This window comes from Gossypium arboreum, chromosome 12 (genome assembly GCF_025698485.1).
Source record: "Gossypium arboreum isolate Shixiya-1 chromosome 12, ASM2569848v2, whole genome shotgun sequence".
Classification (NCBI taxonomy): Eukaryota; Viridiplantae; Streptophyta; class Magnoliopsida; order Malvales; family Malvaceae; genus Gossypium; species Gossypium arboreum.
This window is the reverse complement of record NC_069081.1, coordinates 36,810,659-36,882,747: the sequence shown is the minus strand read 5'-3', so window position 1 is coordinate 36,882,747 and position 72,089 is coordinate 36,810,659. Positions and strand designations below refer to the sequence as shown.

The 72,089-nt window shown below is 35.7% G+C and overlaps 2 protein-coding genes and 1 long non-coding RNA gene across 6 annotated transcripts; 2 read left to right on the top strand and 1 right to left on the bottom strand.

The window, feature by feature from the left end:
- The first annotated feature begins 41,106 nt into the window (after positions 1-41,106).
- On the top strand, positions 41,107-44,425 carry LOC108478304 (ras-related protein RABH1e-like). The gene is made up of 6 exons (XM_017780750.2): positions 41,107-41,513; positions 41,921-41,991; positions 42,508-42,596; positions 43,159-43,270; positions 43,445-43,535; positions 43,900-44,425. The coding sequence occupies exons 1-6, from the start codon at positions 41,397-41,399 to the stop codon at positions 44,041-44,043; spliced, it is 624 nt and encodes a 207-aa protein (XP_017636239.1). The 5' UTR covers positions 41,107-41,396; the 3' UTR covers positions 44,044-44,425.
- An 11,695-nt stretch (positions 44,426-56,120) lies between these two features.
- On the bottom strand, positions 56,121-61,426 carry LOC108477348 (uncharacterized). 4 transcript variants are annotated; one of them, XR_008275606.1, is made up of 7 exons: positions 61,203-61,426; positions 60,216-60,329; positions 59,051-59,121; positions 57,757-58,268; positions 56,908-57,013; positions 56,456-56,577; positions 56,121-56,373 (listed from the first exon to the last, which is right to left on the bottom strand). XR_008275606.1 is itself a non-coding variant. In XM_053022563.1 (7 exons), the coding sequence occupies exons 3-6, from the start codon at positions 60,240-60,242 to the stop codon at positions 56,986-56,988; spliced, it is 372 nt and encodes a 123-aa protein (XP_052878523.1). In that variant the 5' UTR covers positions 60,243-60,329; positions 61,203-61,231; positions 61,301-61,391; the 3' UTR covers positions 56,121-56,373; positions 56,908-56,985. The 4 variants fall into 4 exon arrangements, 2 of the variants coding, with proteins under 2 accessions (XP_052878523.1, XP_052878522.1); XM_053022563.1 differs by lacking the exons at positions 56,456-56,577; positions 59,051-59,121 and having other exon boundaries at positions 57,757-57,799; positions 57,995-58,268; positions 61,203-61,231; positions 61,301-61,391; XR_008275605.1 differs by lacking the exon at positions 56,456-56,577.
- Positions 56,309-57,919, top strand: LOC128285173 (uncharacterized). Its single transcript, XR_008275607.1, has 2 exons — positions 56,309-56,585; positions 57,562-57,919. It is a non-coding gene; the product is annotated as an uncharacterized LOC128285173 (long non-coding RNA).
- Positions 61,427-72,089: the final 10,663 nt, after the last annotated feature.

The following is a 72,089-nucleotide window of genomic DNA, read 5'->3' as shown; positions in this document are numbered from 1 at the left end:
CCATACCAAGAATAACATCGAATTCATCAAATGGTAGAAGTATCGGATCGGTAGGAAAATAGGATTCTCGAATTATTAGGGGCATCTCTTGCACACTTTATCAACAATGCGTATTGACCCAAAGGGTTTGACACTCGAATTACGAACTCGATGAGACTCAGCGGTAGAGTCTTCTTGGATGCTAAGGTTTCACATACATATGAATGAGTAGAGCCGGGTCAATCAATGCAATCACACTAGTATCAAAGAGAGTGAAAGTACCGGTGATAACGTCGGGGAGGATGCCTCCTCTTGTGCGGGATAGCATATGCTCTAGCAGAGCACGAGTCTCGGATCGAACAACCGTATCGAGACCCTCTCTCGATTACCACCCCTACCTCCTGAAATCCTCGGGGTCTACCTCTAGCCGTCGTCCCACTAGATCTTGCACCTTACATCTTATTCTTCTCATCTAGCTCGTGCAATCTCTAATGAAGTGGTCCTTGAATCGCATCCATAACAGGCCCTATTAATGACTTACCCCAACATTCACCTATGTGTCGTCTTCCACATTGGGGCATTCGGGCTTTTCTTGGCGATTATTGCCCACACTAGCTACCAAGTAGCTCGTGAATCCATCGATGGTCGTGCTCTAATGGAAATCCCGCATGCCCTCGACTTATTTGTGTCCTCTCGAACTTCTTTACAGTAGAAAATGGAGCCTTGCCGTCGATCTTTTACGATAATCTCTAGCTTCAAATTCACCTTCCGCTTTTCCTTCCGAGCTCTTCCGCCTTGCGGGCTCGTTCAACTAGTGTTACAAATTCTTTTATCTCCAAAATACCCACCAAGTAGCTTTAACTCTTCATTCAATCCCTCTTCAAATCTTTTGCACATAGCAACCTCATCAGCCACACACTCCAGAGCATACCGACTAAGTCTTACGAACTCATGTTCAGTATTCGAGATCTGCCATACGACCTTGCTTGAGCTCCAAGAATTCCTTACGCTTTTGATCGATGAACCGTTGACTAATGTATTTCTTTGAAATTCGTTTGGAAGAAATCCCAAGTAACTTGTTCCTTTGGGACTATGGAAATTAAGGTCCTCCACCAATAGTAGGTGAGTCTCGCAACAAGGATATAGCACACTTAAGACATTCATCGAGTGTGCATGACAGTTCATCAAACACTCTAATGGTGTTATCAAGCGAACTTCGGCCCTTTCGGCATCATCAAGAACTATGGCCTTAAACTCCTCGGCCCCACGCTTCCTAATCAAGTCCACGGTGGTTTACTCACCTCACGGGATCAACAATGATGGCATTACGGGCTCTTGGGGTGGATTATTTAAATTTGGGAATGGTTGGACAGTAGGATTGGTTCGGGCATATTATGCGACCCACTCATTCATCATGGTGAAGAAGGCTTGTTTCGCCCTTCATCTTGATTATTCGCGGATGATCGAGGCTCAACAGGCGGTGTCCCTTGCGCAGAGCAGCCGCTACACTTTCAACGTCATTCGCCAAGGGTCTCTCAACCCGGGTTCCATTTGCTAATCAAAACAAAAATTTCAACCGTCGAAGTCATCACATTTTTAGCACTAACACATTGGCATGTATAGCTAGACTCACACGCGCTACGGTAGTCTTAGAACCGACTAAACCATAGCTCGATACCAATAAAATTGTAACACCCGTTCCGATACCGTCGCCAAGTCGGACACGAGGGTTCTCGGACCAACTCTCATGTGTCACATGACTATTTTTCACATTTCCATCCGGTGGCAAACTGCGTCCTTTCACCTTAAAATCATATCTCGAGTTCCAGAACTCAAAAACCAGTTCCGTAAATTTTCCCCAAATTTAGACTCATATATCCATCCGTGGATTTATTTCTAAATTTTTTGGTTGGGCCAATTGGTACATTTTATTAGTTAAAGTCACCCCTATTTCGGGGTTCAACTACACTGACCTTTGCGCATTACGACCTGGATATCATCTCGTACAGAGCTCCAATGCTCATGCCGTTTGTTTCTAATGAAACTAGACTCAAAGGGGAATCTATGCATATAAGGCATGACTTCTAATTGTATCTGGATAATTTATGGTAAATTTTCAAAGTCGAAACATAGAATCCAGAAACTGTTCTGGCCCTGTCTCACGAAATCTTGAATATCTCTTAAAATACAGCTCATATGGTCGTTTCGTTTCATCCATATGAACATAGACCCATCAAGCTTCGAGTACGTAATTTTTTAGCAATTAATTCCACTTCTACTATTTTTAGTGATTTTTCGATCTCATATCACTGCTGCTGTCTGCAACATTCTCTGCGATGAACTATGCCAATTTCATGAATCCTTCCTTAGCCTTACTAATCATCCATCATACATGACACAAATTATGGCCACCTTATCAAAATTAAGGTTTCTAAGACTCGTGGCTATAGGTTCTAGCATCCCACTCAAGCGACCACATAGGCCATTTTCACATGGCTTAAAGTTTACAACCCAAAATTTAACAAAACAAAATAGCCCATACATGCCAAATGTTCTCCTAAGTTGACTAAGAAGACAATACCAAAAATTGCTCATGGGTGTGATGACTTCGTTGACGGTTCCGAGCACCCAAAAGGAGACGAGTCCAAGAAACCTAAAATGGGTGACAAGAAAACACCCGTGAGTTTATAACTCGATGAAGTCATAAGCATTCCACAACCATCCATTAATAAAATTATCATAAAATGAAATAATGAAACAAGGCCAAGTGTTCGACCATACCGAACTATACCATAGTTCCTTAGACCTTCGGATCAATCTCATACCAAGTCATACATTTACATTTCATATACTATTCAATAGGATATTTGAAGCAATTTCCATACATCATTTCATTTCGCAACAATCATGCAATCAAATGAACTTTCATCTATTCCACGATACCTTATTTACGGAATGCAATTGAAATCATCACATAGATTTAAATCTTACCAACTCCACCCGAGCATGAACATAGCATCTATTAGCCATGAACTCAAGGTACTTACTCTTTCCACTGTCCATACTCATCTCGATAAAGTCACACCTCCATATAAATATTCAATCGGAGATATGTGTAGAGTTCGCACACATAGTGCTTAATACTCAATCACGCACACTTAGTGCCATGTGATTCAAGCCCGCACACATAGTGCCATATAGTCCAAACTCGCACACTTAGTGCCATACATTACAAGCTCGCACACTCGATTGCCAATCTCGCCACCGTACACATCTATTTCTCGACACTTAGTGCCAAGCAAACTTCCTACACATTTCACTATCTCTTTTACGTTCAACAATATCATCTTTTCATACACATACATTTGTACATATTTCATCTCATTAAACACAATTGCATAGATATTACAATCATTTAAGCAATATCAAATATATGCTTAATGACTTACCTTGTATTGGGTAAAATGGTCCCAACTCGGCTACTCGATGTTCTTTCCTTTGCCTTTGCTTGATTCTCCACCTCTAGCTTCTTGAGCTTAATCAATAAATCAACTAGTTTAACCGTCTTGCCACATATTTATACATGACATCAACTATACTATCATCATTAATTCATCAAATCACAAAATTTTATCTCATGAACATTTAACACTTAACATTTACCCCATCTAGGCCGACTTTGCTAGCACACAAGCCTTTGGTCGAATGTCCTTGACCTATAGTCACCCAAAATTTCTTTGTTCTTTAAAATTCATCCAAGACCACATTCGCACCTCCAACTAATAATTTAGATACTTTCAAGCTCATTCACAAGTACTATTATATATCACATTAAGCATTAATTATTTTGCAACATGGATTCTATAGCATGGCGAATACTCATGCACATACACATATAACAACAAGAACTCAATGGCACAAAAATCTCCTTTTATTAAACATTCATCTCACTTCTCTTCATGCTTCGTCACAACAACATTAAAATACCAACCAAGAAAGACAACCTCCATGGCGAACTTCATCTCCATCAAATAGCAAAGAAATCTAAGCCATGGGCTAGGTAGGTTTCAAACTAACAACTAAAACATGCATGAATCTTAAGGAATGACATCAAACATACCTCAATCTAGTTGCAAGTATGGCCAAGCTTCTCCAAACCCCCTCTCCCTCACTCACGGCAATACAAAAATTTGAGAAAGGATGAGCACTTTTTTTTTTGTTTTCTTGTTCAATTCACGGCAAATGGGGGCATCCATGCTCATCATTTTTTTCAATTCTTTAATGCTAGCTTTTATTTTATGGCTTCCTACATACACCACTAACCTAACATGTTGGAAACATGTTCCTTTGCCCATAATCTTGTCATGGCCGCCACTATCCTTAGGAAATGGACTATTTGACATGCAACTCCATCTATTTTACTTCATTCTTTTACTAACCTCTTAAAATTAGCCACATATATTTAAATCCTTTCACATGAGTCCTTTTTCTTTCAATTCACGTTCAATTTAACTAAATCAAAGAATTAAAAATTCACACATGCATTTTCACATATATTTGGCATGGAATAAGGTATTTAAATGTTTTTGTGACCCAGTTTTGTGGTCCCGAAACCACTTCCCGACTAGGGTTAAATTAGGGATGTCACATTCCAAACATTCTCGTATTGGTTTTAATCGTCTTTGGAGCATTTGACCCACCTTGTGAATAAATTTTTGATATGTTGTGTCAGACAGATTATTACCATCATCAACAATACTTTTGGTATTTCAAAACATGGTGTTTACTCACGCAAACCTCACACTTTCTCTCAAAAAGAAAAATTCTTTCAATTTTGGCTTTTACACACTCGAATAATCTAACCACACTCTTGCCTTTTTCCGCTCTATTCACTTCTCTCTATTCACAATAGACTACTTAGACTTAGCGATCGTCGGTGTGGAGTCGGCTTACAAAAGTGATGTCGGATTAGGTAGGAAATGATGTTGGGACAAAGGGTAGGCTACAAAAACAGTAGATGGGAATTCAATTGTGGCCGTTTGGTATTGGTAAGGAAGATTTTCAGGCAAAAATTTTGTTTGTATACAAACTTTACTTTTTTTATATATTTTTGTAACTCCTCTTTTTTTAAAAAAAAATTTGAATTTTGCACTATTGATACATATTCTTTTCCTCTTTCTTTTCACAAATTTTTTTCAAATTTTTTTCGAATTTTTTGCTAAAATACAATCCCGGGAATATCAAATATGTCGATTCTTACCTCAATTTAACTAGCTCTGATACCAAATGATACGAACTCACCTCGGGTTTATTTGAGTCGTATTAGTTGCCCGATCGTAAATTGGGTAAGTCTTTGGCTCGATTGGAAAGAAGATGAAATCAAAGTATGGATTAGGCTCAAAAGGGGTCTCAAAAGAAGTGTATGATGTTTGGACAATGGATGGGAATAAACGGCTAAGGCTGGAGAATGAACCAACAATAGGGATTGTTGACCCAAGTCTCAAAATGGCTTTTAGATAAAGTTCGATTTTAGGAAAATAACATAGAACCTTGACCCGCTATCAAGCGTGATAGGAACCAAAGGTATAATCTTGAACGCCACACCAAAAAGGTGATAAGTTCAGTTTAATAAGGAAAAATTGACGCCACAAGGGTTGCTTGATAAGTTAGGTCATCCTTTGGAGAACGATGAGAGTTGAACACACTCACAATATAACTCACAGTTAATAAAATGTTCATTAACCTTTTACAAGAGAAAAACATCTCATATTTATAGCCTAAACAATGGGAAGCCAAATGGCTATATGGGATGCTGAATGGACGGCTAAATTAAGCTAGAAAGGGGCTAAAAGTTTCCTTGTAGCTTCTTGGACATCCCTAGAATCTTCCTAGCTTGGAAAACATGAATGGGCTCCTTCTAGATGATGATTGTTCAGCTGAACATTGATGGAGTTGTTGGGGAAGCTAAATAGTGTTGTCCATGTTCGGCCAAGGTGATTAAAATCAGCTTAAATGCTCCTTAAATGTGCTGCTTGTTGAGCTAAAAGGACTTGGCTTTAATGAGTATTTTTGGTCACTCCAGCAGCCCTTTTAAGTGTGAAAACTGAATATATATATTCCTTAGGTGTGAAAACATGGAACCGATCAGGCACAAGTGTGAATAGAACCTTTCAGCAAATATGAACACAATAGATGCTACTTGGGAGAGTTGGTCAACCATCCTTAAGGAGAGAAAACAAAAACATCTTTGGCCCTTGGTGTCCATGAAGGGGTGCATTTGTTGGCTGCCAAATCCATGTTGTCCCATACATGTTCCCGAGCTAGGCTTGAGCTCATTGAGCTAAGTTTGGGTCAAATTAATCTCATGGAAAGAACAATCGAGCTCATTGAGCTGGAAATGAGTTGATTTGAGCTCGTTGAACTGAAATCTAGCTTCATTTTGCACTTAGGCTCCTCAAGCTTAGGCCACTCTCGATAGTGTCGAGTTGGGTCAAAACATGATGCGACCGGATTCGCATCAGAAAGGAAGGGGGTAAGCTATATTATATAGCTTAGTAAGTCTATATGAAAAAAATGAATAACTCATGCTAGTCATATACCATGCTTGACAATATAAGCACAAGTTAATATAAAATGACTATAAAGCACAAGTTACTCTCTTTTGATTTATCAACATAATTTAACATTTCTTGACTTTAATTTAGCAGCCATAATCTCTCCATTGTAACATGTTTCATAATTGGAAAATCATTTCAAACATCTTTGTAAAAGTACAGATTACTTATGTATATTCATGTTTTCATGCATATAGCTCAACATATTTCAAATTGTCTAAACTCTTTCTTTCCATACTTTCTTAACCATTTTAATAGGAAATTAGGCCAATATTTCCTTTCACTCATAACCAATAAATCACAATTCAAATGAACCACATTTACTATCTCACCAATCAATTGGGCTTCCAAAGCCTAGCATATAGTCATCATCTGTGTTTCCATATGACCATAAATCAATAATCATAGGGCTATCACAAAGTCACTTTCATAATGATCATAAACTCATAATATCATGAAGTCATTACTTAAAATCTTTACGTACATACCTGTACCATCTCTTAACATAACTACTTACTTTCTCATCTTTGGCATACCTGTTGAACACTTGGAATACTAAATGGATACACGGAAAGTCTTTGCACATAAGTGCCACATATGTAGCTAAAGCTACCTCATATCTCATATCACATAAATGCTCGCTCTCGAGCTAATCACGGGCCTGCTCACACAAGCTGACAGTCAAGACGTAACTACACAGTGCTATTCACACAAGCTGTCAGGTATCTGCAGCACATGCCAGACTACCCAGCCACTGGTAGATGTACGAGACCAGCACCCGGATCACATAATCACATATATAACACATGGGTCCCTAGTGACATGTCACTTGTATCCTATTCTATTCCTAAGGTTCAAATAAGATTTCTTTTCACACTTCTCGAAACTTGTCGATTGTATCCATATAATTAATCATTCATTCCACACATTAACGAAGCATTTAAAATATTCAAAATACAAGTATAATAATGCATTACTCACATATGAACTTATCTCGATACCAAAAATGATGAAAAGGACCTAACCGTCAATTTCTCGTTTTTCCCCCGTTCTAGGTCCGAACCTTATTTTCTTTAATCTATAATATCACATTTAATTTATTTATTAGTAACATTATTCAATGTGACCCAATAATTATATTATAAAAAATTACATTTTTGCCCCTAAAATTTGACATATTTACAATTTTGCCCCTAGCTCGTAAAATGAAATGTGTTCAATTTCTTTACTACCCATGCATAGCTAAACCACTTTCATGATTATAGCAACCCACATTTTCCATTAAAATAGATTTTTAGCCCATATTTTATAACTTTTACAAATTAGTCCTTTTAGGCATTTTCACCGAAAATCACTTAGTAAAAGTCGTTTCTTTAACCATAAACATGCATTTTCTACCATTAAACATTAAAATACACACATATTCATCAAGGTTCCAAAACCTAGACTTTAACCATATCTCAAATTAGTGGTAGAAATAGATAGATCTTATTACGAGGATTTCAAATTCAAAAACATAAAAATCATTAAAAACGGGGCTAGAACGGACTTACAATCGAGCTTGCAAGCTTGAAAAACCCTAGCCATGGTTTCTCCATGCAATTTTCAGCCATGATTTGAAGATGGACAAAAATTTGGCTTTTATTTTGTTTATTATGTCATTTAACCACTAAATGACCAAAATACCCCTAACTTTAAAATATTCTATTTCACCTATTTCATATCCATTTTTGTCAAAAAAATTATCCAATGGTCTAATTACCATATAAGGACCTCCAATTTAAAATTTCATAACAATTGGACACCTCTAACATGTAAAACTCAAGTTTTGCACTTTTTACAATTTAGTCCTTTTGACTAAATTGAGTGCCCAAACGTCAAAATTTTCGAACAAAATTTTCATGAAATCATTTTGTGAAATTTTAGACCATAAAAATATAATAAATTTTTTTTTTCTTAGGTCGGATTTGTGGTCCCGAAACCACTGTTCCTACTAGGCCCAAAATCGAGTTGTTACAAGACGTGCTCACAAAACCTTTGTCAGTTAGGTGCTTTAACAAGTTCATGACACAACTTAAGGTTGTCAGGAAAATAGAGTGTTTACAAAGATGTTCACCAATTGGGTGAATATTAAGGAATGAGTCAACCTGTTGTAATAGTTGGATAGTTAATAGTTAAATGGTTAGCTGTTAGTTATTAAGCAGTTAACAAAGTTTATATAAATACCTTAAGCTCAAACTCTTGAGGTATGCTTTTGGTTTCTTGCTGTTAATAAAGAAGCTATGCATGGTTCTCTATGGTCATGTTATTTCTCTTCAAAAATAAAACCTACATGTATTGTGTTGATGGACCAGTCATAGGATTTTATGCCATCTGGTTTTGCCTATTATCGGAGTGTGAATGAAGTTAGAAATCACATATTTGACCTTTTTGCTTTTGGTGTTTTCTTCAAATGATATGCTCATAAGTGAAATTAATTTGTAGAGATGTGTGCCTAACATGAGCAAGTTGCATTCATAAAGGGCCGAAAAGCCATGAGAGAGTATGAGAAGGTAAGAAAAATGAAAGCAGGGTTTTTTACTTATATAATATAAAATTAAAAAAAATACTGAAATGGCATGTTTCAAAAATTATGTACCAAAATGGTATATTCAAAAAGGTGGAGAGTGGTGCATAGGTGGCACCACCGTAGGATTCTGACACATTTCAGTCAAAAAAATAATATTTTAGTAGTGGTGCCAAAGTGATAGGTGGCACCAGTAACCCCTATTTGATAGGCAACCCTGCTGACCCCTATCTGGTAGGCGACACCAGTAGCTTTGTAACATCTCAAAATAGGGCCTAAACTGAATAGTGGTTGTGAAACCACAAATCTGAGGTAAAAAAAATTTATTCCAATTAAGTTTTAAGTTTTATTCATTGATTGAATACTTGTGTGAAAAGTTCGTAAAGAAATTTTATGTATAAATGCCTAATTTGATAATTAGGACTAAATTGTAAAATTAGCAAAATGTGTGTTCTAGATAATAAAAGGGATTTAATTGAAATGGGTTCTTAAATTGAAGGTCCTTATTTAGTAATTAGACCATTATATTTAAGTTTGGACAAAAATGGGCAAGAATAGGACAAATTTGAAAGAAAAGCCTTTAAGGGCATTTTGGTCATTTAGTAATTAAAAGAATTAAAAAGGGAAAATAAAGCCAAAATTGGTCCATCTTCTTAATGGAGGCCGAATATAGCATAGGGGAAGCCATGGTTAGGGTTTACAAGCTTTTCAAGCTCAATAGTAAGTCCGTTCTAGCCTCTTTTTTAATGTTCTTTACGTTTTTAGAGTCCCGGTAATTTGATTTAGCTTATTCTAGCAATAATTCATGCTAGGGTTCATGTTTGGAAAAATACCCATAGGTTAAATGTGTTTATTTTGATTTTTTATGGTAGAATATGAAGCTTGAAATTATGTTAAACATCTTTTGCTAAGCGATTTTAAGTGAAAACGAGAAAAACGACATAATCGGTAAAACTACCTAATGTTCATAAGTACATGATACAGTGGGAATTTGATGTTTCCATAGAAGGGAAAAATGTTCAGTGTGTCATAAAACATAATAAAAATGGATAAATTTTAATTTCTAAGCCTAGAGGCAAAATCGTAATTCTGCAAAGGTTTAGGGGCAAAATTGTAATTTTCCAAAGTTTGAGTTAGGGAATGTTTTGAATAGTACATTAATTAAATAAGTGAAATATGATGTTTTAGATCCCAAAAAGTGAAATTTGGACCTAGAACGGGAGAAAAACCAAAAATCAGGAAAGTTGGTAAAATGGTCGTTTTGGTATCGAGGTAAGTTCATATGTTTAATAAGCATTTAATTATGAATATTTGAATGATAAATTGATATTTTGGTCATAAATACTTTAGTATTGAGTTTCAGATATAATTATTAATGTTCGATAGTAATTCGATATTGGAAGAGAACTTGTATAATTTATATGTAAGACCATATTTTGTATTATGGCTTTGTATGATAACAAGAAAGTATTGACTAGCATAGTTTGATGAGAATAAGTTAAGTTGATGATATGATGAGATTGAAAATGTAAGTATGTAAGTTGAGTAGCATTTTATTATTATGCAATTATTGTTATTATTGAGTTATGCGACTAACCTTAAGAATTTGAGCAAGTATGTTAAAGGCATTGATAACTCAAAGTCCATGGTTGTACCATGGCAATTAATGAAGAATTGATGGAAAAGTCCATGTTCATAACATGGCATTTAAGGAGGAATTGACGGTTAAGGATACCATGTAAGACCATGTCAAGACATGGCATCGGCATTGATTAAGGACTCCATGTAAGACCACATTAAGATATGGCATTGGCACTAAGACAAGGATACCATGTAAGACCATGTTTGGAACATGGCATTTGGTAAAACAAGGATAGTAAGACCATGCCAAGGCATGGCATTGATAAGTTCTATAAGGCAAGGAAATCATGTAAGACCATTTCAAGACATGGCATTGATGAGTTACTATAAGGAAAAGGTCCCATGTAAGACCATGCCAAGGCATGACATTGGTGAGTTCATAAGGCAAGGATACCACGTAAGACCATGTTAAGACATGGCAATGGTAAGTTCAAAAAGGAAAACGTTCCCGAGTAATCCAAAGAGTAAGTCAAAGAAACGATAAGGTGAGAACATGAAGAAAGAGTACAAGTATGCATTTAAGGCTTATTTAATATTGAGATTGTAAGTAATTGATATTATCAAGTATTAAGTAAGTGATGAGTTTTCAGTTATGCTTGTGACACTTTATGACATGATTGGCAATATGCCTATATTACGAAAGAGTACTCATGTGTTAAGTGAGATGTTGCAGGTATGTAAGCAAGCTATGAAGTAAGGTGCCTTTTGTATTCTGAGCCTTTGGTAAGGTTACCGATGAGTAACATGGGAAAGTAAGAACTAAACATTATTTAAGCAAATTATGATAGCATAGTAGTAAGCTAAATTGATTGCCAATGCTTATTATTTTACATGTGAACTTACTAAGCTTTATAAGCTTACTTCTTTCACTTTCCCATGTTTCAAAGTACTTAAAACCAAGCTCGGGTTGGAGGTCGTCAGAGATCACTTCACACTATCGACTATCAAGTTACCAAATGGGTATCTTCGTTTACAAACGTTCTAGTTTATGGCATGTATAGGGACTTAGACATTTTGTGTGTATGTCCTTATGATATGGCTAAAGAATGGCATGTAAATATTTGATAATGATTAGCTATTGAAATGGCTAATGAAGAATATGTTTCGGGGTTATATATGCCTAAATGGTAGTTAATACAAAGAAATCATGAAAAAGTGAAATTACCAGTAAAACAGTATTGAATAGCAATAGTGAGGTGATCTTGAAAAATCACCAAGAATAGTATAAATTGAATTAAGTGATGAATGAGATATAGAATTAAAGCTTATTGAGTCTAGTTTCATATGAAAGAAACAAAGTAAGAAAATGAAATGTATATTAAGAGATATTTAAATTTTAGTGAGACAGGGTTAGAGTAATTTTTGAATCCCCTATTCTGACTTTATAAATTCACTAAAAATTTTACAAAAAGAATTAGGAGTTATAGTTTATATTTCTAGATTCCTTAGTGAATATACTTTCAATTGAAACAAACGACATGGTTATTTGAATTCTGTATAGGGAGAAAATTGATTCATAGTGAGGAGAGGTTAGAGTGGTCGAACAATGCAATAGGGGAAACTTTAACTAATAAAATGTACTAATTGGCTAGACCAAAAATTCTAGAAAACAATTAGTAAGAAGATATATGAGTCTAGTTTCAGGGAAAATTAACGAATTTAAATTTTTAGTTTTGTGACTCGAGTTATGATTTATTTAGTGACTATGACGCAGGTGGACGGTTTTATAAGGTATAATGAAATAAATTGTTTTGATTTGTCTAAGTATTCGAAAAATTTTTAATGTTCCCGGTTTCGTCCCGAACCATTTCAATTGCATGTTTTAGGGTCTCGAGGGCCCTTTTTAGTGACAAATTGAATGAATGTAAATAAATTAATTTTAAAAGCAATTTTTATGCCCCGAATTAGTAAGTTAAGTCAGGTAACGCCTCGTGCTCGACTTCGGCGACGGTCTCGGGTAAGGGGTGTTACAAGCTTCCCCCCTGGCGCTCCCCCATCCAGCTCAATTTTAAGTATCAATTAAAAAAATAGCAGAATAAGAGAGGGAGAAGAGAAGAAAGAAAGAAAAGGTATTTGTATTTTTATGGTTATTTTCAAATAGAATAAATTATGATAATAAAAATTATTTTGTTAGTATTATATAGTTTATTTAGTGTTATTTTTATGTTTTTTAATTTATTTTGTTTATTTTGATTTGTTAGTAAGTTTTGTGTTTAGATTAATTATGTGTTTATTGTGAATGTTATGTTTTAAAATTTTTAATATATTTGAAAGTTTTATGTTAGTAACTATTATAAAGTAATTGTTAGTTAGTGATAACAATAGAAAAAATAGATAAATCTTGAAAATATTTCATCATAGATATTGTTAGAAATGACAATAAATTTTATATTGTTAGAAATAATCTTTTTCATTTATTAATTTTTTATGTAAGTATTTTTATGTTGTTTGAAATTGTTTTGAGAATTTTTGTTTATTTTTAACAAATTAAGTATTGAAGATGGATAATCGGTTTTTGTATAAGTTTTTTTTGATAGAATCATCTTAACAATAACCGTTGGATGTATATTTGAATGTCAGTAACAAATAGCAATGAGATTTAATAGAAATGTCTCGTTTGATGATATGAAGAAAATGATTAGCGCAAAAATTGTTAGACGTTGTGGGAGAAGGATCTCGAAACTTTTCTACAAGTTTCCAGTTTTGATAGATCCCATCAAATTCACTGAAATGGAACTTGTAGACGATGAAGACATGGAGACAATGATAGCTCTTTATTGTGGGAATTGGAGTGATCAAAATGCACTGATTCAGTTTTTTCCTCAGTTAGCTGATGTGGAGCCAACTGAAGATCTCACTGCATCTAGTGAAGAACATAAAGCTCAAGAACCGTGTATGGTGGCTTCAATACCGTATGTTGATAGTGAATCAACTATACGTGGGATCGATATCGATATTAATGTTGCACCTGATATTAATGTGGTTGGTGATGATGGATACGATAGTAGTGATCCTTGTGATCAAGATGTCGATAGTGATAGTGATCCTGATGTGGATGGGGTCCCTAATGATATTGACAACAAAGATATGAATGACGATGGAAACATTAACTTGTCTTTATTCGAGAACCAAATTCGACGTATTATGATACACAATAATCCTGGGCCACATATGTTTGCTCATAGACCTCGACGCGGTGCATGTAGTCGAGTTCCCAAAGTACTCTGAAATACTACCTGCTCACTGGCTGGCCATAAATTCTGATCCTGAGGTGTTGTTCATAGGCTAGAGATTCGAAAGTATGGAAGAGTCGTATTTTCTATTAAGCTGTATGGCATGAATATATTAGTGGACTTGTCGCAGTGTCTAAATTTACATTATATATTAGGGAGTGTTGAAAGTCAATGGAAGGCTGCAATTGGCCGGTACGAGCTGCAGTTATTCATAACTCGTAGATGTGGGAGATATGAAAATTTGTTGGGCCTCACACATGCATATAAACATGTATAATAGAAGATCATCAAAAACTTGATTCCAAAACTATCTGTACGTTGACCATTAAAGTTTCGGTACTGATTGCTGAAATGCAGGCATGATTCCAGTATCAAGTATCATACCGAAAGGTATGGATAGTTAAAAAGATGGTAATGGAGCAATTGTACAGAGTTTTAATGTTTTAGGGCAATATTGTAACTTATATTTTCTTAATACATATACAATGCACGAGCTAGAGCCACACATTTTCCACCAAAGAATGACTCGACTTGAGAGTGACATGGAGGGTTAAATGAACACATCTTTCAGATAGTGGTTGGGTACCATAGAGTCGTGGCAATGGGCTCAAAGTTTTGATGAGGGTTTTCGTTATGGTCAAAACACAAAATCTTCCAATTTCATCTGTCTTCTCAGTTACATTCTATAGGTTGACTAACTTGATGCCAAGAATGGTGGGTCAGAAACAAGTTAACCAGATAGAGGCAGAACACGTGTTTTTCGGAGATATCAAGGATGCAATGGTTGCAAATCATCGAATGGTGAGGTTGATGAATGTAGAAGTATATTCACGATGTCCTGAAACGTTTTGAATTACAGAGACCATCGGTCGTTAACCCAGTATACCACCTAGGTCCTATGAAGTTGATCTCCAAAATAGACAATGCAATTACAGGATGTTCCAAACACTTCATTATCCATGTGCGCATGTCATGGCAGCGTATGCTAAAGTCTCGCTCAATGTTGAACAATTTTTTGATGATGTGTACACCTTCAAGCGCACGTTGCATGTCTGGGAGAATGAGTTCCCCGTCTTGCCTAACCTGTCAACATGAGAGGTGCCTCTGATGACTTTCGAACTTGTCCCAGAGAATGGGTTGCATAGGAATCCGAAAAGTCGTCCGCAATCATCCAAAATCCATAATGAAATGGACATTAGGGAGAAATCCGACAGTAAGCGTTGTGGATTATGCAGATTAGCTGGTCATAATCGGAGTAAATGCCCACAGCGAAACTACCATATTAGACAATTGTCATGATCGGGTAGGAATTAAGCTTATGTAATCCAGTGTACCTAATTTATATTACAAAGTTTGTTCCAAGTTTTAATGTTGTAATGTTGTAATGTTGCTATTAATCTAATTTATGACCACAAAGTTTGTTCCAATTTTTAATGTTGCAATTAATCTAATTAAATAAATACAAAGATTGTCTTTTTCTTGATTTATATTTTTTTAGAATAAAAAAGTAGAAACTTTGAAATATTTAAATTGCAAGAAACCCCTAAAATTGAAGGTTTGATGGTGTGGTCCTAGGGGTATATTATTGCAGGGGTCGATGTTCACATTGTGAGTGATCGCAGAGATCAACATCCTCTTCAGTCACAGGTGGGAGTGTGTGAAACATGGAAGAAAAATCATATGCCCCGAATGCCATCGATGAACTTGAGCCGGGAGGAGTGCTGTATTGCGGTGGATACAACCCAGGAGTGGAGAAATACAGTGGATACGAGCCGGGAGGAGTGTTGTACTACGGTGATACTAAACTAAAGATATTAAACCCTGAATGATATCCGTCTCCTGACGAGCCCGGGAAATAGTCATTGACCCGTAACTCTGGATGATAAGAACTATCAGTGGAATGTGTATGGAACCGCTTGGGCTTGGGCTCGAGCTCTAGTTCTGGCTCTGGCTCGGCCTCTATATCAGGCACTAGCTCGTATACCACAAGTCGATGCATGTGCCCGGGGGACTATAGTCGATTGCCCACCAAGTAAATATTGTTTTTCAGTATAGAGTACCATTGTATGTACTCTAAGGATGGTTGCAAATCAGAAGAAATATCTATCTGAGGTCGTCGCGTCATCCGATTATCCCACACTGCAATATATTTTTGGTGCACAACCTCCCAATTATTTCCATGTTTTCCTCTCTTGTTAATCCCGTGAATCTTCCTCAACTGCATTGGTAAAGCCGGATATACTGGATGCAAAAACTGCCTGTAACATCCCTCACCCGTACCCAACGCCGGGACAAGGTTTGACGTGTTACCGGGCTTAAACATTCACAAACACACTAAATCGGGTCACCTAATTTCACCCAAAATTAAAACTTTTCAAACACATGCATATCGTCCTTTATACAGGCCTTCGAGACCTAAAATATACATGGGGGCAGTTCGGGACAAAACTGAGAACATTTGATAAACTTTGCGCAACTTGTTAAATTTCCTTGCTTTAGTGAGTCACACGCCCGTGTAGGTGGGGCCGTGTGGACACACACGCTCGTGTGGCTTGGGACACGCCCGTGCCCTCAGCTCATGTAACTCTCTATTTATGACATCAACATACATTTAGGGACACACAGCCAAGACACACGCCCGTGTATCTAACCTGTGCTCGACATTGACAACTACACGCCCCTGGGGGCAATCCGTGTGTCACACACGCCCTAGACACACACTCGTGTGTCTACCCGTGTGGACCTTGTTCGGCTGTTTTCTAAGCCTTTGGTCACCCTATATCAACCAATCACACTTATAGGTTACCTTAATACATAATAAGGCCAGATAATATACTTACATACATCCTTGATAAACCTCATTGCATGTAAACCTCATATCATCAGTTTTATACATGCTAGGTTATTTCCTTTGTATTAAGGATTTTCCATGCCTCATTAACGCCTTTAAGATTGGCTCATTATTGTAACTCATTGCCAAATATGGGCAAGCCACTCCATGTAAACATAAACATGTAGAGATTTGTAGGTCATAGCTTACTTCAAAATAAGTCAATTTCGATGGCCAAATACAAGAAGATATGTAAACTTTTACAAGCTTTCATATAGGCAATTCAAATGACACATATCACAAAATGAACCAAAGCTCTATACATGCCATTGAACAAAATAAGAGTATCTATATACCAAAGCTGGACTAATTGATAGTGTGTTGATTCTCCAACCGTCTTCCAATCGTTACGAGTTCTCGAGCTCTATAAGATAGGGAAAAGAAAGGGGTAAACATTTACATGCTTAGTAAGCCCGAATAATTGGAAAGTAAACTTACCAAGTAATTAGCATAAAACCATATTTAGCAAATATACCAACAAAAATGAAATGGTTTCCCTATCACATGCACTAAATGAACAAGTTAGTCCCAATAATAATACACCATATAATTTGTCTTAGATGAGCTCATCATCCAATATTTTCATTTTTATATCTCATGTTAATCCCGTTGAGTTTCATGGAAATCTCGATGGATTATCCATTTACCATCAAGTCATAAGAGCGATCATCTGATGTACACACTCTTACAGACCTCACATCTTACGGTGGGATTACCAATCCAGGCTAAATCCCCCGTATTTAAACTCACAAGGTGATGTCGGGATTACCAGCCTAGGCTAAATCCCTTATAGCGACAAACACCCTTAATGAGCTCGAATCTGAAATACCAGTCCAAGCTAAATTCAGACCCTAATCGGATTACCCGTCTAGGCTAAATCCAAAATGCACACATATTCTTCGGGAGGCTCGATCACTCAAGGAACACCCGTCCGAGCTAGATCCTTTTTATATTTGATATCAACGAATTACCCGTCCGGGCTAAATCTTTTCTGCAACAATGCAGGATCTCAAGTCATGTAAGCCATGGTTTATCCATCAGATTCCCTTTTCAACCTCAACCGGGACATTTATCAACATGTCATTATTAAGGATGTATTTCATAGATTTTCATGCCATCATCATCAAATGCAATTACCATACATTCATAGATCATACAATTAAGCATGTTATGAGTTTACTTTAAGTTATCCGAACTTACCTAGTATTCATATCGAAGTCGTGTTTCGGTTGTTCTAAAACTTTTCGTTTTCCTCGACCAACCTCCGAAATTTGTTCCTCGGGGTTTATAACAATAAAATAAATTATTAACACCTCACATTATACCTTTTCAAGTCTAAATTTCACCCCCGTCCAAATGATTGTTTTGCCCCTAACCTTTCATATTTTTATGTTTTAGTTCCTAGGCTCGTATAATGAAATGCATGCTATTTCTACCTTACCCAAGCCTAGCCGAACACTTTTCCCTCTTATGGCAGCCCACATTTTTCTGTTATTTCACCTTTCTACCACATACTTTACACCTTTTGCAAAAAGGTCCTTTTAGGGGTTTTTCATGAAAATCACCTAGGAAAAGATGTTTAACACACATTCAACTTTCATATTCCTCCATAAAACATCAAAATACAAGTAACTCATGCATGGGTAAATTTCTAAACATGAACCCTAGCATGAAATATGGGTAGAAATAGAGAGAGTAAGCTACTGGGATTTCAAAAATACGAAGAATATTAAAAACGGGGCTTGAGAGCATTTACTATTGATCTTGAAAAGCTTAAAAACCCTAGCTATGGAGATACCCAAATTTTCAGCAGCAACATGAAAGAAATGAGCTGATTTTTGGCTTATTTTCCCCATTTTATTTCATTAAAAAGCCAAATGACCGAAATGCCCTTAGGCCCTTTCTTTAAAATTTCATCCATACAAGCCTATTTTTGTCCAAAAATTTAGAAATTGGGTAAATTACTCTCTAAGGACCTCTAATTAATCATCGAAAGCAATTTCATACAAATTGCTTCTAGAATACAATTTTTTGCAATTTATTCAATTTAGTCCCTAATTTCCAATTAGACACTTTATTCAATGAATTTCTTTATGAAAATTTAACACATGCATATCCTCATATTCTAGATCTCATAATAATCATAAAATAAATATTTTAATGTCAGATTTGTGGTCCCAAAACCACTATTCTGACTAGGCTCTATTTCGGGATGTTACATTTCTCCCTCCTTAGGGACTTTTCTCCTCGAAAGTCTTATCAGTAAACAGGTTCGGCTATTGGCTTCTTATGGTTTCTTTCGACTCTCATGTAGCCTCTTCCACACCATGTCGATGCCATAAAACCTTTACCAAAGCCACGTCTTTATTTCTCAACTGTTTAATCTCACGAGCCAAAATCTTGACCGGTTCCTCGCCATAAGTCATGTCAGGTCGAATTTCAATCTCAGTCAGTGAAATCACATGAGAGGGGTCTAATCGATATCGTCTTAACATAGATACATGGAACACGTCTTGAATCTTTTCCAATTCGGGTGGCAATGCCTAACGATAGGCTAATGGTCCAACTCTTTCGGTGATCTCATACGGTCCAATAAATCACGGACTAGTTTACCTTTCCGACCAAACCTCAATACATTTTTCCATGGAGATACTTTGAAGAATACTCTAACTCTAACTTGGAACTCGATTTCTTTACTTTTCAAATCATCATATGACTTTTGCCTATCCGATGCCTTTTTTAAACAATCTCGTATCACTTTAACTTTTTTTTCAGTTTCCTTGATCAGATCAACTCCGTGAATCTGAATTTCCTTGAGTTCTACCCAGTACAACGGAGTTCGGCATTTTCTACCATACAAGGCCTCATAAGGTGTCATCTTCAAACTTGTTTGAAAACTGTTGTTGTAGGCAAATTCTACCAATGGCAAGTATTTTTCCCAGCTACCCTGAAATTCGAGGATGCAACATCACAACATATCCTTAAGAATCTGAATCATCCGCTCAGACTGACCATTGGTCTGAGGGTGAAAAGCTGTACTAAAACTATATTTTATACCCAAAGCTTCTTGTAACTTCTTCCAGAACCTCGAAGTGAACCTCGGATCTCTGTCTGAAATAATCGACAGCGGTACCCCGTGTAATCTTATAATTTCAGATATATACAAGTCGGCCAATCTATCAAGAGAGTAGTCTATTCTTACCGGAATGAAATGAGTCGACTTCGTCAACTTATCCACCACAACCCATATAGCATCATTCTTTCTCGGGGTTAATGGCAATCCTGCCACAAAATCTGTAGTAACCCTGTCCCACTTCCATTCGGGGACCATCACAGGCTGTAACAACCCTGAAGGTACTTGATGTTTAGCTTTGCCTTGCTGACATATCAGGAATTTCAATACAAATTTAGAGATATCTCTTTTCATGACGTTCTATCAGTACTTTTTCTTCAAATCATTGTACATCTTGGTACTTCCCGGATGAATAGACAAATGGCTATCATGTGTTTCTTGCAAAATTTTTCGAATAAGCTTATCATCTTTGGGTACACAAACCCTATCTCTGAACATCAAAATCTATCAGGACCGATCCAAAAATCTGATTTAATACCCGACTCACATTGAATTCTTTTAGCTTATAAGTCTTTGTCATTAGTTTGAGCATCATAAATTTCCTGCAGAAATGCCGGCCTAGCTTCTAGCTCTGCCAAAACTGAACCATCATCAAGCAACGCCAATCGAGTGTCCATGGCTCTCAGTGCAAACAAGGATTTTCTGCTTAATGCATCGACGACCATATTTGCCTTTCCCGAGTAATAGTCAATGATCAGCTCATAATCTTTAATTAATTCTAACCATCTCCGCTGTCTCAGATTCAATTCTTTTTTAGTCATCAAATACTTCAAACTCTTGTGGTCGGTAAATATACGACAAGTCTCACCATAAAAATAATGCCTCCAAATTTTCAAGGTAAAAACAATGGCGGCAAGCTCTAGATTGTGCGTCGGATAGTTCTTCTCGTGTGGCTTCAACTGCCATGAAGCATAGGCTATCACCTTGCCATCTTGCATAAGTACACAACCCAATCCATTTAAGGATGCATCACTGTAGACCACAAAATCTTTTCCCGGCTCAGGTAAAACTAAAACAGAAGCTTTAGTCAGCAATGTCTTGAACCTCTCGAAACTCTGTTGACACTTTTCTCTCCATTCAAACTTAACATCTTTCTGTAGCAACCTCATCATTGGAGTCGCTATCATGGAGAATCCTTTTACAAATCTTCGGTAGTAATCGGCTAAACCCAAAAAGCTTCTAACCTCGGTTACATTTTTAGGTGATTTCTATTCAATAATGGCAGAGATCTTACTTGGATCAACTCGGATACCTTCACCCGAAACAATATGACCCAAAAACCCAACTTCTTGGAGCCAAAACTCACTTTTGTTAAACTTAGCAAATAGTTGTTTTTCTTGTAAGGTCTGCAACACAGTTCTCAGATGTTTCGCATGCTCTGTCTTATCTTTGGAATAAATCAAAATATCCTCAATGAACACAACGACGAACTTACCAAATATGGCTGAAAGATTCTATTCATTAGGTCTATTAATACGGCCGGTGCATTTGTTAACCCAAACGGTATGACAAGGAATTCATAGTGGCCATACCTCGTTCTGAAAGCTATCTTAGGCACGTCCGATTCCTTAACTCGCAACTAATAGTAGTCGGACCTCAAGTCTATCTTAGAGAACACAGTGGCTCCTCTCAACTAGTCGAACAAGTCATCGATCCTTGGCAAAGGATACTTATTCTTGATAGTTACCTTGTTCAACTATCGATAATCTATACATAGCCTCAATGAACCGTCTTTCTTCTTTAGAAACAATACGGGAGCAACCCAAGGTGAAAATATCAGCCTTGCAAAACCTTTATCCATCAGCTCTTCCAACTGTGCTTTTAATTCTTTCAGCTCAGTTGGCGCCATCCTGTACGGAGCAATAGAAATGGGAGCTATTCCTGGCACCAATTCAATACCAAACTCTATCTCTCTTTCAGGAGGTAATCCAGGTAATTCCTCTGGAAACACGTTTGGATTTTCACATACTATTGGCACAGACTCAATCTTCAACTCCGTTTCTTTAGTGTTCAATACAAAAGCAAGGTAGGCTTCATACCTTTTTCTCATATATCTCTAAGCAACCATCACTGTGATTACAACCGGTGGCGTACCCAATTCTCTTGAATCAACCTGCAAAATCTCACCATCTGGGCATTTCAAATCAATATACTTTCTACCACAGTTGACAACTACATCATGCAGGGTTAACCAATCCATACCAAGTATTACATCAAACTCATCAAATGGTAACAACATAAGGTTAGCCAGAAAGCATTGACCATGAATCGTCAAAGGACAATTTTTACAGAAATTATCAATCAGGACTGATTTGCCTAATGGATTCGACACTCTGATAATAAAGTCTGTAGGTTTAATGGGTATGTTCATACTAGACACCAATCTCATGCAAATGTATGAATGCATCGACCCCGGATCAATTAAAGCAACAACACATGTATTAAAAAGAGAAAAAGTACCCGTAATAATTTCAGGAGCAGGGCTTCCTCTCGAATGCGTATTGCATACATTCTTGCAATGGCTCGAGCCTCTGATTTTGCAGCATCTTTAGCCGCAGCTCGACTGCCACTAGCATTTCCAGGATATCTAGGAGGTCTACCTCGTGCAATGGGAGCACTCAACTTCGAGTCTACTTCTACTTCTTTTTTATTCCGCTCTGGGCAGTCCCTGAGGAAGTGGTCAAGAGAATCGCATCTGAAACATGCACCGCTCTTCATTCGGCACTCTCCAGAGTGAAATTTGTTACGGCTCTTACACTTCAGCTTTTGGTCATCTACACTCCCCACACTAGTCACCATCAGGGAGGAAAAGTTCTAATTGCACCGTTTGGAGCCTCTGCTCTACCTGACTACCCTACCGATAAAGTAGAGCGTTCTTGTTGACTCCTTAATTTTTTTGTGGAAAACGAGAGTGTCTTATCGCTGGACCACTTGCCCGAAACTCGAGCTTATCTCTTTGCTTACTTTCTTTCATTGTTGAGCTCATCAGCTTTCTTAGCCCGATCAACTAATGCGGCGAACTCCCGCATTTCAAGAATCCCAATCAACAACTTGATTTCCTCATTCAAACCTTCCTCGAAGCGTTTACACATTTCTAACTCGGTTTGAACCCATTCAGTTGCATACTGACTTAGCCTTACAAACTCCCTTTCATATTCTGCTACAATCTTATTTCCTTATTTGAGTTCCAGGAACTCCTTTCGTTTCGAGTCTAAGAACCTTTGACTGATGTATTTCTTCTTAAACTCTGCTTGGAAAATTTCCCAAGTGATAATTTTCCTTTGGCATAACAGAAGATACAGTCTTCCACCAGTGGTATGCAGTATCCTTCAGGAGAGACACGGCACACTTTAAGCACTCCTCAGGTGTGTATGATAATTCATCTAACACTCGAGTAGTATTCTCGAGCCAGAACTCGGCTTTTTCAGCATCATCATCAATCTTCGCTCTACATTCCTCAACCCCATACATTCTAAGCTTATCTACAGGGGCCTTACCAATTCTTACAGGTGCCATACCTTGTGGCAAATCCTCATCAGGTTGGTTAGGGGGCGGGGGAGGTCGTGGTATTTTGAGGCGATTCCTCAAATAATTCCCAAACCATTCATCCATCATATCAAAGAAGGCGGCTCTGGCCTCCTCCCGGCCTTTAGACATAAGCCTTCTACTACTACTAGTTACAGTTCCTTTACGAAAGCTGGAGCATGGCTCTCGGCTCCCTCGGACTCATCTTGAGCTTGATTGGAAGACATTTACTATATTCAAAAACAATTTAAACAGTTAGGAGATGTCGCACTATCGATGTTCGAATAATGGCATGTATTGCGATACTTAATACTTTCTACGGTAGTCCTATAATCGACTAAACCGTAGCTTGATACCACTAAATGTAACACCCCTCACCCGTACCCAACGCTGGGACAAGGTTCGAGGCATTACCACGCTTACACATTCATAAACACACTAAAACGAGTCACCTAATTTCACCCAAAATTAAAACTTTTCAAACACATGCATATCATCCCTTATACAGGCCTTCGAGACCTAAAACATACATCAGGGCGGTTCGGGACAAAACCGAGAACATTCGACAAACTTTGGGCAACTTGTTAAATTTCCTTGCTTTAGTAAGTCACACGCCCGTGTGGGTGGGGTCGTGTGGTCGCACATGCCGGTGTGGCTTGCGTTACGCCCGTGCCCTCAACCCATGTAACTCTCTGTTTATGATGTCAGCATACATTTAGGGGCACACGGCCAAGACACACGCCCGTATGTCTAGCTCGTGTTTGACACTGACTTAAAATTTAAGTGCAGGGGACGCATGGCCATACCACACGCCCCTAGAGGCAATCCGTGTGTCACACACGGCCTAGACACACGCCCGTGTGTCTACCTGTGTGGACCTTGTTAGGCTGTTTTCTAAACCTTTGGTCACCCTCTATCAACCAATCACACTTATAGGTTACCTTAATACATAATAAGGCTAGATTATATACTTACATACATCCTTGATAAACCTTATTTCATGTAAACCTCATATCATCAGTTTTATACATTCTAGGTTATTTCCTTTGTATTATGGATTTTCCATGCCTCATTAACACCTTTAAGATTGGCTCATTATTGTAACTCATTGCCAATTATGGGCAAGCCACTCTATGTAAACATAAACATGCATAGTTTTGTAGGTCATAGCCTACTTCAAAATAAGTCAATTTCCATGGTCAAATACAAGAAGATATGCAAACTTTTACAAGCTTTCAAATGGGCAATTCAAATGACACATATCACAAAATGAACCAAAGCCCTATACATGCCATTGAACAAAATAAGAGGATCTATATACCAAAGCTGGACTAATTGATAGTGTGTTGATTCTCCAACCGTCTTCCAATCTTTAAGAGTCCTCGAGCTCTATAAGACAGGGAAAAGAAAGGGGTAAACATTTACATGCTTAGTAAGCCCGAATAATTGGAAAGTAAACTTACCAAGTAATTAGCATAAAACCATATTTAGCAAACATACCAACAAGAATGAAATGCTTTCCCTATCACATGCACTCAATGAACAAATTAGTCCCTATACTAATACACCATATAATTTGTCTTAGATGAGCTCATCATCCAATATTTTCATTTTTATATCTCATGTTCATCCCGTTGAGTTTCATGGAAATCTTGATGGATTATCCATTTACCGTCAAGTCATAAGAGCGATCATCTGATGTACGCACTCTTGTAGACCTCACATCTTATGGCGGGATTACCAGTCCAGGCTAAATCCCCCGTATTTAAACTTATAAGGTGATGTTGGGATTACCAATCTAGGCTAAATCCCTTATAGCGACAAACACCCTTAATGAGCTGGGATCTGAAATACCAGTCCAAGCTAAATTCAGACCCTAATCGGATTACCCGTCCAGGCTAAATCCAAAATGCACACATATTCTTCAGGAGGCTCGATCACTCAAGGAACACCCGTCCGGGCTAGATCCTTTTTATATTTGATATCAACAAATTACCCATCCGGGCTAAATCCTTTCTACAACAGTGCAGGATCTCAAGTCATGTAAGCCATGGTTTATCCATCAGATTCCCTTTTCAACCTCAACCGGGACATTTATCAACATGACATTATTAAGGATGTATTTCATAGATTTTCATATCATCATCATAAAATGCAATTACCATACATTCATAGATCATACAATTGAGCATGCTATGAGTTTACTTTAAGTTATCCGAACTTACCTGGTATTCGTCTCGAAGTAGTGTTTCGGTTATTCTAAAACTTTTCATTTTCCTCGACCAACCTCCAAAATTTGTTCCTCGGGGTTTATAACAATAAAATAAATTATTAACACCTCACATTATACCTTTTCAAGTCTAAATTTCACCCTCGCCCAAATGATTGTTTTGCCCCTAACCTTTCATATTTTTACGTTTTAGTCCCTAGGCTCGTATAATGAAATGCATGCTATTTCTACCTTACCCAAGCCTAGCCGAACACTTTTCCCTCTTATGGCAGCCCACATTTTTCCGTTATTTCACCTTTCTACCACATACTTTACACCTTTTGCAAAAAGGTCCTTTTAGGGGTTTTTCATGAAAATCACCTAGGAAAAGATGTTTAACACACATCCAACTTTCATATTCCTCCATAAAACATCAAAATACAAGTAACTCATGCATGGGTAAATTTCTAAACATGAACCCTAGCATGAAATATGGGTAGAAATAGAGAGAGTAAGCTACCGAGATTTCAAAAATACGAAGAATATTAAAAACGGTGCTTGGGAGCATTTACTATTGAGCTTGAAAAGCTTAAAAACCCTAGCTATGGAGATACCCAAATTTTCGGCAGCAACATGAAAGAAATGAGCTGATTTTTGGCTTATTTTCCCCATTTTATTTCATTAAAAAGCCAAATAACCAAAATGCCCTTAGGCCCTTTCTTTAAAATTTCATCCATACAAGCCTATTTTTGTCCAAAAATTTAGAAATTGGGTAAATTACTCTCTAAGGACCTCTAATTAATCATCTAAAGCAATTTCATACAAATTGCTTCTAGAATACAATTTTTGCAATTTATTCAATTTAGTCCCTAATTTCCAATTAGACACTTTACTCAAAGAATTTCTTTATGAAAATTTAACACATGCATATTCTCATATTCTAGATCTCATAATAATCATAAAATAAATATTTTAATGTCAGATTTGTGGTCTCGACACACTATTCTTACTAGGCTCTATTTCGGGATGTTATATTTCTCCCTCCTTAGGGACTTTTGTCCTCAAAAGTCTTACCAGTAAACAAGTTCGGATATTGGCTTCTCATGATTTCTTTCGACTCCCATGTAGCCTCTTCCAAACCATGTCGATGCCATAAAACCTTTACCAAAGCCACGTCTTTATTTCTCAACTGTTTAATCTCACGAGCCAAAATCTTGACCGGTTCCTCGCCATAAGTCATGTCAGGTCGAATTTCAATCTCAGTCAGTGAAATCACATGAGAAGGGTCTAATCGATATCGTCTTAACATAGATACATGGAACACGTCTTGAATCTTTTCCAATTCGGGTGGCAATGCCTAACGATAGGCTAATGGTCCAACTCTTTCAGTGATTTCATACGGTCCAAAAAATCGCGGACTAGTTTACCTTTCCAACCAAACCTCAATACGTTTTTCCATGGAGATACTTTCAAGAATACTCTAACTCTAACTTGGAACTTGATTTCTTTACTTTTCAAATCATCATATGACTTTTGCCTATTTGATGCCTCTTTTAAACAATCTCGTATCACTTTAACTTTTTTTTCAGTTTCCTTGATCAGATCAACTCCGTGAATCTGACTTTCCTTGAGTTCTACCCAGTACAACTGAGTTCGGCACTTTCTGCCATACAAGGCCTCATAAGGTGTCATCTTCAAACTTTTTTGAAAACTGTTGTTGTAGGCAAATTCTACCAATGGCAAGTATTTTTCCCAGCTACCCTGAAATTCGAGGATGCAACATCACAACATATCCTTAAGAATCTGAATCATCCGCTCAGACTAACCATCGGTCTGAGGGTGAAAAGCCGTATTAAAACTAAATTTTATACCCAAAGCTTCTTGTAACTTCTTCCAGAACCTCGAAGTTAACCTCGGATCTCTGTCTGAAATAATCGACAGCGGTACCCTGTGTAATCTTATAATTTCAGATATATACAATTCGGCCAATCTATCAAGAGAGTAGTCTATTCTTACCGGAATGAAATGAGTCGACTTCGTCAACTTATCCACCACAACCCATATAGCATCTTTCTTTCTCGGGGTTAATGGCAATCCTGCCACAAAATCCATAGTAACTCTGTCCCACTTCCATTCTAGGACCATCATAGGCTGTAACAACCCTGAAGCTACTTGATGTTCAGCTTTGCCTTGTTGACATATCAGGTATTTCGATACAAATTTAGAGATATCTCTTTTCATGCCGTTCCACCAGTACTTTTTCTTCAAATCATTGTACATCTTGGTACTTCCCGGATGAATAGATAAACGGCTATCATGTGATTCTTGCAAAATTTTCCGAATAAGCTTATCATCTTTAGGTACACAAACCCTATCTCTGAACATCAAACATCTATCAGGACCGATCCAAAAGTCTGATTTAATGCCCGACTCACATTGAATTCTTTTAGCTTATAAGTCTTTGTCATTAGTTTGAGCATCATAAATTTCCTACAGAAATGTCGGCCTAGCTTCTAGCTCTGCCAAAACTGAACTATCATCAAGCAATGCCAATCGAGCGTCCATGGCTCTCAGTGCAAACAAGGATTTTCTACTTAACGCATCAACGACCACATTTTCCTTTCCCGGGTGATAGTCAATGATCAGCTCATAATCTTTAATTAATTCTAACCATCTCCGCTGTCTCAGATTCAATTCTTTTTGAGTCATAAAATACTTCAAACTCTTGTGGTCGGTAAATATACGACAAGTCTCACCATATAAATAATGCCTCCAAATTTTCAAGGTAAAAACAATGGCGGCAAGCTCTAGATTGTGCGTCAGATAGTTCTTCTCGTGTGGCGTCAATTGCCGTGAAGCATAGGCTATCACCTTGCTATCTTGCATAAGTACACAACCCAATCCATTTACGGATGCATCACTGTAGACCACAAAATCTTTTCCCGGCTCAGGTAAAACTAAAACAGAAGCTTCAGTTAGCAATGTCTTTAACCTCTCGAAACTCTGCTGACACTTTTCTCTCCATTCAAACTTAACATCTTTCTGTAGCAACCTCATCATTGGAGTCGCTATCATAAAGAATCCTTTTACAAATCTTCGATAGTAATCGGCTAAACCTAAAAAGCTTCTAACCTCAGTTACATTTTTAGGTGATTTCTATTCAATAATGGCAGAGATCTTACTTGGATCAACTCGGATGCCTTCACCCGAAACAATATGACCCAAAAACCCAACTTCTTGGAGCCAAAACTCACTTTTGTTAAACTTAGCAAACAGTTGCTTTTCCTGTAAGGTCTGCAACACAGTTCTCAGATGTTTCGCATGCTCTGTCTTATCTTTGGAATAAATCAAAATGTCGTCAATGAACACAATGACGAACTTACCAAATATGGCTGAAAGATTCTATTCATTAGGCCCATTAATACGGCCGGTGTATTCGTTAACCCAAACGGCATGACAAGGAATTCATAGTGGCCATACCTCGTTCTGAAAGCTATCTTAGGCACGTCCGATTCCTTAACTCGTAACTAATAGTAGTCGGACCTCAAGTCTATCTTAGAGAACACAGTGGCTCCTCTCAACTAGTCGAACAAGTCATCGATCCTTGGCAAAGGATACTTATTCTTGATAGTTACCTTGTTCAACTATCGATAATCTATACATAGCCTCAATGAACTGTCTTTCTTCTTTACAAACAATACGGGAGCACCCCAAGGTGAAAATCTCGGCCTTACAAAACCTTTATCCGTCAGCTCTTGCAACTGTGCTTTTAATTCTTTCAGCTCGGTTGGCGCCATCCTGTACGGAGCAATAGAAATGAGAGCTGTTCCTGGCACCAATTCAATACCAAACTCTATCTCTCTTTCAGGAGGTAATCTGGGTAATTTCTCTGGAAACACGTCTGGATTTTCACATACTATTGGCATAGACTCAATCTTCAATTCCGCAAGGTAGGCTTCATACCCTTTTCTCATATATCTCTGAGCAACCATCACTGTGATTACAACCGGTGGTGTACCCAATTCTCTTGAATCAACCTGCAAAATCTCACCATCTGGGCATTTCAAATCAATATACTTTCTACCACAGTTGACAACTACATCATACAGGGCTAACCATTCCATACCAAGTATTACATCAAACTCATCAAATGGTAACAACATAAGGTTAGCCGGAAAGCATTGACCATTCTTACAGACTTTATCAATCAGGACTGATTTGCCTAATGGATTCGACACTCTGATAATAAATTCTGTAGGTTTAATGGGTATGTTCATACTAGACACCAATCTCATGCAAATGTATGAATGCATCGACCCCGGATCAATTAAAGCAACAACACATGTATTAAAAAGAGAAAAAGTACCCGTAATAATTTCAGGAGCAGGGCTTCCTCTCGAATGCGTATTGATACGTTCTTGCCAGGCCTCGAGCCTCTGATTTTACAGCATCTTTAGCTGCAGTTCGACTTCCACTAGCACTTCTAGGATATCTAGGAGGTCTACCTCGTACAATGGGAGCACTCGACTTCGGGTCTACTTCCACTTTTTTTCATTCCGCTCTGGGTAGTCCCTGAGGAAGTGGTCAAGAGAATCGCATCTGAAACATGCACCGTTCTTCATTCGGCACTCTCCAGAGTGAAATTTGTTACGGCTCTTACACTTCGGCTTTTGGTCATCTACACTCCCCACACTAGTCACCATCAGGGAGGAAAAGTTCTAATTGCGCCGTTTGGAGCCTCTCGCTCTACCTGAATACCCTACCGATGAAGTAGAGCGTTCATGTTGACTCCTTAATTTTTTTTTGGAAAATGAGAGCGTCTTATCGCTGGACCACTTGCCCGAAACTCGAGCTTCTCTCTTTGCTTGCTTTCTTTCATTGTTGAGCTCATCGGCTTTCTTAGCCCGATCAACTAATGCGGCGAACTCCCGCATTTCAAGAATCCCAATCAACAACTTGATTTCCTCATTCAAACCTTCCTCGAAGCGTTTACACATTTCTGACTCGGTTTGAACCCATTCAGTTGCATACTGACTTAGCCTTACAAACTCCCTTTCATATTCTGCTACAATCTTATTTCCTTATTTGAGTTCCAGGAACTCCTTTCGTTTCAAGTCTAAGAACCTTTGACTGATGTATTTCTTCTTAAACTCTGCTTGGAAAAATTCCCAAGTGATGTTTTTCCTTTGGCATAACAGAAGATACAGTCTTCCACCAGTGGTATGCAGTATCCTTCAAGAGAGACGTGGCATTCTTTAAGCACTCTTCAGGTGTGCACGATAATTCATCTAACACTCGAGTAGTATTCTCGAGCCAGAACTCGGCTTTTTCAGTATCATCATCAATCTTCGCTCTAAATTCCTCAACCCCATACATTCTAAGCTTATCTACAGGGGCCTTACCAATTCTTACAGGTGCCATACCTTGTGGCAAATCCTCATCAGGTTGGTTAGGGGGCGGGGGAGGTCGTGGTATGTTGAGGTGATTCCTCAAATAATCCCCAAACCATTCATCCATCATATCAAAGAAGGTGGCTCTGGCCTCCTCCTGGCCTTCAGACATAAGCCTTCTACTACTACTAGTTACAGTTCATTTACGAAAGCTGGAGCATGGCTCTCTGCTCCCTCAGACTCATCTTGAGCTTGATTGGAAGACATTTACTATATTCAAAAACAATTTAAAAAGTTAGGGGATGCCGCACTATCAATGTTCGACAATGGCATGTATTGCGATACTCAATACTTTCTACGGTAGTCCTAGAATCGACTAAGCCGTAGCTTGATACCACTAAATGTAACACCCCTCACCCATACCCAACGCTAGGACAGGGTTCGAGGCATTACCGGGCTTACACATTCATAAACACACTAAATCGGGTCACCTAATTTCACCCAAAATTAAAAATTTTCAAACACATGCATATCGTCCCTTATACAGGCCTTCGAGAACTAAAACATACATCGGGGCGGTTCAGGACAAAATCGAGAACATTCGATAAACTTTGGGCAACTTGTTAAATTTCCTTGCTTTAGTAAGTCACACGCCCGTGTGGGTTGGGCCGTGTGGTCGCACTCGCCCGTGTGGCTTGGGCCACACCCGTGCCCTCAGCCTAAGTAACTCTCTGTTTATGACATCAGCATACATTTAGGGGCACACGGCCAAGACACACGCCCGTGTGTCTAGCCCGTGCTCGAGACTGACTTAAAATTTAGGTGTAGGGGACGCATGGCCATACCACACGCCCCTGGGGGCAATCTGTGTGTCACACACGGCCTAGACACAAGCCCGTGTGTCTACCCGTATGGACCTTGTTAGGTTGTTTTCTAAACCTTTGGTCACCCTCTATCAACCAATCACATTTATAGGTTACCTTAATACATAATAAGGCTAGATTATATACTTACATACATCCTTGATAAACCTTATTTCATGTAAACCTCATATTATCAGTTTTATACATTCTAGGTTATTTCCTTTGTATTAAGGATTTTCCATACCTCATTAACACCTTTAATATTGGCTCATTATTGTAACTCATTGCCAATTATGGGCAAGCCACTCTATGTAAACATAAACATGCATAGATTTGTAGGTCATAGCCTACTTCAAAATAAGTCAATTTTCATGGTCAAATACAAGAAGATATGTAAACTTTTACAAGCTTTCATATGGGCAATGCAAATGACACATATCACAAAATGAACCAAAGCCCTATACATGCCATTGAACAAAATAAGAGTATCTATATACCAAAGCTAGACTAATTGATAGTGTGTTGATTCTCCAATCGTCTTCCAATCTTTACGAGTCCTCGAGCTCTATAAGACAGGGAAAAGAAAGGGGTAAGCATTTACATGCTTAGTAAGCCCGAATAACTAGAAAGTAAACTTACCAAGTAATTAGCATACAACCATATTTAGCAAATATACCAAAAAGAATGAAATGGTTTCCCTATCACATGCACTCAATCAACAAGTTAGTCACAATAATAATACACCATGTAATTTGTCTTAGATGAGCTCATCATCCAATATTTTCATTTTTATATCTTATGTTAATCCTTTTGAGTTTCATGGAAATCTCGATGGATTATCCATTTACCGTCAAGTCATAAGAGCGATCATCTGATGTACGCACTCCTGCGAACCTCACATCTTACAGCGGGATTACCAGTCCAGGCTAAATCCCCCATATTTAAACTCATAAGGTGATGTCGGGATTACTAGTCTAGGCTAAATCCCTTATAGTGATAAACACCATTAATGAGCTCAGATTTGAAATACCAGTCTAGGCTAAATTCAGATCCTAATCAGATTACCCGTTCGGGCTAAATCCAAAATGCACACATATTCTTCGGGAGGCTCGATCACTCAAGGAACACCCATCCGGGCTAGATCCTTTTTATATTTGAGATCAACGGATTACCCGTCTAGGCTAAATCCTTTCTGAAACACATGCAGGATCTCAAGTCATGTAAGCCATGGTTTATCCATCAAATTCCCTTTTCAACCTCAACCAGGACATTTATCAACATGTCATTATTAAGGACGTCTTTCGTAGATTTTCATGCTCGATCACTCAAGGAACACCCATCCGGGCTAGATCCTTTTTATATTTGAGATCAACGGATTACCCGTCTAGGCTAAATCCTTTCTGAAACACATGCAGGATCTCAAGTCATGTAAGCCATGGTTTATCCATCAAATTCCCTTTTCAACCTCAACCGGGACATTTATCAACATGTCATTATTAAGGACGTCTTTCGTAGATTTTCATGCCATCATCAAATGCAATTACCATACATTCATAGATCATGCAACTAAGCATACTATGAGTTTACTTTAAGTTATCCAAACTTACCTGGTATTCGTCTCAGAATCATGTTTCGGTTATTCCGAAACTTTTCGTTTTCCTCGATCAACCTCCGAAATTTGTACCTCGGGGTCTATAACAATAAAATAAATTATTAACACCTCACATTATACCTTTTCAAGTCTAAATTTCACCCCGGTCCAAATGATCATTTTGCCCCTAACCTTTCACATTTTTATGTTTTAGTCCCTAGGCTCGTATAATGAAATGCATGCTATTTCTACCTTACCCAAGCCTAGCCGAACACTCTTCCCTCTTATGGCAACCCACATTTTTCCATTATTTCACATTTCTACCTCATACTTTACACCTTTTGCAAAAAGGTCCTTTTAGGGCTTTTTCATGAAAATCACCTAGGAAAATATGTTTAACACACATTCAACTTTCATATTCCTCCATAAAACATCAAAATACAAGTAACTCATGCATAGGTAAATTTCTAAACATGAACCCTAGCATGAAATATGGGTAGAAATAGAGAGAGTAAGTTACCGGGATTTCAAAAATACGAAGAACATTAAAAACGAGGCTTGGGAGCACTTACTATTGAGCTTGAAAAGCTTGAAAACCCTAGCTATGAGAACCCAAAATTTTCAGCAGCAACATGAAAGAAATGAGATGATTTTTGGCTTATTTTTCCCATTTTATTTCATTAAAATGCCAAATGACCAAAATGCCCTTAAGCCATTTCTTTAAAATTTCATCCATACAAGCCCATTTTTGTCCAAAAACTTAGAAATTGGGTAAATTACTCTCTAAGGACCTCTAATTAATAATCTAAAGAATTTCATACAAATTTTTTCTAGAATCCAAGTTTTGCAATTTATTCAATTTAGTCCCTAATTTCCAATTTGACATTTTACTCAAAGAATTTCTTCATGAAACTTTAACACATGCATATTCTCATATTCTAGATCTCATAATAATCATAAAATAAATATTTTAATGTCAGATTTATGGTCTCGAAATCACTATTCCGACTAGGCTCTATTTCGGGATGTTAAACTGCTGGAGTACTCGATCCCCGTTATACCACTCGACTGTTTAGAAATTGATAATCGGTGCGTTAATGCACCATAGGTGAGAATGACTGTAGGTAGACGAGGGTATAACAACTGCAATTTCTGGTCTCTGATACGACATCTAGATAAACTACACGATTAATAACATGGTTAAAATTTAAAACGGTTCGAGTAAGATATACAAAGTAATTACATGTCATGAATATTAGAATATCTTACCCCTTTCCCGACATGTTGTTCAATCATCATACGATATATCGGGACAGTGTACGACCTCTCCATACCTGGATAAAAACTCCATCTACGAAAACGAATTACATGTTCGAATAGTATTATTAAAAAAATGTCAATTAATTGCTATAACAAGTTAAATTTTATCACTTGTTCACTAGTGGAAATACGTATGCTTGGTGCCTAATCGATGCCAAGAATGCCATCCGATAAAGAGCCCATGACTGTAGCAATATAAGGCATCCACCTATGTCTGCGACATTAGGCTTTGTCATCCAATAAAGCTCACAATACAACATAGTCAGAACTGTGGAACCCTAACTATACGAGCGAACATTCTGGAAATCAGCTAATAGGGATAAATACATCAAATGAACCCTGTTTTTGTTCACATCCGACATCAGTACACCCCTTATAATATGCATAATATACGCTCGAGCTGCATACATCACCTCCTTCTCAGTGGCATTAATTGATAAATGTTCAAAATTGGCTTTCAACCATGAAAATGTCAAACCCGTAAATTTGGACTTAGCATCGTTGGGCAAGATTCCTAGTAGGCTATAACAAAGGGCAGGCAACTCAGCTATCGTACCTATGCCCCTTACGGCACTTCCATCGATTGGGAGCCCAAGTTGTAATGCAACATCCTCCAGAGCGACAATGCACTCCCCACACAGCAAATGAAAAGTGCGGGTTTCCAAGTGCCAACGCTCGACCAATACGGATATTAAGTCGTACCGCAAATCAAACGTCTGGATCAATGTTGTTGACTCAAATCCAACTAACTCCAAGTATGACATCAGTTGTTCATCGGGGGAATATCATAAACCATTCATCTGACCCCTTAATGCGCCGTACAAAACCTGACACTATTAAATTACAGAAAATAGTTATAATAACATAATTTATTTCTGTAAATGACGTAGAACTTTTTTTAAGGGAACCCGTGATTAACAACTAATAATATAGTACCATATTATCAATTGTGTTTGATATGTGACCATTGTTCTTAATCAATGAACCTATTGCGATACCTGCAATTTTAAAATAAATTTTGGTTATTCATTTCAAATTTTGATGCATTTTAAATATTTATCGAAATACCTAAATTTTATATATTTCTTTTAATTACCAAAAAATATCAAACAGTTTTGTTCACATCATATTTTTGCCATACTACATTAACAAAATAAATATATCTTATAAATTCCAACTCAAACTCCAACTCAATGGTCCCATTCACAAATTCCATCTCAATGGTTTAATCTTTTACCTACGTAAAAAAAAATTATATTAAAATAATAAAAATAGCATGCCAATAAAAATATAACAAAAACATAACATAAACTATCTCAACATAATAAATACGAATATTTTTATTATTATTTTAAAATAATAATAGGTAAAATGTATTGGTTTAAAATATAATATATATAACAACATGCCAACTTAATTATTGTCAAAAATATAATTTTTTTTTTTGCATAGAAGGATTCAAAAGAAATTTCATTTATAATATTTGTAGAAAACATAAAACAAAATTTAAAAACATAAACTCTTATTCTCAATTATAAAATCTTAAAAATTAGAACATATAAACTAATTCCTAATTTATCTCATAAATTCCAACTCAATGGTCCCATTCACAAATTCCATATCAATGGTTTCATATTTTACCTACAAAAAAATTTATATTAAAATAATTAAAATAACGTACAAATAAATTACATAAGAAATATATCTAATCAACCTAAAACACAAATAACAAATAAATTACATAAAAATAAAACATTCTTTGTGCATAACATAAATAGGTTTTTTACTTCAATAAACATTAAAAATAAATTATGAATGAATGAAAATATAAAACAAATACAAACATACCTTAATAACTCTTTTTAACCAAATAGTACCTTACAAAAATAAAATTAAAAATTAAATCCGAATTAAATCAACAATAATAACAACAAAAAAATTAATTAACATTAATTTATAACAAAAAGAATTACCTTTTCTTAAACACCTAATCTTCCCTAAACAACAAACTCTCCTTTCCTTTTCTATTCATTTTTTTTCCTTCTCTTTCTGCTTCCCTCTCTCGATTCTGCTTCTCTTTTTCCCTTTCTTTTTCCCTTCCATTCCCGCCCTCTCCTTCTCCTTCTTCTTCTTCTCTTCTTTACTTCAAAAACTTTCTCTCTTCCGGCCAAAAGTGGGGCATTGGAGACCATTATAAGGTCCCCAAACACACAACTCACGGGCTGAAGCCATGACCTGTCCCATCACCTGATACCGTAGGCCTGTGTTGCCTCTTCCATAGGTGTGACCCCTTGTGTTGTCCCATCTATGACAGCGTGTCGGGTTTTGAGTCGGGTTTTTCCATATACGAGTCGTATTTGACTCATATTTTTGTTAGGTGCCGCCTATGCACTACCCTCCACCAGTTTAAATATACTATTTTGGTACATAAATTTTGAAACATGCCATTTCAGTTTGTTTTTTTTATATTATATACGTAAAGAAACCCATGAAAGTAAGATGATGTAAGTTAATGCATTTGGGTGTCAGAACTTGAATCCTCCAAGTTATTCATTTGCACGTGCATGCATGCATTAGCTTAGTTACATGTATTCTGCAAATATCTTTTCGGATTCATCTTTTCTGCCTTAAAAAGTATAGCTTCGTTTCTAAGAAAAGAAGTATTTGATAGTTTTCCTTTTATATTTAATAAAATCTATATTTTAACACATGTTTTTAGGTATTTATTTATAATTATATAATTTTTAGATATAATAACTTATTTGCCTTTCAACTTTATAAAAAAAAAGTTATTTTAGTCCCTCATTTAAAATTTCACCTCTTTTAACTCTTTAACATGCATATTTTATCAAATCACTTTAAAATAGAAGGAAAAATAACAAACATTAACTTTGCTAATCTATATAGCAGTTTACGTGTATAATCTTTTAAAAACAAAAAAATTATTTAAAAAGTATAATTTTAATATTTTTACAAATTTTTAAATAATTTTAATAAATTTCTATATTTTTGAAAAAAATATTTAATTTAAAAAATTAATTGCTAACATGATATCCATGTGGAAGTTGAATCATCAAAGTTAGCTTGTTAACTTTTTATCCATTTTAGGTATTTTAACAAAAAGTGTAAGTTTGAGGGTTAAAAGAGATAAAAAATTATACAGAAAGTTAAAATGATTTTTTATAAAATTAAAAAGTTAAATAAGTTATTATACCAATTTTTTATTATCTAACTAATTTAAAAACTTTAAAATGAAAATCATCTAACTAAAAGAAATGAAAGAGTTGAAATAAAGTAAGTTTAGAACTTCTAAAAGAATAATTGAATAAGATTAAATATGTTGAAAACAAATTAAAAGGATAAATTGAAAAGATTCAATTTCGTAAAAGCACTTGAGGATGCAATACCTTTGAAATGAAGAGAAAGGATTGTATCATCGTTGGAATCCATGTGCATCCTTAGAAGAGAAGAAACAAGAAAAGTCAACATTCAACTTTGATTACAACGAAATAAATCATGAAAGATTGGAAAGAATATTGTTTATGCATTTATTTGAAAAGGGATATATTTATATTCATGCAAAATAATATTTTAAGATATCAAATACATAGTTAAATATTTTAAAACTCAACATGTATAATTTATATTTATAGAAAATAAAATATGATAATTGAATTGATAGAATATACAACATATAAAAAGTTATACAAATGTATAACATTATATTATTTATATTATTATTTAAGCTTTTAATTAAGTTGGTATCATCTTCAATTAGGTCATTAAGATTCTAACTTAGTTACGGAAATTATGAAAATGTCATTCTGTAATTAAAATAAGTTATATTATTTAGGAGTACTTTAATTTTTAATTAAAAAGTAAAAATATGCATATTGTGATATTTTAATTTAAAGGAACTGCACGAGTAAAACATTTAATTTATCACTCAACTAAAGTTTCATTTTAATATTTTTATACATTTTATTTTATTATGCACACTTTATTACTTACATCAACTATATATCTAAACTTATTATGTAAGCCATTGACCGAGTTGACTAGACACCAATTCAATTTGAAAATTTACGAAAATATCATTTCGTAATTAAATTAATTCAATTTTGACAAAATCAATAAAAGTATGTATATGTAGTATTTAAATTGGTGCCAATTAAATTAATAAAACCTTAAATCTATCTCTTAACTAGAGCTTTACTTTAATATGTTTTATACATTTTATTTTAATATGCACAATTTATTATTTCCATTAGTTCTTTTTCTTTTCTTCTTCATATAAAGATTTTTATTAAATTGGTGTCACCTATAATTGGGTCCAAACTCAGATATTAAATTACCAAAAGATCATGATTTTAACAACACAATAAATATTAATTTAATAGTTTTTGTCTTTTTATATAAATTTTTTAAAAAAATCATGCTTACGATTGGATTTGAATCAAAACTCCAAATATAAACTCTCACACTTTAACATTTCAACTAAAGTAGCATTTAGTTTTTATATCGGTTCCTAATAAATTTATCATATAATTATTTTTACCCACATTATGGATATACTATAATCTTATTAATAATGTGGTTTATTGAGTTGATGTCATAAATCAACTTGATATCAAGACCAACTTAAGAAATATGACAATGCCATGATAAACAATCAAAGTGTATTCAATATTATTAATATGATGTATTTACCTATTTAAATTTCTTTTTACTCACGATTTAAACTATATTTTAATTTACTTCGTATATATTGCATATGTGTTATTATTGGTTTGAAATTTTTTTATTTCATTATTTATTTTATGTTTTTATAAACGCATACATGTGTTCTAAATACGTAGTTTCCACCCACATACATGTGTGATAAAATTTTGATATTAATAATATTGTTGATTGAGATGGTGTCACAAATTAACTTGACAACAACTTAGAATTAATGACAATAATATGATTAATAATTGTATTCATGTAATAATCTTAACTGATGCATTCATGTGTTTAAATTTTGTTTTACTTACAATTTTATTTAATTTTTTATTTTAATATCATACATATTACATATGTTATTATTAATTAGTTTCAAATAATATATTTCATTATTTATTAGATATTATTTTAAACATAAATTTATATTTTAAATACGTGATTTTCACATGCATATATGTGTGATAAAAACAATGGCGAGCTAAATTTGGCAGGCCTCGCCCCCTGAACTAGAAAATTTTTCATTTAAGCCATTTATAATTTATAAACTTTTAAATTAATAATAGTAAAATTATACTTTGGCCTCTTAAAAGTGATAAAATTCAATTTAATCTTTTAAAATTTATAAAGATATAGACTATTAAAATAATAAAATTAAATTTTATTATGATAAAATATATAATTTAATTCGATACCAAAAATAATTTTATAACTTCACCACTGAATAAATATAATTTCTGAAACCTACTTTTTATGTGTCATTGTTTTGTGACGGTTTTACAAACTTTTGTTGCTTTTATTTCAACAAACAAAACAAACAAACATAGAAACTGTAGAGAATAATGAAAAATAAAATAATTTTACAAGTTTTATCATAAATGAAAAGAGGAGGGTGACTAGATTAATAAAAGAGTAAGATGTTATTTGATAAATTATAAAATGAAGTATTAAAATTCAAAATGTTAAAATTTTAGCATTGAATTTTAAAAATATTGAATTTATATTAAAAATGGTTTGATAAATTAATAAAATAATTATCGATAATAAGTGAATATTGATCTTTGAAAAATAATTTATTTGAATTAATTGTAGTTGTACCTCCTCTAAAAATTAATTAATCCTCTAATTAAAGTTTTGGTGATGTTAATTAAAGAAAGGTTAAAATATGTTTCAAATTTTTGTATATTTGTAAATTGAAAATCTAATTTTTATAATTTTATTTTTATAATTTTATTTTTATTCTTCATATTTCAAAATTAAGGTATAATTATAATTCTAATTAAATTTTTATTTTTGTTGATACATATCTTAAAATAAAAATATTTACTTCGTCATGATGAATAAATTCAAAATATAAAGAAATTATTAATTTTGAAATAAAATAATGAGACTAAACTATAAATGCATAAAACTACATACACTTAGATCATATTTCAATAATAATAAAAAGGTGAAATTGGAAAGTGAGAAGCGGTCCAAAGGTTTTCACAAAGGCGTCATCGTCATAGTTGGCGGTTTCTCGTGCCCTCTATTTATGGAAGGGATTAAACTCAAACCTTTCCTTTCATTTTCTTCTGTCTCTTTGAATATTTCCATTTCCATCCAAATAATAATAACGATAATAAACATAATTTCAATTTTCTTCATTGCAGAATCAGATCTGCAACTCTCTGTTTACAATTTTTTCTAGAAAAAAGTACAGTGAAGAAATTTGAAAAAAATGGCGACAGTCTCACCTTTGGCGAAATACAAGCTGGTATTCTTAGGCGATCAATCCGTCGGCAAAACCAGCATTATCACCCGTTTCATGTACGACAAATTCGACACCACTTACCAGGTAAACTTTTTTCCACAAATTCCACCGTATGTTTTTTTAGATTCGATGAACATTTCACCATTTCTTCAACTCTTCTGCTTCTTATATATTATTTGAATTTGATTTTAGTTTTTTCGACTTATTAATCTCTCTGTTTGGAATCTTAATCTCCTACTTGACATCGTCTTTGCTTGTTTTGTTGATCTCGAGCGAAATGATCTTTGTTATACTGTTCGATTCTCCATGATAGCCTAATGCAGATCCTTTTTTTGTTTATTTAAATAATCAGTTTGGAATTTTTTTTTCTGGTAAGATGATTATTTCTAGTAATTGAATTTGAACTTTACTTCTATCACATCGAGTGAATACTGGAATTGAGGGAATGTTTATATGTATATTTTTCTTGAATGATTGCTATATAAATGCAGGCCACCATTGGAATTGATTTTTTGTCAAAAACAATGTATCTTGAAGATCGAACGGTTCGTTTGCAGCTTTGGTAATATATTTCTTCCTTTTTCATTGGATCTTGGATAACTATGTTCAACATTTTCTTTATTAGTTCTAGTTCCATTGCTAGATTGTATGTTCAATACACATGCAATCAAGCATATATTTTGTGAACTTAAGGAGTTGATTGTTTAAATTTTAGACTACAAAAGCTAACTTTTGTTGTAAGGCAGTTTTAATTTGTTGTCGGTGAAGGAGCTTTAAATTTGTGGGTAGTTGTCATTACAATGAGAAAACAAGAAACCGTATTTGCTTGATGAATCCCTAGCATTTCCTCTTCATGCGGTTGACAACTTTTAGAAACCGAAAGTAAATCATTTCTGCTACGCACTTCCATCCTCTTATAGTAAACTATCAAAAGCCATCCATGCCAAAGTGTGGTTTGGCAATTGAGAAAAGCATAACATGCAAATTAATCTAAATTTCTTGGTTTTCACGAGTTATATTCTCTTCAAATTTTCATTTGCCTCGTCTCCGTTTGAGTTTTTATCTTATAATTTCGCAGGGACACTGCTGGGCAGGAGAGGTTTAGGAGTCTTATTCCGAGTTATATCAGAGATTCTTCTGTTGCAGTAATTGTCTATGATGTAGCTAGTGAGTATGAGCTTACCCGAGTGGCTTTTGTTTTCTTCCTTTTCATTAGATGAGAAACTATAATGGAAATCTTTTACTGGCTGTGATGTTGTCCCAACTTTTTATTTTTCTAAAACATTTTTGTTTGGTATATACTCTAAATATGGTATATATATATATATATATATATATTCAAAATGGATGTCTAACATGAAAATAGAGAGATATGTCTGATATGGATCTAAAGATAGATTTATTTGGAAGTACTTGTATACGACACGTCCATTTCTAATACTGGGAAAGGATTCTATGAAACAAAAATGCCACGTCATATGTATCTTTTTTCTCATAGTTTTATGCTACATCAGCATTTTCATCTTGAAAAAAATTAAATCCAAATTAAAATCCTTAAATTCAGGATAAAATTACTAACGTGGCATAAAACTATTAAAAAGGGATAATATCCCCGTTTCATACGATTCTTTCTCTTCCAATGCCCTAATTTGAATTGCATAAGTTGACTCCTGTGATAACCATACTGATCTTATTGGCATATATGTTAACCCCAATTATATCCTTGCAGATAGGCAATCATTTTTGAACACCTCCAAATGGATGGAGGAGGTACGCACAGAACGAGGCAGTGATGTCATTATTGTTCTTGTTGGGAACAAAACTGATCTAGTTGATAAAAGGTCCGTGATTCAATATCAAGACTTAAACCGCAGGGAGTTTCTTAAACATTGTTAATATAATATGTCATTCAGGTCTAGACTTAAACCACAGGGAGTTTCTTAAACAGTCTTAACTATTATCATGTAATTAACTCTTAATGTTGTTTCGATTTATACGCTTTGGTGCTTAAACAGGCAGGTCTCTATACAGGAAGGAGATAGCAAAGCACGTGAATTAGGAGTCATGTTTATAGAAACCAGTGCAAAAGCGGGATTCAATATCAAGGTGCAAAATGAAAAACACTACTTGATATAAACCAATAATCATAACCGAGTAATTTCGTTGATGTCTGATTAAAGTCGATGTAGTCAAGGTGGCCTAAGTTCCTTTAGAGAATGAACTGAAATAGTTCCTCAAGACATACTCCGATCATTATTTATTTATACCCGACTTTTGATGCAATGTGTTAAGTGGTCAAAAGTCTGACGTGATCCTTAACACACCTAACTTAGGCCACCTTGACATCACTAAGATTTTGGAGACAAAATTTGTTTGCTTGTTAATGTTGAACTGCTGCTTCCCATAGAATACTTGATTGCCCTTGGTTTGTTAAAAAATCATGTTGATTGTTATAAATATGAAAATGCAGCCTCTATTCCGGAAAATCGCGGCTGCCTTACCGGGGATGGAAAGACTTTCTTCAACAAAACAAGACGACATGGTGGATGTGAACTTGAAATCCACCGTCAATTCTTCCCAGATAGAGCAACAAGGAGGTGGTTGTGCATGTTAAAGACAAATATGTAAAAAAAAGAAGCATTCAAACATTGTTTTATTTCAACCACCAAATACAAAGGTAAACGAAGAACAGAATCCCTCAATTTAAAAAAAAAAAAAATTTATTTCAGGAATCTAGTCTTCGATTTTGATAGTAGTTAATGGAAGTAATGTATCGTAGAAATTAGAGTTAAACTATATTTTCCAGTGTTTTATTGATCTCAGGAAATTACTTCTAGGATTGACATTTGGAGATCTTTAAAGCTTAAACTGATTCTTTCGTTAGAATTTCCTGCCCTCCATAATCAAAATGAAAGTATTGTTTCTGAATGATGACTTGCATTACTCGAATATTAAAGACAGGTTTGGTATTTATTGAATTCATTTCCGCTTTTTTACCCTAATAATGTAAGTACATTATAAATTATTTATGAAAATAAGCAAAATAAACACTGCAAAATTGGTGCTACTCCCTCAACTTCCCAGTCATCATTACAAGTTATATCAAAAATAATTTTTTTGGTGCCGTAATTGTATTAGGCGGTATTTGTATATATTTTTTAAAAAATACTTACAAAAAATACGAGTATTTCGGGTTTATATATTTTAATGGTGTCGCGTATGTGTTAGGCTTCACCGGAAGTGAACTTTTTTTTGGTTGGTTTTTGTAAAAGATATCTGAAAAGGAAAAAATGAAAGAAAAAAATGGGTCTACTAAATCTTTGTATTGTGTCGTCGCCAACAACAACAATTGTCGATGATTTTCAGTTCCAAATCATATTTTGGATTATTTGATTGGCGATGGTGGGGGATACATCCATTCGACTTTACATCGTCGGAATTCTCGATTCTCCAACTGTGTTTTATAAGTGAAGATGAGAATGATTTTTTTTGGGAAGGGCTTTGTTTTTTTTTTTTTTTAAATAAGGGTGATAGTGGTGCATGAAATATAATTTTTTATTTGAAAAATAGTTATACGGAAAGAAAACTGTAAAAGACTATAATGAAAATGAAAAACTTTTTTGGAAAGGAAAATTAATTGCAAACATATATTTTTTAAAGAGCTCAAGAAAAGAGAAAGAACTAACCGTCACAATTGAAGTGGCGTAGCAAAATTTTAAATTTTAATTTTAAAATAATTTTGGTTGACAAAAGAAAAAATTATTGTAACTCTTTAAATAAAAATAATAATTGCAAGCAAGCTTCACGAGAAACGTAAAATAATTAATTCTTTCTCTCTCCTTTAATTGTGCTGCAGTCAACTCTTAAAATTTAAAATTAATTGTGACAAGTTTCATGAGAAAAGAAATTAATTTTCGGAACATCATTGGGAAGACACTCATCAATCTTGGCACAGATCTAAACTTTGGTGGCCAGTACTTATCGAGGCTTGAGCATAACCCCAATTTGGAAACTCGGGCTTGACATTCAATCAGTGCATTCAATTCAACTTTGGCACTAGGTCAATGTCATGGGGCGGAAGCAGTTATATGGGGGGATCATCGATGTACACTGGACATCAAACCTGTTCATTTTTTTATGGGCACATGAGTTGCAAGAGAATTAATGACCTAATCCTTTCAACGGGGACCGATAAGGGTACGTCTAATTCCCTACTTGAAGGTGACAATGAAGGTGCAGATGAGGAAGAAGATATGATCGAGGAAAAAGATGAGATCAATGAAGAAAGGTGGCTGTAGAAGATACAGGTGAAGAAGGAAGAGCAGCAGATGCAGTTGATGGGAAGGAGTCAGATGTTCGTACAACTATCTGTGGCAATGGTGTTAGGTATTGGATCGGTACGTACTAGGTTCTACAACTGATCTGGAAATGCACCCAACGTACTTCGACACCAATTGGTTGCCTGAATTCTATAAGGATAAGGAACATCATGGATATTCATGAGAAGGACAGTCAATAAAGATTATGCACGTATTGTAGAAACTCAGGGCATACGAAGACAACATGTTCTCTGTACAGGGATACAGTGGGGCCTTAGTATCAATAGGATTGTTTTCTTCCAAATAATATTGCGAATGTAGTGCTTCCTTTATTCAAGAAATTGAAATTTGTTATGTATTGCTAACTTATGCATAACTCATATTACACAAAAATGAAGACAAATGTAATGTTTGAATGAAACAATTTATTTATTTATTTACTTTTATATATATTTACATTACAATATTAAGAACAACAAAAATACATCAACTGTGTCGTCGGGGAGAATGTGTGCTGCAAGGCGGTGGACGACGGTCGTGTGGAGGATTTTTTCCTACAGCCAAAGGTGCAACCGGAGGTACATCCAGAGGTGTATTCAGAGGTGAGGGGCTATAGACTTCCTCTTCATCATCATCGTCACTAGGACTCCCACAACTAATGCCTCATGGCCTTCGTCTTTGGGTTCATCAGCATCATCCTTGTCCTCCGTGATTGATTACTACGTGGTCCTAAACTCCCATCGTGTACCCGATACTCTAGCAGGCGATGGTTGCATTGATGACCCATTTTGGTAAAACAGTGATGCGGGTGGTGTTTAGGTCACTATAAGCAAGTAACCATAAGGTGCCCTAAATTCTGGGTCCGTCAGCATTATCCCGAGCATCGACATCAAGTGTTGCATGGGTATCTGCATTAGCGTCGAGTGCTGCGTGCTGCATCGGCATCTATATTAGAATTGTTATCGGTGGTGATGCATGCCCTGGAATCTAGCCTAGCATCTAGGTTGGTACGGGGTGAAGCATATGAGGGATATCAGTGTAGGGAAATATCTACTTGTAGGAACAGAAGAACCAATCACTTGCGATAATGGTTCGTAGTGCAATAGTGCTTGTGAAAAAAATATGGGGTTAGTGAAATAAACCGAAATAAGTAGAGTAAACTGACCTGTATATTGTATAGACATAGGTGGCGCTTCTTCTACCAGAGCCGATGACGATCCCGTTGTGTAACCATGTCCCCTCCTATGTTGCTGTTATGGCGGTTGTCGTTGCCTCTTGTGCCGAATTTGCCTTCTCCTCTTCTATAGGGATAGCAGATATGACTTGCCGTTGAGTTTGAACTATGGTAGGTACTCGACATTTGATGCCGTGTCCGCTGAGAAAAATGGTTCGCAGATAGGTAAGGATTGCATCCTACACTTTTAAGCCTTAATGACTCCTCATGCCGTTGTGTCATAAGGCTAGATCTTTTGTCTCGCAATCCGTGCGACCTTAGACGATCCGTTCGTACCGAACTCACTTAAGTCAGCCTTAACACCACAAGTGGGGATTTCTTTAGAATTCCTCTAAGGCACCAATTTGTATAGTGGAAGCAATTTATGCCAAAGAAGCCACAAAAGAACAACAAAAAGCCACAGAAAAGAATGCACGAGAGATGTTTAAGTAAATGCTCTCCAAGAATTTTATTACTCTTAAGAATTCAAGTTACAATGGATGATTTACAAGTGAGGAGGAGGCTCTCTATTTATAGTTGAGCTCCCCCAAAACCTATTGTCAGGATTAAGTTACATTGAAGGAGGAGATTATCCTTATCCCTTAAATCATGAGATTTACAAGATACAATATCTAATCAAATCTAATCTTTACAAGATATGATTCCTATCAATCTTCTAAGATTAGTTCCCATTTTTACCAAGGTAGCCTATGTTGCCATGTCTTCATCATTGGGCCACCCAGGCTTTAATCTGACATGTTTTTCCAACAGTTCTTTGAATCGGACTAGTTCTTGTGGGCTGAACGATCCCCATTTAATCGATAGACCTCTATGGGGTGCATCTTGTGCCATGGTCACGGGCATTGTGTAATGACCTGAAATTCACGGGCACCGGAAAAGTGAGTTATAGGGCCTCCGTCTTAGTGAAATAAGTTCGAAAATAATTATAAAAAAATATTTATGAGCCTAGTGGTGTGTCTAATTAGGATCTAATTAAGTGAGTTTAGCTTAATTTAGAGTAAGTAATAAAAAGGATTAAATTGAATAAAGGGTAAAAGTTTAATTATAAAGCAATAGAAAATAAAAGGATTAAAATGGCAATTAAGCCATTGACTACAAATGAGGTGGCATATTGGTGAAATAAAATCAAAGATTTTTTTAGGTTTTATATATTATAATGATTATTATTATGGTTTTATATTAAATTGTTATGATTATTTAATTGATAATATATTATAAATAAATTAAATAGAAGACAATTGTATGGTAATAAAATATACATGTGTAAGAATTGTATGGGTACATTTGTAATTTAAATATTTAATTACTTATAATTTAAGTATAAAAATATTTTATAATTATTAATTGTATTAATTAAATTATGAGATTTTTATTTAATAAGCAAATTAGATAATGACATTTGTAATAATATAAATATGTACACTTGTTATATAATTATTAATTTACTTAATATTAAAGTAAAAGATATTTTAATATATTATATTAATATTATATTATGTTAATAAAATAATAAAGTATAAAAGAATTAAAGAAATAAAGAAACAAAAGGAAATAGAAACAGAGTTGAAAACTGGAAGCAGGGGAGAAAAGAGAAAGAAAAAGGGAAAGAAAAATAAAAGAGTACGAAGGATTTGAAGCTTGGAGTGAATTTGGTAAGTCAATTAAGTCCTTTTTAGTTAATTTTGATGTTTTAGGAGCTTTGAAACAAGATTTTGATGAAATTAAGTTGATAGTTCAAGAGTTCATATGTTTCCAAGTAGGGTTCATGTTGGAAAAATTATGGAATTAGGGATTTAATTGAATGAATTCTAAGTTAGAATTGATTAAGGGATTAAATTGTAAACTAGGCTATAAGTTTTATGTTGTAGGGACTAAATTGAAGAAATTTCGAAATTAGGGAAATATGCTGGAAATTTTATAGTTAAATATAAGTTTAGACAAAATTTGAATAGAAAAGAGAGTGAATTGGATTAAGAAAGTAATTAAGTTTAGTTAGGATTAAATTGGGAATAAGGTAGGAGTTGTTTAGAAATTTAATTATTTATTATAATTAATGCTGTAAATAATAATGTAAATTACTATTATTTCGTAGCCAACAAAGAACCGGAAGCATCAACATCGAAAGGAAAAGAGAAAGTCATCGAGGACTAAAACAGGAGAATTACGGTGTGTATTACTATAATTCAAATTTTAATTATTATTGATTGCTGAAATTTTAATTGTTATGTATGGTAAATAAGACTTGAGGTAAGTATGTGAAATCGATATGAATATTGAGTGAAAATGAAAGTGATATAAATTGAATCAAATTGAATTGAATAAGTGAATTATGGAATATGTGATTATTTGAAAAGTGTATTGATTGAAAATAAATAAATTGTGACAAATGTATGATGTTGATGGTATACACTTGTGTGAAAATTAATCAGATATGAATTAAGATAATAGATATTTGAATTGAATGAGTATTGAAAATTTTGTGTAAATGAAATTGAAATTAGAAAAAAATAAAATAATACCCTATTAACTTGTCGGACTAGATTCGATACAAATGGCATGCCATTGGATTTGTGATGTGATGAAGAGATTGTAGTTCGGCCGAGAGGATGTTTCTGTTATTATATACTTCGGTTTATCCGAATAGGCATTTAATGCCTTATTGGTGTGTTTGGGAGGATATATTATACCGGTGTGTTATGGAGGATTTACAATATTCTGGGTGTGTTTGGGTTGGACATTCTGGTGTGTTTGGATGGAATCCGCGTATCTGTCATAGTTTGAGCTTTGTTAATAGGGTAAATAATTGAAATGAAATTTTGAAAATGAGATTATTTGTTTTAGCACTATTGAAAAGTACGAGAAAGAATGTATGAACTAAATTATGAATTGAGTTAGTATGAGAAAATAAATTATGAATTTAAGATTTATGAAGTAAAATAATTTTATATAAAAGTAGTTTAAATAATTATAAAATTTATGGTTGATGTTTGTAATTTATTAATGTTAAATAGTCTTGATTTATACTAATACCACTGAGTATATCCATACTCATGCATTTGTTGTTTCCGTCGTAGGTTAGTAGAAGTCAAGTGTCCCTACCAAAGATCTAGAACAATCCCGACTCCAACACAAACTTGGTGATGTATATTTTCTTTTGGGTAAAGGTGGCATGTACATAGGTGTTATTTAGTCACTTGAATATGTATATTACTTTGGGTAGTGAAGGATGAATTATAAAATTTAGATGGTTAAATGAAATGGTAAGGAAAGTACATGATATTTTGATACATGAACATTAAGTTGTTAAATGAATGAAGTTTTTAATCAATTTTGAATGATGCTATGATAGTTATTAAATTAAAATTTTGTTAATAATATAAATATTAGTATATGAATGTGAAATATTGGTGTTGGTTGTTTTGGTTTGAATTTGCGGAGGTTTAGGTAAAATAAGCGAAATGTCATTGAAATTTTTATAAAAAAATTTGGAATACTCGAACAAGTCCCGTTCTACTTTTAATACGTGTTTGAACTTCGAGAGTACAAGATAGGGACTTAATTATTATATTATACTATGAAAGTTATATTAATTGTAAATTATTCGTAAGTTGTCTGATATGTCCAGTAATGCCTCATAACCTCGTTCCGGTAACGGTTTGGGGTTAAGGGGTGTTACACATTGCACTTTGGCTCGTGACAGCTGCACCCAATCATCTTCTTTCTTCCCCTACATGTCCACATTGTGTAGCTCCTTCAGGTTTCGCAGTAACAGCGAGATTCGTTGCCTCCACTTGAACTGTAGCAACATTTGGTCCAATTTGTACATTTCTACTGTCGTGTATACTACTAATGACACCTTGGCCTCCCACATCTTCCGATTGGCCAACACTTTCGGAAGGATGCAAGATATGATATCAGTGTTGGCGTACGACATCCATTCAAACTGAAAAGCAAAATTATAAATATGTTTATGTACGAATTTTTTTTTACGAATCATTGCATAATTAATATAGGTTCAAAAGAATAAGTAACTAACCTCGTTTCCGAGCATTGGTCTAACAACGCCTAAAATCTTCCAACTCCTCGGGTAGTCCCATGTAACTCGACCCATGGTTCCACCTGTACAAGCGATATGTTAGTCAAAACGTATAATAAATAAAAAAAATTATTGTACAAACTACGTATTTATTAATAAATGATGTTTACCACATCAACAACGAGAAAATGTATTGGTCGGTCACTTTGGGATATAGAAACAGTAGTCACCACCAGGCCTATGACTGCAGTAGGAGAAGACAACCACTGATCGACATTATATTCGATATTGTGGCCCGACACATCTTCTAGTATAACGTAGACAAAATGGACGATCCCAAATTTAGTTTTCTGCATTCATTGAAGTCCGTTAGATGTAGTAGCCACCTTATGTACACCAAATTTTGAGATTTTTTAGGCATTAAGATGTCCCCGATTAACCTCATAATGGATGCTCGGACGTATTGTTCTATGACCTCCCCCATTCGATTTTTAGGGAGCTTGTTGAAATTATTTTCCAACCAGTTGATTGATATTCGACCACCTTAAAACTTGTTCAGAACCTTTCCCAACAGTGCTCTGCAGAGGTCCACTTTGTAACAGCCCGATTTAGGGCCAAAACAGAACAGTGGTTTTGAAACCAAGAATCCGAGAATTTATTATTTTGATTAAGTTTTAGTGTTTATATTATGATTGCATAATCGTGTGAGAATTTCGTTGCGAAATTTTATCGATTGGGTGTTTAATTTGACGTTTAGGACTAAATTGAAATAGGTGAAAAATGTGTGTGTTCTAGTTCATAAAGTACTTGATTGAAATGGGGGTTTTAATTAGAGGTCCTTAAATGGTAATTAGACCATTATACTTTATATGGACAAAAATTTGGACATGGATGGAATTTTTAGAAAGTTTAGTAGCAAGGGCATTTTAGTCATTTGCATAATAAATGAAATAAAATGGGAAAAATAACACAAAAATGTGTTCATCCTCATTTAACTTGGCCGAAACTTGCATGTTCTCCATAGCTAGGGTTTGTTTCAAGCTTTCAAGCTCAATAGTAAGTGCATTCAAGCCCCGTTTTTAATGTTCTTTACATTTTTGAAATCCTCGTAGCTCGGTTTACCTATTTCTACCATTATTTTGAGTTAGGGTTTATGTTTAAAAAATTACCCATGAATGATATGCATGTATTTTGATGTTTGATGGTAGAATATGAATTTTTAGGTTAGGAGAACGATCTTTTCTCAGCGATTTTTAGCGAAAACGAGCAAAACGGTATAATCGGTAAAAATACCTAATGCTCATAAGTACATGTTAGAGTGAGAATTTGATGTTTTTATGGAAGAGAAAAATGTTCAGCATCTCATAAAACATAAGAATAAGGGCTGAAATTAAATTTCCGAGCCTAGGGGCAAAATCATAATTTTGTAAAAGTTAGGGGGAAAAAATGTGATTTTTTTATTGAAATAAACAGTATGAGTGTTAAATGAGCTAAATGTGTTGTTATAGATCAAGAAAGGCATGGAATTGACCTCGAACGAGGGAAGGAAAATGTTTTGGACTAAATTGCAAAATTTTCATATTTTGCTCCGAGGTAAGTTTGTATGTAAATAATACATTAACTTCATTTACATTTTTGTATTTCAGCCTATTTTATATATTTTAGTTGATTTTGAATCATAAACCGACTATTGGAAGAATGGAAATAAGTAATAGTGAGAGAAATCCCGGTTGAACTTTCGGAAAGATTGAATAATATAGATGAAATGTAGCTAGGTCACATGTATGGTGCTAAGTGCACATCATGTGTACAAGAGAGCTACGAGACACTATGTAGTAGCTAGGTCGCATGTGTGATTCCAAGTGAAGGACACCATGTAGACAAGAGAGCTACGAGATAAATTGGCTAGGTCACATGGGTGGTACTAAGTGTTCACCATGTGTACAAGAGAGCCGAATTATATGAAATATGATGGTGGAGCTGTGTGCTGAAACCACTAAGTATTGAGGATTGATCCGAATTGTTCAACGGGATGATTTTATAGTGACATTGTAATCATGAACCTACACTTGTGATGTATGAAATGTGGTGAAAGTGAATTGTGATATGTAGGCTAAATGCGGTAAATACAAAGAAAGTGTGAAAGAGTGAATTAGCAATAATACTGTTTTGGACGGTTGCAGTGACGTGAATTTGAAAAATCACCAAAACTACTAGGAATTTAATTAGAGACTGAATGAGATATGAATTTAAAGCTTAATGGGTCTATTTTCATGTAAAAGAAACAGAGCGAGTAAAGGAACTCTATAATTTGAGATATTTATAATTGTGTGTGACTTGCTCAGAATGACTACGTGATCCCCTGTTCTTACTTTGAAAAATAATTAAAAATTGTACAAAACTAATTAAGAAATATAATTTATATGTATAGATTCCTTATTAAGTGTAGTTTTAAATGAAACAGATTTCATGGCTATTTAAATTGTGTACTGGGAGAAATTCAATTTGTAGTGAACAAAGGTCAGATCAGTCGAGCTGTATAACAGGGGAAACTTCAACTAATAAACTGTACTAATTGACTGGACCAAAAATTCTAGAAAAAAATTAGTAAAAATTAATATGAGTCTAGTTTCAGGGAAATTTTATGGAATTGAATTTTGAGTTTTGTAACTCGAGTTATGATTTATTTAGTGAGTATGACGCAGTAGAGACAGCTTGACCAAAGTGGAGTAAATGGTGAAATTAAAAGTAGATACCCTTGAGTTATTGTGTAAACATATTACATTCTTATTCATTATTTACATACTTGCTTACTAAGCTATAAGCTTACCCTCTTTTCTCTCTTTTGTCTTATAGTGTCGTCCAACTTGCACAGGAGTCAAGGATCGTTGAAGATATGCCTGCACTATCAATATTTTTGGGTATTTGAACTAAACATTTTGAATTATGGCATGTATAGTAGACTTAGTTATTTTCTTACGTGTCATAATTGTCTAGGTTTTAAAATATTAAGTATAGTATTTGACCGATTATTTTGTACGAATCCTTTGAAATTGGCTAATATTATTAAAGGCATATGTTATAATGATTCATGATCTAATTGTATGCCATATTTTTTTTGTTTTGGTTTTATTTAATGGTATGTATTATGATTCGGTAATACCTCGTACCCTATTTGGGCGACGGATACGGGTAAGGGGTGTTACACACTTTACCCGGAACGATCGCTAATCCCGTGATGATTAGCCTATCCACTGGTAGACTGAGTTGGAGTGTTACGTCCTTGAGTGTGATTGTACATTCATCGCATGAAAGGTGGAAAATGTGTGTTTTGGGCCTTCATCTTTCTGCCAACGCACTAATTAGTGTAAGATCGAGTTTGTAGCCCTCAGTTATGCAATACACATGTAAGAATCCAACCTCTTGCAAGTGGCCACGAATTTCAGGGATCGCAGGTTTTCTCATATTATGAATGAAGCCCTCCAAAACACGATCATCCGCCTATTTATACAATAAAAAATTTAAATTACAATTTTTTTTTAAATTTAACATAATTAAAAATAACAAAATTTAAAATTTTGTTTTACTATTATATCTTGGGCAACGAAAATATGCTTGTCGTTGAAGCGGATTAGAGAGACAGTCATTCGTGAGAAATTGATTTGAAACGAGATTATTAAAAATATATATTTTTAAATGAAAATATCAAAAATTGTAAAACGAGAGAGTTGAGAGAAGGATGTGAATGAAAAAAAATAAAATTTGGTTGCGTATTTATAGGGTAAATTTTTTTACCATTGGGGGGTTTTAATTTTTTTACTGTTGGTGCAGCAACATTTTAAAAACCATTGCTTTCTACCGTTGGGGCAAGCGCATCCAGCTGGACGCATTTTTCTTTTCTCTCTCCTAAAATCAGTTTATTTTCCTAAATAAAAAATGGCCCAAAAGCCTAATTAAAAAAAAATCTACATTCAAGCCTAATTAAGCCCTATCACCCTCCCTTAAACAAAAAAATAAAGTCAATTTTTTTTCCATTCTCATCTTCACCTGTAAAACAGAGTTTGGGAATCGAGAAACTCCAGCGATGCAAAGTCGAGTCAATGTATCCCCCACCACCGCCGGCCAAATAATTCGAAACATGGTCTTGGAACTGAAAATCATTGACAAATCAACCATTGTCATCGATGGTAGCACCATGCAAAGATTTAGTAAGATTTAGTAAACCCATTCTTTCACGCCTTTTTTTTTCCTTTACAGATATTTTTTATAAAAACCAACAAAAAAGATCCACTTTCGGTGCCACCTGACATGTCGACGACACCATTAAAAAGTATTTTTTTTAAACTTGAAATACTCATATTTCTTGCGGGTATTTTTAAAAAATATATATAGGTGGCGGCACAAAAAAAATTGGTTTTTTTTTTAAATAACTTGTAATGATCGCTGAATGGTTAGAGGAAAATTTTGGGGTGCTGGCTAACACGTCAACGACATCAACTGTATATTGTTCATTTTACCTATTTTCTTAAATAATTTGTAGTGTGCCTATTTTAAAAATTAATTTTTTCCCCACATTACCAGGGTAAAAAAGCCTTTCATTTCGGTTCATAATTGCAATTATTCCAATTAAATTGATTTATATTTTCCTATTGGTTTTTAAATTTTTTTTGTTTCCAAAAAAGAAAACTTTTTAATTCCACTTTAAATATGATACTATGCATTAATCATAATATACATGCCAAAATCAATATAAAACTAATCGTTGTTACTCAAAATTGATCAGAAATTAGATACAAAAGAGAGATTCCGTGCCTGAGAAAATGTTGCGTTGTGTAAAATGTTTGTTGTGTCCAAAACCAAGTTCATCGGTGCCCTTTGATAGTGACTAACAGCCATCCTCAACCACTAACATCTTAAATTTTAAACTAGTGTATTTTTGTAAGCAAGCATGTTTTATTTTTAATTTCTTTTATAAAATAAAAGATTTTAAAAGTTAGTTTATCATGATCAGATGAACTCATGAATATGTCTATGAATAAAGCTTTTAATTATTTGTGGATAGGTTGAATTATATGTTGATTTAGATTTATGAACAAATTCAATTAATTCGAATCACCATTTTTTCTTAAAAAGAAAAACCTCAACGAACACAAACCCAACAAAAAAAAGCTCAGGAAATAAAAACTATTGTGGCTTCATTTTCAGTGCCCACTAGAAACACGTTAATCATATTTACAGAGGAAAGCTAACATAAAGCAGCAGTTGTTAAAGAAAAACATGATAAGAGGACATGATTGAACCCATCAATTGTTTGTGAGCGTCAGATAAATCAAAATCAATGTCCCCACACTTGACCTGAACACAAGAAGATGATAGGATAAGTCAATTATTTGAAAGATAAGAACATAAAAAGTTGGACCTCCGTTACTCTGATTACCATGTCAGTACTAAGAAACATTATGATTGCTTCCCAACCAACGTCCATTAATATCATCCACCCAATCAAGAAGATGAGTACACATTCATTCATTCAGAAGACGCATCTTTGTTTGCTCAAATCTGTCATGGTAAGTTGCTAGCTAAGTTATTTGCTTGAGCTCAATGCTAGGTTTCTTAGGGTTTTACTCAAGAATTTTTAAAGTCGGATCGAAATAATAATTTTTAAAGTAGACTGACTAAACAAAATCCTCCAAGCTATCATTATATTTTAGATTCCCATCTCTTCTTGCATCAATGCTTTCTATTTTTATTAATTACTATATTTTTGTAGGCATAACCTTACTACTTATCACAGAAATATTTCGTCTCACTAAATGAAACTACCAATTAATGAAAACAATTGTAGTCTGAAAGTAAATAGTTAAATTTGCTAAAATTTGTAGAGCTTACAAGATTGAGAAAAGCAGGACCATTTTCCTTGAGTCAAATGACGCGGCTCGTTTATACCTCCATCTGGTCGTAGGTGCATCATAAACCCTCTCGGTTGATGATTTGTCTGTCAAAATATAACTCAATTGAAGTCATAAAACCAAATCTGCATGGCCTGAGTAAGGCGTAGCCGATGGAAATAATAAGAATTAAACAGGTACAAAAATAATGCAGAGAATAGATATTAGACAAGTCCGAAAACAAGTATAAAAATCACATATAAAGATGAAGTTCACTGATCTGGAACAGTAATATAACAGAGTTAAAACTTCAAAGACTTGATGTCCAAGTAACAATCATGGACCTATTCTCATTTGTCACTTCACTGAAATTATACATGTCAAATGAAGTTATTTTGTCAACTTAAAATCTTCTTGAGGGTGAATGTTTAAGCTTGGGGCAGGCGCCACAAGAGGATTAAGATTTTTTCCAACTCGAATATTTTTGTTAGTTATTACAAATCTCATTCAATTTGTTAAAAATGCAAGTTTAGATCTCGAAACACCACATCAAATGATATACACAAAACATTATAAACCCGAAGCACTTTATAACAGTTCAGATACTAGCAGAATATTCTGTTCATTCAAATGTTCTCTTGTTTCTTGTTTAAAGTAAGCAGCCAGCCATAGCTATGACAAAGAATGCAACCATGGCCAAATCATCGAAGTGGTAAATAAATCCACAGAATTTGGGAGGCATATGGAAATTATTGTTATCTATAATATGTAATGGGATATTCTGATAAACCTTTCAGAGTAAGTTTAGTGCAATTAGCCCATTAAAACTCAAAGCTGAGTTAACACTCACCTACAGATAAGCTTGCTTGCCTCTGCAACACCTTCTGCAAATGCTGTAAAACATTGAGATCTAACATTAGAGTCAAGAGTGAAGAAGAAACAATGTACCAATAACTCAAGGAAGGAAAATCAGCAACACTTGATAATTAAATAAACAATTCTCATTTCCGACACTGTACGTATGATCTACATTTTACTAAATAGGCCTGATTTATACAGATAGGAGATCAACCATACTGTCACTACACCTTCACTTTTCAAATTTCCAACAGTTTTATCACTGGATTTAAATATGTCAGGAGTCTCTTTCTCGATGTTTATATCCAGAAAGCAAGATGAATAAGCGTCTTCTCTGTCCACTTTCAAATCAATGCAGTTCTGGAAACTCAATTGCGCATCCAAACACATCTGGTTTTTAGATGAAAAGGGAACTTCTAGGAGGCTCAAAAACGTTAACCGTGTACAGTTTAGACTCATGTTTCCTGCCTCAGGCAACACAGAAAAGCTATAGGCATCCGAGACCTGCACAAAGAAATGGTTAATAAATAGGAGACAACTCAATTAATTTCCAGATTCTCATTTTGAAGGAATTTATTTACAAGAAAGAGGATAAAGTTAGAACTATCTTTCAAACAGAGATTAAGAGAGAGCAAAAATTAGACTAACAAAAATGGAAGCCACAAAGGAAATTACAAGACAATAAAAAGTTCTCAAAGCATTAAATCTAATGGGACGTGACAGAATTTGATGTAACACCTGGACCGTCCTGAGGTCATCTCAATGGGTCAGCGGTTGTGTACTTTGAGTTCCATGTTAAGTAAATTTTCACTTCTAGAAATGAACACATCTACTTGAAAGAAAATGGAGAAGGATTTCAAGAGACCATGCTGACCTGATTCTTAGGGAGATCAGCATTACCTCAAAAGGGTCAAATTGCAGGATTTTAAAAGACTAATTTAGCTTCTTTAACTTTTACAGAAGAATCAGGTAGCAAATTTACTAAACAATACCATTCTATATTTGGAAAACAAGTTTTAAGCATGTATTTGAAGATATAAACATGTAACATTTCTATTATGCCAGTGGCTTTAGAGCAAATCTAGTATTGAATTACGGCCTTAATTTACATTAACAACATTGCAAGTTGCTATAAAGAAAAGATATGATTGGTTAAATGCATCTCAGATTAATCAATTGAGCAAATGATTTTTTTTTAAAACCCCACTAAGATAAAGATGATTGAATGATTGGATCAGATTTACAGGGGAGGAGAAAAGGACTGGAGCAGATGACAAAAAACTTACATGTGAAGTGTTTAAGCTGCTTTTTTCTCTTACTGGAAATGAAGTCTCCTCAATTAGGATAGGCAAGACATCTGAAATTAACGCATTAAACATGCTTACTAAAAAATGTGTTTATCAAAGTAAAGACATTGATTAATACTCGTGTTACTCAAACTTGGGTGTGAATGTTGGATAGGGGCATGAAATGCGTCCAATTGTGAAGTATAGGACTTGGATTCACATAGGAAAATTATGGATCTTGGGGGTTTATATGGACCTAGGCTCTCCAACTACAATAGATAGCTTTTGGGGGGTTGTTCTCCAAAGATCCATATCAATTGGTATCAAAGCCACCATCATGTCTCTCAGTTGCAACCATGTGGCACAACTAGCGACATCGGAATTGCATCGCCTGAGGCTAGATGGTAGTGCAAAACCAGACTTCATAACACGGATGGTGATGTCAACATTGCAGCGTTTGCTCAGGACCAGAAAAAATTAACTAACGCAAAGTTAACTCATGACCCAAATGGTGACGCTGGAATTGCAATGATCACCTAGGGTTAGTTTAAGCTAGTGCAAAGTCAACGTGCATTGGCATCAAGATTACACGGCAATTGATTTGTCTCCAACTGCAAGGTATGCAACTTGGATTTCACTGTAGGTGGGTATATGGACCTAGGCTCTTCAACCTCAATAGCTAGCTTTTGGAATGTGGTTATCCTAATGTTCATTTCAGGTTGCCTCCAACGTGGCAATGCTAAAACCTTTTCATGTATTTGGGGATTTGGAGAGCCCTATCTTCATATCCATGTCCGAATATATGTTGGACATGAGTGTTTAACACAGATGCTTCAAGAATAAAACATGAAGAGTTGAAGAAACATAGAAACGCGTTCTATCACATGCTTCATTGTTGGAGGTTTATATGGACCTAGGCTCTTCAACCTCAATAGCTAGCTTTTGGAGTGTGGTTCTCCAAATGTTCATTTCAGGTTGCCTATAACATGGCAATGTTAAAGTTTTTTTCATGTATTTGGGGATCCCTTGAGAGCCCTATCTTCACATACATGTCTGGATATGTGTTGGATATGAGTGTTTAAATTAACACAGATGCTTAAAGAAAAAAAAAATGAGAAGTTGGAGAAACATAGAATAGTACTTTTTCTGATGTGAATATCCTTACCAAGAGAACAATGCTGGTTGGTCTCATCAAAGCTTGGCTTAATCAATTCAAAGCATGAAATGTCGATAGGTAAATTGGTGCTTCCATCCACTATCCCTGATAGAATGGTTTTTCCTGCAATTAATCATGATTTAAAATAAAGCATAGCAATATAATCTTTGATGGAATCATAGGGAAGCACACACAGACTATATACCGATATTGAAAACAATTATTCTTATCCATTTTTTTCCCTCTTAGGTTCTTTTAATCACTGAAAGAACGAACTAGTGACAAGTTAAATGTGAGAGCGATATGATCTAGATTTTTTTTTCTAGGTCAACGCTGATTTTCTAACTATCTACAGATTCATACCGCTGACATTTTACCATTAAATTTAGTGGAAAAAGAAAATAAAATTTACTTAATTGTAGAAATGAAGAATATATATATAAATAAAAGGTTTGAAATAAGAACTAGGCAATGGAAGAAAGTCTTAAGTCATAAACAGAACTTGAAATAGGAACCAGGCAATGCAAGAAAGTCTAATTCATCACTGTCATATAAATATTTAATTAAAAAAAAAAGCAATTCTATTTGGTCAAGAAACTGAAGAAAATGCAAGAAACTAGAAGTAAAAATGCCTTTCTCATTCTACATTTTCACAGCAACCAAACAGGAAACCAAATATTTTTAAAAAAATGAAATGGAACGTAGATTAGATCATAATGGCCATGGAATTTCAGCTAATCATATTCTAAATAAGAGAGAAAAAGAGAAGAGACAAAAATGAAATGCAATTCCTGTGCTTCCCAATAAAAGGAAAAGTATGCAAGAAAATTTGAAGTTTAAAATACTAAATTTGCTCTCATTTAAAAAAAAAAAGTCGACACATAATCCAAAATTAGAAGTTTTATTTCCCAAACCAGCTCCCTTTCATCACAGAAAAAGATAAGAATCAAATGCTACACATTAAAAAAAACAAAAAAGGAAGAAGCAAAAACTCACCTCCACGATCGTTTTAGCGGCCATTGCACCTAAGAGGGAGCGAAATTATTGAGAAATATTTCAAAAAATAAAAGAGAAAATGAACGTTAAAAGAGTACATGGGAAGGGAGGAGAAAGGATGCTCGCCATTTGGCAGATAAAAAGGCTCCTGATTACGATGACAACAAAAATCTTCTCTTCTGTTCTTTTACTTTTTTATTTTGACGTAATTGCCTCTTCCTATTTTTACTGATATCCTAATTAGTCTTTTCCTTTTTAACTATTTAGTCCTTGCATTATACTCGGTTTTTTTTTTTTTGATATCTAAACATTTTTTTCTTAAGTTTTAGACTTAAACTTTGTTCCATTATCCATTTTGGCACCTAAAAGTCCACGTCATTAATGACATGGAATGTTGACCATGATATGGTTGTTAGAACTGTAAAAATAAGGTCTGATATAAAACTTTATTAATCAGGATCTATCATGTCAAATCATTCAGAATAAATCAATAACAAAACTAGATGTGGAAGTGTACCTAAATCTATCGCTTTCTTGAAATTTTCAAATATTATGGTTTTGATCTTTTAAATTAGCACACAAGTAATTTAATGAAGGTGATCCTCTCTTTTCTAAGGATGAGATGTTAGAAAAGTTACATATATGTAATTTGAGGACCATAACTCTAATATATAACTTTTGCACATTAACCATAATTTTTATTCAGCCCATCATCAATTAGAAATTAGTTACTAGAGTATCTACACATATTTGACTTATACATTATTTAATAACTAAAACCTAATAAACCTTAACCAAATTAAATCATTTTAGTTTGAGCTAATATTTTATGATAGTAAATAATAACATGTAATTATACTTATTATATATGTGATGGTCATATTTTTCCAACAATCTCCCACTTGGACCACATATATATATTGATTAACTTATAATTTCATGTCATTATATAAGCTTATGAGCTCAAAACCTTCTATCATATCCAAAATGTATTCCAAACAATCTTATCCATTAATTATGTTAACATAGAACCAAGGCAACTTTTATTACATATATCGTAACTAAATCCATCCCTAATCATGTATATTAACATAACCAAATGACATAGATCAAGTATGGATATGTAGCATGAAAATTACGTACAATGTGAACCAAACATGCCTATTTCCAACTAGTCCTCCTTAACCTTAATGAGATCAAATTTTACTAAAATCAGAGTGTGAATAAAATAAATAAACTTTATTTCTATAGAAAATATCCTTAATATCCATAAATTGAAATAAATAAAAAATAACTAAAAATGTGTCTATAACAAAAAAAATTTAAAATTACAAACTCCCACTAAAATTGAATATTCTGGAATAACATTATACCCATATGAGTAGTGTGCTCTTATAAAACCTTGGGTGTAGTCCTTTAGTAAGCAAGTCTGCAATCATGAAGTTTGTCTTAATATGCTTTATAGGCACCTAACCACTCTTAACTTTTACTTTAACAACCAAGAACTTAAGTTTATGTGCTTTGACTTTGATGTGCTCCTATTGTTATTGGAATAAAAGACTACCATTATTGTCACAATTTGTACCTTAGTGACAAAATTTTGCATCAATATTCCATCAAATTCAGAGTTTGTATACTTGATTATCTCTAACTTATCCGACCTCCAATATGTGAGCATATAATGTTTTTCTCTAAAGATACCTCATAACCCTCTTGGCTGCTATCCAATAGTCCATACCAGAGTTGCTTAAATGTCTGTCTAACATCCCTATAATGTACGCAATATTTAGACGTGTGCATACTTGAGAATACATTAGATTTTCAACAGTTGATGCATAGGGAATCTTTTGTATTTTCTATATTTCAAGGTTGCTTTTAGGGCATTGAGTAAGATTAAATTTGTCTCCTTTAGCAACAGGGGTGTTACTTGGTCTACAACCTAGCATGCCAAGCCTTTTGAGTAAGATTAAATTTGTCTCCTTTAGCAACAGGGGTGTTACTTGGTCTACAACCTAGCATGCCAAGCCTTTTGAGTGTTTTATTCATATAGCTCTTTTCTGACAATCCAAGAATACCCCGTGTCTTAATGTATCTGAATTCCTAAAACAAAAGCAGCGCTCATAATATCTTTCATCTCAAAATGCTTAAATAAAAACCTCTTGGTTTCGTGCAATAAGCCTATATCGTTAGTGGCAAGCAAAATATCATTGACATATAGAACCAGGAATATATACTTACTCCCACTGAATTGTGATATACATAATCATTAACAATATTTATCTAAAAACCGAACAAGATAATTACTTGATGAAAATTAAACTTACGGTACTATTGACTGGAAGCTTGTTTGAGTACATAAATGAATTTTGTTAATTTGCAAACCATATTCTTTGGGTGATGAGACATGCATGGGAGCGTTTGATGAAGAATCGATTGGAATAATATCAAAGTTGTCCATGTCAATACCAATCGGGTTGAAAGATAAGGAGAATTCAAGAAGAAATCCAATTGAAATTCTCGTTGGGCCTATGACTTGGGCTAGGTCCAAGAAGCTCAAAGAGGTGATGTTAGGGTTGATTTAGCAAGTTTGGGCCAAGCATGAGAAGTCCAATTTCTATTAGACTCAAGATAACGATCCAATTCCATGAAATGTGTTGCATGTGACAGTTTGATTAGCTTGAATAGCTTGAACAAACTTTTCAAGTTTTAATTATGTGTTTTATTTGTTAAATACATCTTTGTTTAATGATCTGTGTAACGCCCCAATTTTCGGGAATTCTGCGAGTGTTGGCAAATTTTAAATTTTGGTGTTCTGTCTCTTTGGCGTAGATTTAATCAGGTTAGTGGGTCTCTAGAAGGCCCAAGTTTAAGTTAAAATCAGGTAATTTTAGTTAATTTTAATTCTATAGAAGAAGGGGTTCTGGTTAGCTGGGCTTTAAGGTATTAATTGGGTAAAATAAAACACAAGGAAGCCCATGGTAAGTTGGCTTGTGGCGTCACTTGAGGGCTTGAGAGGTGGCATGTGGATGACCAAGGAGAGCAAAGGTTCGAGTCGCAAGGTAAGCAAATTGGTGATATTAATTTTTATGTACAGAAAAGGTAAGCAGTGGAACTAAAGTGAAAGGCTGTCAGGAGAAGATTTAGGAGCTGATAAGGGAGAGGATTTAGAAGCTGATAAGGGAGAGGATTTAAGAGCTGATAAAGGAGAAGATTTAGAAGCTGATCAAGGAGTAGGAGTTGGCCGGCCAAGGGCCTCTAGCATGGGAAAATTTGACTAGGTTAAGTGCCAGTATAAATTCGGCATGAGGGGGAAAGTTGTGCCGTTTGCTGACCATTCTCCTCTTTTTTCTTTTCTCCTCTCCTCTTCTCTTCAGCTTTTTTTTTTCTTCTTTTCCTCTATAGCCAAATCTCTCTAACCACCTGTGCATCTCCATCTTTTTCTTCAGACGTTTCTAAAACCTTCATAGCCATTGCCATAAAAAGCCGAAATCCTGAAAACTATACTTTTTCTGTGCCGATTTCTCCTAGCCAATTTTATTATCTTTTCCATCATTCTTGACCGATTCTTTAGTTCTCTAAACCTCAAGGTTCTGTCGATAGGACCATAGCAAAACCCTCCTATTTCATCTTTCTTTACACAGCTTCAACAAAAGCCGAAAACCTCACTCTCTTAGGGACTTGGCAGAATAGTGAGATCACTGAAGGCTCGAATTTTGTTATCATTTGAGGGCTTAGATCGACATCAGAATTGAGTAGAAATTAATTGGGATCATTGACCAAAGGAACCGGTGGTAAGTCTTTTCAATCTAGTCTTTATTTCGTATTTTAGAAAAGCCGAAACCCCTAAAGGTTAGGGAGGCTGTCGACTTGGACTTGTAGCCCTAAGGGGTTGTGATAACTATTTTGTCTTGATAATAATGTGATCTAGAGGCGGCTGATCAAGGGCTTGGACAAGTGGAGCAATGGGATCTAAGTCTAGTCGCAAACTTCGACAAAGGTAGGATTGCTAGTGCCTAAGGTGTTATGGCCGAATAAGGTAAGGAGATATTATGTAGTTCGTTTCGGTAGTAGATTAATGTGGTAGTAATATAATTGTAGGTAGTTCATGCGTGGATCTCGTCAAACGAATCGTCATAAAACAAGTGTGTAACTGACACCCTTTCTTAGTCTAGTTCGGCAAAAGTCGAAAAGCCAAAATACCGAAAAACTGGTATTTTGTAGATTTGCGAGTGTGCGAATGCTCGTGAGGTAAATCGATTAATTTTTTTAGTAAGCTTCAATATTTGGACTGCAAAGTGCATGATTTCTGTGCCCTCGATATTTTTGGGATTATTGGGCCAAAATTGGAATAAAGGGCCAACGGGCCCAATTCGGTAAAAACCCTCGGTAAGTGATTCTGTTAGTACGTGAAAGGTAGGAATATGCATGAAAAACCCTAAAATAGATAAATTACTAAAATACCTTTAAAAAGTGGAAAATTGACCTAAATGCATGTTTGACTGTTGTTATTTACTGTATGCCATGTTGTTATTATCTGATGCATGGGACTGGGATATTGATGGAGGAAGTACTGAAAGTGGCTTGTCCACGTACTGGAGGCTTTGCCTCAATTTACTATTAACTGAGCAGCAAGGCTGTAACTGTGGAGTGTAAGGCTAGGTGGGTTGAGTTATTCCCCACATGGAGTGTAGGGCTAGTACGGGTGGAGTGTAGCGATTGGTGGGTTGAGTAGTCTCCCCAAATGGGCTTGCATATGTTTATTGATGTTGCACGTATTTTGAAATGGGCCTATGGGTTGTACTGTTATCTGAATAAGGGGCTAAGGCCCAGTTTAATGTAATCTGAAAAGGGCTCTGGCCCAGTATCACTGTTATCTGAATGGGCTTAGGCCCGATGGGCTTGAGCTGACTTGGGCTTTGAATGGGTTTTCCTTACACACTGAGTTTCCAAACTCACCCCTTCTTTAACCTTGCAGGTGGGCCTTGATGTGGGTGTCTTGGAGCCGGAGGGGATTCAGAGTGGCCATGGTGAACGCTTTTGGGTTTGAAAAGAGACTGGTTTCCTTAAGTCATTTTTATTTACTATTAAATTTTTTGGGTGTAATAAGGCCATTTTAACTTTATTTTCTTCTTTGATTTTATGGGATTATATTATTTTTAATAACTTTATTCCGGTGGATAATAATTCAAATGGGCTAGACTTAGGGCGCGATTTCAAAACGATACTTGTTTTTAACATAACATGACGTCACAAATATTAGATTTATCAAAGATAACCACTCAAAGAAGTTTCAATCCGTTATAACCAAGTGTGGCAATGGATGTGGGCATGTATATGATTGGATCCAATCGAAGAGCTTGGTACTTAAACAGCCTTCATGGCTCACCTCCTCTGTTATGGATACCTACCTGGTGCCTGGCTTCCATTCACTTGGTTAGCTTGACAAAAGTCGGCTTTTAAAACACTTAAAAGGGAACATGAGTTTTTAACTTCAATGTGGCACGTCAGATTCAGCCATAACGTCTGGGACGGGTTTGGGGTGCTACATTTAGTGGTATTAGAGCTTGGGTTGCAACAACTCGGCTGTGGATCGGGTCCAAAAAGGGTTTTCAAAACTTTATGCCAAAAAGGGTATTTTTGGAAAAACTTGACTTTTGAATATAAATTTTCTGTTTAAAAGGGGATAATCTCCGAACTTGTTTTTTTTTCAAATGTTTGAAAAATGGATTTCAAAAAGCCTAAATCTTTTGAGTTTATCTGAAAACTGATGAGGTGGCACACTGAATCCCCGGCACCAAGGTCAAGTACCTTTCTTTTACATCTTGAATCAGATCAGTAGTTAGTACTAAGCCTTAGCGATAGTACTATAGATAATGTAGCATAAAGGCTACAAAACTGAGACTGTAGGGTAAACTAAGCCCTAGGAAATTGAGACAGTAGCTAAACTGTGGTTATGCGAGAACAACTCTGAAACCTTATCTGTTCATAAGATATTCTGTAATAAACAGTGGAAACAGTAAACTAATTGCATAAAATTCGTAATCAGATAAATCGATATGAGTACGAGAGCTACTCAGGGAAGAGGCCGTGGTCGAGGCCGAGGTAGTACTCAAGCTGGATCTTCGTATTTTGAGCACATACCCGCTGGGGTAGTACAACCACCACCGGTGGATGAGAATGGGCCGTATGATCGCATCATGGGGATGACGCCTCATCCCGTGCCATGCTAAGAGTTTTGGAAAGGGTGGCGAGCTAATATCGGGCCCATGAATAGGGGGTCCATTTCTGAGCGACTCCGGGCCAACGGAGCGGAAGTTTTTAGGGGTGTATCTGGAGTAGCCCCAAATGTGGTAAGCATCTTGGTGGAAGCCACGGAGTGGATTATGGATGACCTGGACTGCTCAGTGGAGCAAAAGTTAAAAGAGGCGGTGTCCTTACTGCGGGACGAGGCATATCAGTGGTCGATCATTGTGAGAGAGGGTACCCCAGCTGAGAGGGTAAATTGGGAGTTGTTTAAGCAGTCCTTCAAGGCGAAGTATGTTGGAGCTAACTATGTGGATGCGAGAAGGAAGGAATTCCTGAACCTGACCTAGGGTGGTAAGACCGTTGCTGAATATGGGGCAAAGTTTCTACGATTGAGCCGTATACTAGTGGCATTGTCTCTACAGAATATGAGCGCAGTGTTCGCATTGAGGATGGCCTCAGGGATGAGCTAAGGGTGCTCATAGCTCCGCAGAGAGAGTGCGATTTTGCTGCACTGGTAGAAAAGGCTAAGATAGTCGAAGAGGTGAAGCAAGCCGAACGACGGAACTGCGACAGGGATCAAAACCGGTTTAGGAGAGATGCTGGACCAGCTGGTGCTGCAAACCGGAATGTTAAGAGAGCCAGGATGGAGGAACCAGTTCGAGCGGTTTTGGTGAACACTGTTAGATCACAAGTTTGTGGAGATTGTGGTAGAATGCATCTGGGGGAATGTTGGAAATATTCTGGGGCTTGTCTTCATTGTGGATCAAAGGAACATAAGGTCAGGGTAAGGTCAGGGATTGTCCTAGAAGGCCAGCTCAGGCTCAAGTGGTTGAACAAAGGGCTGTGCAACCCGTCCAACCAGCGCGAGGTGGACCGCCGCCGCCGAGAGGTCGTGGCCAAGGTTACGGTGGTAATGGCCATGGACGTGGGGCACCTGGCAGGGGTACTGTTAACACTGAGGCTCGTCAGCCAGCTTTGGTATATGCTGCTCGTCGCCGCGAGGAGGGTAACGCACCTGATGTCATAACTGGTACGTTTTTTATCTCTAACGTACCCTATACTGCTCTCATTCATATGTAGCACGTGATATTTCTGGGGCATTGGGTGTTCACTTTGAGGAGATTGTGTGTGGGGTAACTGTGATAAGTCCATTAGGTCACTCAGTTAAAGTAGAGAAACTCTTTAGGTGCCTTTAGAGACTCAAGATGGGATTTTCTGTGGAGACTTAATGGAGTTACCGTTCGGAGAATTCGATTTGATCTTAGGGATGGATTGACTGACCAGGCATAAGGCAATGCTGGATTGTGCAGCTAAGAGGATGGTGTTAAGGACTATTGAAGATGAGGAGGTAATGATTATTGGGGAACGAAGAGATTACTTGTCCAATGTGGGATAGCTTTAAGGGCTGAGAAATTGATGCGTAAGGGATGCGAGACGTACTTGGCTTTTATAAATCAAGTTGAAACTGGGGATCTGACTGTGGATACCGTCAGGACTGTTAGGGAATTTTGAGATGTTTTTTCGGAGGAGCTTCCTAGATTGCCTTCGAATTGGGAAGTGGAGTTTGGAATCGATTTGTTGCCTGGAACAGCTCCAATATCCATTGCACCCTATAGAATGGCACCGAAGGAGTTAGTGAAACTGAAAGCTCAAATCCAAGAGTTGTTAGATAGGGGCTTCATCAGACCTAGTGTGTCTCCATGGGGAGCACCGGTCCTGTTTGTGAAGAAAAAGGACGGGACAATGCGCATGTGCATCGATTATCGCCAGTTGAACAAACTGACGATAAAGAACAAATACCCACTGCCAATGATTGATGATTTATTTGACCAACTTAGAGGAGCTTCGGTATTTTCCAAGATTGACCTTCGATCTGGATACCATCAGTTAAGGGTAAAGGAAGTGGATATTCATAAGATGCATTCGTGACTCGATATGGTCATTACGAGTTCCCCGGTTATGCCGCTTGGGTTGACGAACGCACCTGCCGCTTTCATGGATCTGATGAATCGAGTGTTCCAAACTTACTTGGACCGATTCGTGGTAGTTTTCATCGATGATATTCTGGTATACTCAGAAACCGAGGAGAAACATGAGGAGCATTTACGTATTGTGCTGTAAGTGCTAAGAGAGAAGCAACTGTATGCAAAGTTTAGTAAGTGTGAATTTTGGTTGCGAGAAGTGGCTTTTCTAGGTCATGTGGTTTCTGCTGAAGGAATTAGAGTGGATCCTCGAAAAGTTGATGCAGTTCTGGGATAGAAGCCACCAAAATCGATGATCGAAAATTGAGTTTTCGGGTTTGGCGAGCTATTCTTCAAGGTTCGTAGAAGGATTTTCTCTGATTGCTACACCATTAACGAAACTGTTAAGGAAAGGGGTAACATTTGTCTGGACTGAGAATCAGCAAAAAGCTTTTGACCATTTGAAAAAGGTATTGACTGAAGCACCAGTGTTGATTCAACCGGAGTCTGGGAAGGACTTCACTGTGTACAGCGATGCGTCGCATGTGAGGTTAAGATGTGTATTGATGCAAGAGGGTAAGGTGGTCACTTATGCTTCGCGACAGCTTAAGCCTCATGAAGCGAACTACCCTACGCACGATTTAGAGCTAGCAGCAGTGATCTTTGCGTTGAAAATCTGGAGACATTACTTATATGGAGAAAAGTGTATCATATACACAGACCATAAGAGCCTAAAGTATCTGTTAACTCAGAGGGAGTTAAACCTTAGGCAACGAAGATGGGTAGAGTTGCTTAAGGATTACAACTGTTCGATTGAGTACCATCCAGGTAAGGCTAACGTGGTGGCTGATGCGTTGAGTCAAAGGGTTGTTTCTGATTTGAGAGCCTTGTTTGCACTTTTGAGTCTGTTTGACGATGGAAGTCTGTTAGCAGAGTTGCAAGTGAGGCCTACTTGGACTGAGCAGATTAAAGAAAAACAGTTGAAGGATGATTCATTGGTTCTTCGGTTTCAGCAAGTTGAGAAGGGTGAGAATGAGGATTTTGGACTGAATACTGAAGGAGTTTTATACTTCCGAGGAAGAATTTGTGTTCCGAAGGACTCTGACTTGAGACAGTCAATATTGAAGGAAGCTCATGGGGGGCTTTGTGCCATGCATCCTGGAGGGAATAAGTTGTATCACGACTTGCGAGAGCTATACTAGTGGCCTGGGCTTAAACGAGAAGTAACGAAATTCGTGGGGAAATGTCTAACATGCCAGCAAGTGAAAGCTGAGCATCAATTTCCTTCTGGATTACTACAACCGGTGAAAATTCCATTGTGGAAGTGGGAGAGAGTCACTATAGACTTTTTGAGTATGCTACCTTTGACACCCGCCAAGAAAGATTATGTGTGGGTAGTGGTGGATAGGTTAACAAAATCTGCCCATTTCATACCAGTTCGTACTGATTACTCCCTACAAAAGTTGGCTAGGTTGTATGTGGCAGAGATAGTGTGACTACATGGAGTGCCAGTGTCGATTATTTTCAACCGAGACCCTAGGTTTACATCTTAGTTTTGGAAGAAGTTGCAGGAGGCATTGGGTACACGCTTGGATTTCAATACTGCCTTTCACCCACAGACAGATGGATAGTCAGAGAGGGTTATTCAGATTTTGGAGGATATGTTAAGGGGTTGTATCATCGATTTTCGTGGGAGTTGAGAGGACTATTTGCCATTGGCGGAGTTTGCATACAATAATAGCTACCAAGCAAGTATTCAGATAGCTCCATATGAGGCACTTTATGGGTAGAGATGTCGTACGCCTACGTGTTGGACAGAGTTGGATGAACGACAAGTGCTTGGACCGGAGTTGGTGGTAGATACCGAGAGTAAGGTTAAGTTGATAAGATATCGATTAAAGGAGGCATCTGATAGACAGAAGTCGTATGCGAATCTAAAGTGCAAAGAGATAGAGTTCGCTGTTGGGGATATGGTTTTCTTGAAGGTTTCACCTTGGAAGAAGATCTTGAGATTCGACAAGAAGGGCAAATTGAGTTCGCGGTTTATAGGGCCTTATCGGGTTCTTAAACGGGTAGGGCCAGTAGCGTATCAGTTAGAGTTACCACCAGAGTTGGACAGAATCCATGACGTCTTTCATGTGTCTATGTTAAGACGATATCGATTGGATCCCTTACATGTTGTACCAGTGGAGGAGATTGAAGTAAGGACTGATTTGACCTTTAAAGAGGAGCCTGTGCAGATATTGGCATGAGATGTTAAGGTTCTCAGAAGGAAATCTGTTCCGTTAGTAAAAGTGCTTTGGCGTAATCATGGAAGGGAAGAAGCTACTGTAGAGTTAGAAGAGACTGTGCGTCAACAATACCCTCAACTATTTGGATCAGGTAAATTTCGAGGCCGAAATTTCTTTTAAGGGGTAGAGTTGTAACACCCTAATTTTCGGGAATTCTGCGAGTATTGGTAAATTTTAAATTTTGGTGTTCTGTCTGCTTGGCGTAGATTTAATCAGGTTAGTGGGTCTCTAGAAGGCCCAAGTTTAAGTTAAAATCCAGTAATTTTAGTTAATTTTAATTCTATAGAAGAAGGGGTTCTGGTTAGCTGGGCTTTAAGGTATTAACTGGGTAAAATAAAACACAAGGAAGCCCGTGGTAAGTTGGCTTGTGGCGTCACTTGGGGGCTTGA

What these genes read in the sequence shown, in the direction of transcription:
- LOC108478304 (XM_017780750.2), top strand. Translation starts at nt 41,397, where the DNA reads ATGGCGACAGTCTCACCTTTGGCGAAATACAAGCTGGTATTCTTAGGC. An exon ending in ACGGTTCGTTTGCAGCTTTG is followed by an intron (nt 41,992 to 42,507) that starts GTAATATATTTC and finishes ATAATTTCGCAG; the next exon opens with GGACACTGCTGGGCAGGAGA. An exon ending in AATTGTCTATGATGTAGCTA is followed by an intron (nt 42,597 to 43,158) that starts GTGAGTATGAGC and finishes ATATCCTTGCAG; the next exon opens with ATAGGCAATCATTTTTGAAC.
- LOC108477348 (XM_053022562.1), bottom strand. Translation starts at nt 60,242, where the DNA reads ATGAGACCAACCAGCATTGTTCTCTTG. An exon ending in CAACCAGCATTGTTCTCTTG is followed by an intron (nt 58,269 to 60,215) that starts GTAAGGATATTC and finishes TTCTTTGTGCAG; the next exon opens with GTCTCGGATGCCTATAGCTT. An exon ending in TGGAAATTTGAAAAGTGAAG is followed by an intron (nt 57,800 to 57,994) that starts GTGTAGTGACAG and finishes AATGTTTTACAG; the next exon opens with CATTTGCAGAAGGTGTTGCA.